At 43.0% G+C, this 71809-nt stretch overlaps 1 protein-coding gene across 3 annotated transcripts; it reads left to right on the top strand.

Moving 5' to 3' along the window:
- The first annotated feature begins 19442 nt into the window (after window positions 1-19442).
- EIF4E3 (eukaryotic translation initiation factor 4E family member 3) lies at window positions 19443-63673 on the top strand. 3 transcript variants are annotated; one of them, XM_036869013.1, is made up of 7 exons: window positions 19443-19589; window positions 37368-37440; window positions 45888-45982; window positions 47588-47648; window positions 50256-50322; window positions 54063-54218; window positions 58575-60589. In XM_036869013.1, the coding sequence occupies exons 3-7, from the start codon at window positions 45957-45959 to the stop codon at window positions 58619-58621; spliced, it is 357 nt and encodes a 118-aa protein (XP_036724908.1). In that variant the 5' UTR covers window positions 19443-19589; window positions 37368-37440; window positions 45888-45956; the 3' UTR covers window positions 58622-60589. The 3 variants fall into 3 exon arrangements, with proteins under 3 accessions (XP_036724908.1, XP_036724905.1, XP_036724906.1); XM_036869010.1 differs by lacking the exon at window positions 19443-19589 and adding an exon at window positions 22630-22829; XM_036869011.1 differs by lacking the exons at window positions 19443-19589; window positions 58575-60589 and adding exons at window positions 22651-22829; window positions 63263-63673.
- Window positions 63674-71809: the final 8136 nt, after the last annotated feature.

Here is a 71809-nt window from a genome sequence, read left to right as displayed (position 1 = left end):
TGATTTCTTACTTTGATATTTTAGAGCCAGGCACATAGCCACAGACAGTGAGTTCCAGCCTTGACGTGGACCTTAGCACTTGGGCTGCTTCTGCCCAGAGGAAGGGATGCCTTCTTTTAACGCACACACAGACACCAACTCTGGTTCCTTTATGACAGTGTTAAGGGCAGCCTGTGTTCGCTCAGCACTTGCTATGTGCCAGGCGGTGTGCTGAATACTTGACATATGTTATCTCGTTTCATCATTCTAAGGGCCTTAATGGGGTGGGTATTGTTACAATTTCCATTTTGCAGATGAGGCAGAGAGGTTAATTTGTTCAGGCTTTCACCACAAGTAAGTGTGAGAGCTGGGATTGCAAGGCGGAAAGTCTGACTCTAGAGCCCACGCTCATAACCACCTTACTTATTGCCCCTTCACCATAACTGCAAAAAAAGGTGCTACCTTTCTAAAAGCAAACAACCAAACACTACTGATATTCACAGAATTAAAGCTGCTTCAAAGAGGGGAGAGATTTTCAAAACCATCTCATCCAGTGCTTTCATTTTGTGAACATGGCTGAGTGGGCAGTAGAATCCAGGTCTTCTCACTCCTAGGTCAGTACCCTTCCCACTTAGATGAAATCTTCATATTATTTGTTCTAATGACCACTTGACATTTCGCTTAACCTCTTGGAATCTCAAATGTTCCCATTTACAAAAGGAGAAATTGGACCAAATGATTTCAGAGGGTCCTCACCTCTGAGGTTTAGTTTGTATGTGAGAAAATGAAAGGTAAATGGTTATACAATCCCGAATGGGGAGAGATTTATTCTGCATAAAAGGACCCAAAAGGAGAGACATTAGTTCCTTATGATTTAGGTTTCTCTATGTTTTCTACTTCTCTCCATCGCTCTGTATGCTTCTCTTTGGGATTTGGGATTTGGTTTAGTCATCTTCTCAGGATCAAATAGCAGAAGCAGCAATAGAAAATATATAAATCATGGCTCTCACAGCAGTTATATGCCTGCTTCTTTAATTGTCACCATTTGTTCAGAAGATTAATACTTAAGGAAAAACTATTAACATTTCATTGCCAGAATCAACTTATTTTCCCTTTATTGTTTCTAGGAAGCTTCACTGAAGAATTTGAAATAGTTTCTTAGGCACCAATTTGAGTGCTAGCGTCTCAAAGCATAACAGCTCCGTGGGATTCTTCCCTCTAAGAAAAATTGCTTCCTTTTGCACGTAGATAGAAAAGTTGGGGTTTCCACCCCAAATTAGTTCTGTTACTTCTTTGCTGCACATGTAGGTGATGTGAACGGTAATGGAAGTCTGCTGTTTGGAAGACCGGTTTACAGACCTTGACCTTGACTGACGGATTCAGTCAAGGGCACGGTCCCCATAATCACGGGAGCCAGTTTGGCTGATGTCTCCTGTCCAGCCTCAGGCTTCTGGTTAGTCATCTGCCAGTGGGCATGTTGAGCATCAAGTTAGAGAAGGTTGGTTTGACTTAGTCTCATCCCAACTCTTAGAAAACATGAGCCAAAATCTATGTCCAATGGATGCTGAGTTATCCAAGGATATTACTCAGATTGGCCTCTCCGTGGGAGGGAGTCATAACTTCAGGACTGCAAATGGACTTGGAGTTAAATATACCTTAGTTCATATCCAAGTCCCATCAATTACTAACATGTATCCTTAGCCAAGTCCTTTACCTTCTCTGAACCTCTGAACCTCAAAGGCCTTTTGCGAGGAAGATTCCATTAAATTCAATCCATTTACAAAAAAGAGTGTAACAGAAGGTGTGCACCCAGGTGGTGTGTAATAAATGGTAAATACATTTTTTGCTCTTACTAGGCTATAAATACCTTGGCTAACCATGGCTTGACTGACTTTTATATTCTCAACCTAGCTTAGGAGGATGCCATACACACACACACACACACATATGTGTATATATTTATATGTCTCAATATTTGTGTGGCAGGTGTGAATGTCAGTCTATAAAATCAAGGGTGCCAGAAATATAACTGCTTCGTAGAAACTTAATTTCTGACTGAGTTGCCATTTTGCATGGATGGTGAAGAAAAACATGTAACCTTGGTGCTTCTGGGGTTTCATCATGGACCTTTGCTTCTTTGGGATGTGCCGTAATTCCAGGCCAGTGCCCAGATTGCCCAGCACACAGTCGTTCAGGGTAGTGTGTGCATGTGTATGGGAGGTCAGTGATGTTCGGTCAGTTGTTGCCATGTTGTTTCTGTCCTTATAAGCCATTGTGGTTTGGTGATTCTTAGCTGCCTCATGCCAGACTTGGGGTGTGAGAATCGGGGCTGAGGATGTGTATTGTATTACATGCTTCTCAGCACTATGTCTGGGAAGCCCGGTGCAGATCCCCTCTCTCTCAGTACCCTCTCGCTCCTCCCTTCTGCCTTCATCTCTGGGTACTGCCTGTCTACTCCGGCATTGGGGAATACCGTTCTTTCTTGTTCTTCTGGATAGTGTAATTGGTCAGTTCTCCTGGGAATCGGTGGTCCCAGAATTTAGGTGTTTGGGAGAACAAAAGTCAGGAAGCTACCTCCTGTAAACCTCTGCTTGGCGAGGAAGCCTGGACCCTGCCATCTGCTTCAGTGTGGGGAAGGAAAGGGAAAAACAGGGAGAAAAATTATCAGGTCATGTCTCAAAATATTGTCCTTGCTGTATATATTTATTGAATGAATGACTGAATATGTCATTTATGTGTACATGCATGGCATACTGTCACACTTCTAATAAGCAAAATATGGTTTAATGAAAACTCTTTTAACAGTTTTCTCCATGTGCAAAAAAATGAAGTTGGGCCCTTACCTCACAAATATAATATACAAAAATTAACTCAAAATGGATCATAGACATAAATGTAAGGGCTAAAACTGTAAAACTTAGAAGAAAACATAGTGAATTTTCATAACTTTAGATTAGGCAATCGTTTCTTAGATATGACACCAAAAGGATGAGCAAAAAATGGAAAAGATAGATAAATTGGATTTTATTAAATTTTTAAAGTTTGCACTTCAAAGAACACCTTGAAGAAAGTGAAAAGACAACCTACAGAATGCGAGAAGATATTTTCAAGTTATATATCTGATGAGGGAATTGTATCCAGAATATATAAAGAATGCCTATGAATCAACAGTAAAAAGCCAAACAGTCCAATTTAAAATTGGGCAAAGGATTTGAATAGGCATTTCTTCAAAAAGATATACAAATGGCCAATAAATACATGGAAAGATGCTTACCATCATTAATCATTAGAAAGATGCAAATCAAAACCATAGTGAGATACCACTTCACACCTAGTGGGATGGCTGTTATCCAAAAAATAGACAATAGCAAGTGTTGACGATGATGTGGAGAAATTAGAACCTCATACAATGCTGGTGTATAAATATAAAACGATGCAGCTGTTTTGGAAAATAGTTAGGAAATTTCTCATAAGTTAAACATACAGTTACCTATGACCCAGCACTATATACCAGCACTATATACCACTCCTAGGTATATACCAAGAGAAATAAAAACATGTCCACACAAAATTTGTACACAGATGTATATAGCAGCATTTCTCATACTAGCCAAGGGGGGAACAATCCAATTGTCTGTCAGTGGATGAGTGGATAAACAAAATGTGAATTCTCCACGTAGTGGAATATTACATACTCATAAAAGGGGATGAAGTATTGACATATGCTGTGACATGGACGAACCTTGAAAACATTATGCTAAGTGGAAGAAGTCAAATGCAAAAGGCCATGTATTGTACGCTTCCATTTCTATAAAATGACCAGAGTTGGCAAATCTATGGAGACAGAAAGCAGATTAGTAGTTGCCAGGGGCTTGGGGGTAGAGGGGATTGAAGAGTGACTGCAAATGGGTATTGGAGCATTTGTTTTGGGGGTGATGAAGTTGTTCTAAAATTAGGTAGTGATGATAGTTGCCCAACTCTGAATGTCCTAAGCAAATAACATAATTGTGGAAAAAAACCCCATATTTCATATTAAAGTCAGGTCACCTCTGTAACCTTAGGAAGTATCCTTATCAAAAGAGTGCTGCCGGCCTAGAAAGTGACATGGACTCCTCATTGCTTCCTGAGTGAATGTAAGCCTTTAAGGTGTGAACTCTCGGGCCCTTCCCTGGGTTTGGTCACAAAAATCAGTATGTCTTGCCATATGGTTATGTGTACAAGGGTTGTGTCTTTGGTTTGCTTCAGTATTTACATGCTTTGATGCCAAAATGAATTTGGGAGGAGGGATTAAGAAATTCTTATTCAGTCAGTAGCTTTACAGTACAGTGTCTACCCATTGGGAAAGATGTTGTTGTTTTTTTTTTAGATCCATTAGTACACCAAGGTGTCTTGCATACACTGTCTAATTTACTTCTACAAAACGCTGTACCCCCATTTTACAGATGGGGAACCTTGAGTCTTATGTTAATTACAGCAGTTAATTACATAGTCTATAGTGGTAAAGCAAGGTTAAAGTCTGGTCTACCTGGCCTGAAAGCCTGAATTCTTTTTTTTTTTTTTTCTTTTTTATAGCTACTTTATTTATTTATTTTATTTTTTATTTTTGGTTGTGTTGGGTCTTCGGTTCATGCGAGGGCTTTCTCTAGTTGAGGCAAGTGGGGGCCACTCTTCATCGCGGTGCGGGGACCGCTCTTCATCGCGGTGCGCGGGCCTTTCACTATCGCGGCCCCTCCCGTTGCGGGGCACAGGCTCCAGACGCGCAGGCTCAGTAGTTGTGGCTCACGGGCCCAGCTGCTCCGTGGCATGTGGGATCTTCCCAGACCAGGGCTCGAACCCGTGTCCCCTGCATTAGCAGGCAGATTCTCAACCACTGCGCCACCAGGGAAGCCCAGCCTGAATTCTTAATAAGTACACATACAGGGCTGCGTTGACTAATACATAATTGAGGGGAAAAAACCTATCAATATCTTATAAATAAATACTAAACTGAAGGTTGTATTACTTGGTACAGAATTGAGAAAAACCATTATGCTATAGGCGGTATTTTAATCATTTGAAAATGAACACTTCTAACATTTAGAAGAAACAAAAATATACACTTGTCACCACTTAAAATCTCATTTTTGATATTTTGGTAGTATATTTTTTTCAAAGACTTATAGCCATGGCTCCAAGTGAGAAAAAAGCCTTCTTTTATGTGGCCCCTCTCTTTTCTACTATATAATATTTAATAGCCGCTTCAACTCCCTCTAGGGTTAAATCATGTTGTGATCCTAAATTTTGCTTTCGAAAGATGGAATGCCAAGTATCAGGACAAGGGTGCTACTGTGGGTGCCAAAGATGATAGGATCAACCCTGTTGCTTAAATGTCCTCTTCCTGTGTATGGAATCATGATATAATTAGTATATATCAGAGCTATTACTTCTATAATCCTCTCCTCCCCCTCCTCTCTTATTTACTCAAAAATCAAATAGTGCATTGATTGTTGTTATTTTCTATTCTAGAGAATTATAGAGACTATAATTTTTAAGATACAGATGTTTGGAGCACATCCTTATATAATGGTCTAAGCTATGGTACTGAGGCCCATAAGACACACCTTTAGGGATGTACCTACTCTTTCTTGATTTTCTGTTTTACCAGTTATCCAATAACTTTCTTGTAATGAAAAATGAAAGTTTAACTCTTTAAAATACCCACCCTCTATACAGGTTCGCATCCACACACATAAATTCTTCCTCCGCCCGCCCCAAGCTTTGCACTGGGTTTTGATTTAGATGAAGTATAGAATCTTTCACTGGCCAGAATTCTTACCACTGTTAGGGAGAGTATCTGCAAAAATAAAAGGTGGGCTTACCTCAGAGGCAAGGCAGACCGATTTTGATGGTGAAACAAGCCACATAAAAGGTATGGCTTTGGCACATTTCTCCTTAGACTTCCATGTGATTTTAAGAAGGTCTGATTTCAGTGTCACAGACATTATGAGTAAACAGCTACATTTCTCAGAACCACCCCACTCCCCTGCTGCCACCCTTCTGCCACTCTCCTAACAGGCATAGAACTCGAATGAATACAAGTTAGTTAGAGTCAGCTTGGCATCAGTGAGCTGTGGAATTGTAGAATTCCATCCTGTGTAGTATAGTTCACAGCTGAATCAGACATGATAAGTACATTTTGTGAATTGTACACCTTTTTTGTTTTCCTTAGAGCTAATGATTGTGGTTTTTCCGCCCCGTAAAGTGATGTGTGCCTGTAACCCACTCAAACTTTTTGACAGAACCATACAGTTCCACTCACTACAGCCAAACTCATCATCCAATCAAGTGGTTGTATTTTTGTCCTTGGAGACATCTCTCCTGGAACCTTCATTCTCTTCAATCTGATCTGAACAGCCGTCTGCACGACTGTTGCCCTGGCACTTCCCTTCAACATCGTGTTTGTCTCTTCCCTACTTTCCTATGTCAGAGCTCCTGTTTCCTGTAGCCCACATCTTTTTCTTCTTCTTTCCTTCTCTTTCTTTCTTTTTTCATTTCTTTTTATGTGGGGTATATATCTCAGTAAGATTTTACATATCTGAAAATGCACTTCTTTCACCTTCATGCTTGATTGATAGTTTGGCTGGGAATAGAATTCTCCTAGGTTGGAAATAATGGCTAATGATGTTGAGCATCTTCTCATGTGCTTATCTGCCACCTCTGTATCTTCTTTGCCGATAAATCTGTTCAATTTTTTGCCCTTTTTTCATGATACCATTTGTATATATTTTTATTATTGATTTTTGAAAGTTTTAAGAATATATTCTGGAGTCAAGTTCTTTTTCAGATATATGATTCACAGATATTTTCTCTTGGTCTGTGGCTTCTCTTTTTATTCTTTTAATAGTGTCTTTTGACAAGCACAAGATTTTGATTTTCACCAAGTCCAGTTTATCATTTTGAATTATTTTATGAATCTGATTTTGCTGTCATATCTAAGAAATCCTTGCCTAAATCAGGGTCACAAAGATTTTCTTCTGCGTTTTCTTCTAGAGGTTTTATTTTCTTAAAATTTTATGTTTAGTTTTATGTTTCATATTAAGCTAGGTCTTATAAATGGTATGAGGTACGGGAGGTATGGATTGAAGTTCTTTTTTTTTTTTTTGCGTATGGATAGCCAATTGTTCCATCCCTCTCTGTTGAAAAATACTATTGTTCACTCAATTGCCCTTGCATTTTTGTCAAAAATCAATTGTTCATATATATGTGTGTCTATTTCTGGACTCGCTATTCTGTTCAGTTTATCTACGTCTATCTTGAGGGCAATACTACACTGTATTGATTAATGTGGCTTTTCAATAAGCTTTTAAAATCAGGGAGTGTTATTTCTCCAAATTTGTTCTTTTTCAGAATGTTTTGGCTATTCTGAGTTATTAGCATTTATATATAGATCTTAGAATCAGTTTGTCAAATTCTACAAAAAAACCTGTTGGGATTTTAATTGGGATTGTGTATAGATCAATTTGGGGAGAATTGAAATCTTAACAATACTCCATCTTCCTATACATGATCAAGGTATATTTCTCCATTTATTTAGGTCTTTAATTTCTTTCAGCAATATTTTGTAGTTATCAGTGTACAATTTTTACACATCTTTCATCACATTTATCCATAAGTATTTCATATTTTTGATACTATTATAAATGGCATTTTAAAAAACTTCCATTTCTCATTCTTCAGTCCTAGTATATAAATATATTATTGAGTTTTGTATTGATCTTGTATCCTGAGATTTTGCTAAACTCACTTGTTAATTCTAGTAGCTTTTTGGGGTAAATTCCATCAGGTTTTGTACATAGATGATTGTGTTGTCTGTGAATAAGGACAGTTATACTTTTTCTTTTCCAGTGCTTTTTATTTCTTTTTCTTGCCTTATTGCACTGGCTAGAACCTCAGTACAATGTTAAATAGAAGTGATGCAAATGGTCATCATTAGTCTCTTCCCCCATATTAAAGGAAAAGCATTCAGTTTTTCACCATTAAGCATGATATTAGCTGTAGGTTTTTGTAGATGCCTGTAGATGAGGAAGTTCCCTTCTATCCGTACTTCCCTGAGAGTTTTTTTTTTTTTTAATCAGGAATGAATGTTGGATTGGCAAATGCTTTTTCTGCATCTTTTGAGATGATTTACTATTTCAGTTTGTTAAATGATGAATTACATTAATTGACTCCCAAATGTTAAACCAATCTGCATTCCTGTGAGAACCTCTAGTTAGTCATGATGTATTATCCTTTTTATGTTTTCTTATATTCTACTTGCTAAAATTTTGTTTGAGATTTTTGCATCTATATTCATGAAGGTTACTGGTCTCTAATTTTCTCCTCTTGTACTGGTTTTTCTGTTTTTTGTTTCAGAGTGGGGCTTGCCGAATAGAATGAGTTGGAAAGTATTCTCTCCTTTCCAGTTTTTTTTTGTGTAGTGTGTGTAGAAGAAGAATTTATGTAGTTGGTATTATTTTTTCCTTAAATGTTTGGTAGAATTCACGAGTGAAGCCATTTGAGCCTTGAATTTCCTTTGTGGGAAGGTATTTAACTACATATTACATTTCTTTTATAGATATATGGCTATTCAGGTTAGTATCTATTTCTTGAGTAAACTTTGGTAGTTTGTCTTTCAAGGAATTTTTCCATCTCATCAGTGTTAATTCATTTTCAGAGACTTATTAATCAGCCCTTTGTTTTCTTTAGAATTCCCTTGCTATCTGTAGAGTCTGCTTGATACCATCTATCTCATTCCTGATTTTGGTAGTTTGTTTCTTCTCAATTTTTTCCTGAACAGTCTGGCTAGAGGTTTGTCAGTTTTTTAAAATCTCAAAGAACTATATTTTTGTTTCATTAATTTTCTCTGTTGTTTTTCTGTTTTCCACTTTATTGGTTTCTACTCTGATCTTTATTATTTCCTTTCTTTTACTTCATTTGAGTCCAGTTGTCTCTTCCCAGTTTCTTAACATGAAGCTGAGTTCATTGATTTGAGACCACTATTCTAAGCATTCTTATTATAAAATTTTCCCTCAGTACTATTTTAGCAGCCTCCCACAAATTTGATGTGTGTGTTTTCATATTTATTCATTTGAAAATACTTTCTAATTTCCCTTTTGATTGCTTTTTTGAACCATGGGTTATATAGAAGTGTGTTATTTAGCTTATATATATTTAGAGATTCTCAGGGATATTGCTGTTATTAATTTTTAATTTAATTCCATTGTATCAGAGAACATACTCGTGTGACTTGAATTCTATTAAATTTATTGCGAGTTGTTTTATGGCCCAGAATATGGTCTGTCTTACTTAAATGCTCCATGTGTACTTGAAAAGAATGTGTATTGTGTGGTTGTTAAATAGAATGTTCTATAAATGTCCGGCCAAGTCAGTCGATAACGTTGTTGAAATATTTTATACTCTTAGTGATTTTCCGTCTACTTGTTCTATCAGTTATTGAGAGAGGGGTGTTGAAATCTCAGACTCTAATTATGGATTTTCATATTTCTCTTAGCACTTCTAACGGTTTTTTCTTCGTGTATTTTGGAGTTCTGTTATTGTCAGGAGCAACATGTTTAGAATTGCTGTGTCCTCTTTATGAAGTAACTCCTTTATATTATTCATTGACCTTTGTCATTCCTGGTAATATTCTTTGCTCTGAAATTTAATTAGTGTGATAATAATATAGCCACTCCAGTTTTCTTTTGATTAGAAGTGGCACAGTATATCTTTTATCTACTCTTATTTTTTTATTTAAAAAATTATTTCATGGTAGGATATGCTCATAAAATCAAGCTAAGGATCAATGTAATGTCTAATTTTGCTTACAGTCTATGCCTGGGATTTCAGGATGTCTGCTGGTATGTTTGTGTTTGCGTGTGTACATGGGTGTGTGGTTTCGAATGAATTCTTGAAGTTCTTTTGTTTTCTTAACAGTTTTTCTCATGTAGTCTTGGTTCATGGGAGGTGCTCAGTAAATATTTGTTAAATTGAAAGTTTTTGTGTATTACCTGCAGAAAGAAAAATAGACTTTCTATCCTTTTTACTTTTAACCTGCTTCTGTCCTGTTGCCTTTCTGCTCTTTTTGTTGTTGTTGTTGTTGTTAAGGTTTGTTTTATGTCCAGGATGTAATCTATATTAGTGAACATTATAGAGCATTTGAAAAAAATGTGTATTCTGCTAAAGTGCGGTATATCTCAGTTAGATATTGTTGACTGATTTTGTTGTTCATTTCTTCTTTACCCTTGCTGATGTTCTGTCTCATAGTTCTATCAATTGCTGAGAGTGGAGTGTTGAAGTCTTCAACTATAATTGTGGATTGCCTTTCTCCTTTCTGCTCTTCCAGGGTCTGCTTTGTGTATTTTAAGGCTCTTTTGTTTGGTGCACACATATTTGGAGTCATTACGTCCACCTGGTGGGTTGATCCTTTCATCCTTAGGTAATGTCGTTTGTCTCCAGTAAACTTTGCTCTGAAATCTGTTTTATCTCATATTAGGAGAGCCGCTCTTACTTTTTTTTTTTAGATTAATATTTACATGGTATATCTTTTTCCATCCTTTTCCTTTCAATTTAACCATGTTGTATTTGAAGTGAGTTTTTTGTATATAGGATATTGTAGGATCACGGGGTTTTTGCTCGTGTCATTGTTTGTTTATTGGATCCACTCTGCCTGGTAAAGGTAGAAGCGTAAGCTCCCCTCTTGGCCTTGCTGGCTTGGGTAGAGGTACGGTCACAGTCTTTCCCATGGTGTTTGGTTGGTGTAGAGTAGTTCTTGTCTAAAAGTTTTTATCTTGCTTGGCTACTCCTTTCCGTGTCCTTTGGTTAGGGAGAAAGGCTTTCGTTGGGGCTTTTCTTGTCTGTACCCATTGTCATTTCCAGGTTGTCAGCTTTTCCAGCTCCAAATCTGGGATGTACGTGGCCAAAAAAAAAAAAAAAAAAAAAGAAGAAGAAGAAAAAAAATCCCAGGGAACTCGCCATCATGTCATTCCTTGGGTCCCAAGGTCCCTAGCTGGTGTGCCACCTTCTTTAAACCTTCTGCTTGTTTCATATATAATGTTTAGTATTTTTCACTGTACTCCGTGAGAAAAACTGAGAAAAGCATTTCTACTCCATTTTGCTGGAAGCATATTTCTTCTCCATTGTCTCTGAAAAGATGTGTTACTGGACACAGAATTCTAAGATGGCATTTTTTAATTTCAGCACTTTGAAGAGATTGCTCCATTATCCTCTTGCTTGTATTATTTCCCGTGAAAAATCTTCTCTAATCCTATTTTTGTTTCTCTGTTCATAGCGTATCTTTTTCCTGGTATTGAACAATTTGATTATGCTCTGCTTTGGTGTGATTTTCTTCATGTTTTTGGTGTTTGGAGTTCATTGAGATTCTTGGATCTGTTGGTTTGTATCTCGTAAACAGTCCCTCTCTAGAAGCAGATGGTTCAACCAGACTTACAGCAAATGCTAAAACAGCTGTTAATTTGTAGTTGAACTCTGATGTTTACTAGTCCCATATTGTTTATTTAATAAGCATATATAGTCTTTGTACACTTTTTCCACAGTGTTCTGTTTTTAGCATTTGGGAGCATAATTCGAATCCTTCCCTAAGTCAAAGGCCGAGCTCATTTTTCATATGACAGAGAGACGTCTTCAGGGAGGTGAAACTTGTCCTCAAGTGAAGAGTTTGTACATGTTAGGAGCACAGGCTTGGAACCAGACTGACTTGGGTTTCAACTCTGTATGTCTTGCTGTGTAATTGTGGGAATGTTCTTTAACCATTTTGAGCCTCCAGTGTGTAAAACGGGGATGATAATTGTATCTACCTCATAGGGTTGGTATGTGGAATAGCTGAGATAAGTAAATGTGGAACATAGTTAAGCAGTCATGAAATTGTAGCTATTATTGCTGTTGGTATTTTTTTTAAGTAGTCTGTATTTTTTAGTGCAGCTTTAGGTTGACAGTAAAATTGAGAAGAAAGTACAGAGACTTCCATTACTCTTATTACCCCTACATATGCACTTCCTCCCCCACTGTCAAAATCCCACCCAGAGAGGTCCATTTGTTACAATCCATGAACCTACATTGACACATCATTGTCATCCAAAGTCTGTAGTTTACATTAGGATTCAGTCTTGGTGCCGTACATTCATTGGGTTTGGACAAATGTATAATGACATGTATCTACCATTAGAGTACCGTACAGAGTAGTTTCACTGCCCTAAAATTCCTCTTTTCTTTGTCTATTTCTCCCTCCCTCCCCGCTAACTCCTGGCAAATACTGATCCTTTTACCGTCTCCACGTTTTTCCCTTTTCCAGAGCGTCATATAGTCGGAATCATATAGGACGTAGCCTTTTCAGATTGACTTCTGTCACTTAGTAATATGCACTTAAGCTTCCTCATGTCTTTTCATGGCTTGATAGTTCATTTCTTTTTATCCTTGAATAATATTCCAGTTAATGGATGTACCACAGTTTATTTATCCATTCACCTGCTGAAGGACATCTTGGGTGCTTCCAGGTTTTGGCAATTATGAATCAAGTTGCTATAAACATTTATCTGCAGATTTTTGTGTGAACATAGTTTCAACTACAATACTTTGGCTAAATATCATATAATATGATTGCTGGATCGTATGGTAAGAGTACGTTTAGTTTTGTAAGAAATCGCCACTGTCTTCCAAAATGGCTGTACCATTTGCATTCCCACCAGCAATGAATGAGAGTTCCTGTTGCTCCACATCTTCATCAGCATTTGGTGTTGTCAGTGTTTTGGATTTTGGCCATTCTAATCAGTGTATACTCGTATCTTGTTGTTGTTTTGATTCGTAATTCCCTCATGACACGTGATGTTGAGCATATTTTCATATGCTTATTTGCCATCTGTATATTTTCTTTGGTGAGTTGTCTGTTCAGGTCTTTGCCCATTTTTAAATCAGGTTGTTCATTCTCTTATTGTTGAGTTTTAAGAGTTCTTTGTATATTTTGGAACTGTTGGCATTTTAATTTGAATGATCATCGTCTTAAGTGCTTGGACAAAGGCTTTGTTGAGACCTCAGCATTCTAGGCTGCAAAACATGAAAAATCTTTTTTTTCATCTTTTGGAAGGAGATAGAGAAATTATCTTCACCTGAAAAAAATTACAAGATGTTCCCAAAGGAACATCTTGATCCAAAAAGAATTTCCAGCTACCTCTTGGATGTACTGTGACTTCATGGGCCTTCCATGCTGTGAATCTTTCCCCACAAAATTAGCTTGTACCATGTGTTTCTTGATGATTGCCTTACTAAGTAGTGGGAAATGACTGCTCATCACCGCCTTGCCTTTCTTCTGTGTCTTTCTTACATGTGTGTCAATTAACAAGGGCCTGTGCTGTAATCAGCAGCAGTGACAGTACACCTGTTAACAAATCACCCCAACTTCCAGAGAACTGGCCTAGATCATTCTGTAAAAAATAGTCACTAATGCTATAGAAGAAAAATATGTCCTATTGTTAATGAAGGTGGTATTATATTGTCTGATTTCCATCCTTCACCCCTTCACTGTGCGTCAATAGATTTATATCATGGGATTCATTTTCATTTTATGCCTTTTATTTATGCCCCAGTTCTTTTGAAAGTAATTTTAATTCTCCCTTTTATGAGAGTGAGGCTCTGTGTCTTTGTAGTTCTATATAAAATAAAGGGAATGATTGTTTTTAATGCAGATTTGAAAGAAATATAATGGATTTCAGCTACAACAATTTCTCCCCATTTAGAGGAGATGAACACCTAGTTAGATGAAGAACGTCATTCCTAGTATAATTTGAATACATCCTGTTTCCATGACAACATGTACTTACCAGCTTGCCTGCAAAAGAAGTGTTTGAATTCTTTCTTTGATAAAAGATTTGACCAAACACTGGGGTTCCATTTTTTTAAATTCCAATAATTTCATTCCAGTTTGGGGCTATTTAATTTTTGACATGGGCTGCTTCTGAGGGAAAGAAACCTAAAGACCATTTTGGAGGTAACTTCACCTTCAGAATAAAAGGAAGGGGATTCACAGGGCAAATGTTAATGAGCATGGGAAATGAAGATATTTTTGCAGGTCATAATCATTTTCTCCTCTCTTCCAGTTAAATTAAATCAACAGAGATGATGCAACAACTTATTAAGATGCTATTTGATTTGACAGAGAATGATTCAGTTATTCATTTCCATCTGGACATTATAATCATTAGGCTTGTTTCCTTACTGCTAATGTATGTCTTGCCTTTATGGATGGTTTGTGCCTTCTTACTGCTAAATTTCAATTCTTGCAAAGAGTATGGTCTTATTAATGGTTTTCCCTCAGAATGAAAGATAGGAGATTATTTGCATCATTGACTATGCTTTTGCCACATATGAAAGAAATGATACTGTATTTTATTGACAAGATTATGTTTCATACAATATAAAAGATGACCCTTGGGTATTTTAGGAATGATAGAGAATCAACTCAAAGTTAGGATAATTCAGAGTTTAGTTCTGAGGGATCTAGAAGGTTTTGAAAGGACAAAAATGATTCTTAATTATCTCCAAGATCATTGTCAACATAGTAAATATTTATGACATAAGACACACGTGCAAGGTGATCTGTGGGCTACCATGTTGCTCATAACTCCCACTAGGGACCACATTTTGTAACACACTTTGTGTAAATAATATGTGCATATCCTTCGCTTCCCAGAAAAAGGCACCATCTTACCATAAAAACCAAGAAACTTTTAAAGAAATACCATAACGTGCAAATTAACATTATCTACAGCATATGTAACAAATGAAAATCAACAGGAAAGAAGTAAAAAACTGACAATATCTTTCTTTATTGGGAGCATGCAGTTCCTGCTGATGGTAAGAGATTAAGTGACTGCAAGGTTTCATTGGCCTAAAATGCTGTTTGAAAGCATCTTCGTGATTCCTAATGTAGCACTTTGCACACGGTAGTTATTCTAAGAATTTTATTTTTTTAGAAAACGGGTAATGTGGTTTCATTTCAAAAATTGCTTATTTTCCTTTTCTAATCGCCCATCAGTTGATAATAGCTTCTCAAATTTTAGACTACTCAGCTCTTAAGAAGTAAATGACTTATAAAACATTTCATGAATGTTTTAATCACACAGGGATTCGTCATCCCAATATTTATTGAGTATCCGCTACACGAGCCATCTGTTCTGTGGAGACCACAAAAGTAGGCTTGCCACCCTCAAGGGACTTAGGCTAATATGGAAAATAAGGTACAGGTGGTCATTTCGTAACATGGCTCATCACCTCCTAATAGTTTGCCGAGGAAGTTGATATGCTCTATATCAGGATTTCTTAAGCCATAGAATGATGTGATTATTTAAGCTTAAACATAAAGCTGTGGAAAGCACGATGCCCTTCCTCAGAATACTGGCTTGCAGAATGCTCCCCTTAGTGATATCTGAGCCCTGACTGACAGCGCAAAACGAAGTCTTATCTGTAAAGCAGTGAGCTTCTTAGCCGTGAAGAAGTGACCGGCTGGTTGCTGGTCACTTTACCAGCTATACACTCCCACTATACCAGCAGTTTTCAGCCGCTGTGGGGACTGGAGGCCTCCATGATGGACGTGGCAAGCCACGTGCAACAGCCCGTGCTCCGGGGACGTGCTCCTAGCACGAGCAACCGCCCCGGTTTGCCGAGGACCGAGGAGGAGTTTTCCAGGACTTTCCGTGCCCCAGTCCTGACCGTCTCAGGCAAACCAGGACAGTCAGTTGCTCTACACATTCTTCTCTAACTCTCCAGAGTGCAAAGGAGCACACCCGTGTTCAAACCAGCACAGGAGGTGTGCGGCTCTCCCTGCCAGGAGCGGTCATCAGGAAACAGCGCCCAGCACTCGGGGGGCATTTTAAGGGCTCTCGCAGAGCCTCGCCTCCAGACAGCTCTGTGAGGCAGGGACTAGCGGGGCACTCACTGTTCTAATGAGAAAAAAGGAGATGCAAAGGGCTTGACTCAGTTTTCCAAAATCACCCAGCTGTTAAGTGTGGGCAGCTCACCTTGCCTCTCTACTGTCCATCTTTTCCTCTCCTTTAAAAACTTCCAAAGACCATGTGGAAGCCCGCTGGCCTTCCTCTTCAGGTCCAGTTTCTTATCTGAGTCATCCTCACCTCTCTGGTTGATTGATTGGCCTGGGGGAGCATTAGTAACTACTCTTTGATAAGGAGTCAGTGGTTTGCAGAGTGTATTTATTGCAGGGAGGGGAGGGCACATAGTGGAGACAGACCTTGGTAACAATTTAAATGCCCAACAGTAGGAGTTGCTTTTTAGGAAGACTAATGTGCCATCCCCACAAAGGATACACTGACCCTGGGGAAAGTCTAGAAACTGGGAGATGAATGCACAGACTGTTCCCTTCAATCAGTAGCTGTTGCGTACCCAGTTCATTTACTGAACAGATCCTGGTGATGTGTTGTCATACACATGGCCGGCCGTGGGCACAGCAGAGCAGAACAGGGGCCTGGCCCTCTGGGACCGGATGTTCTGGTGTGGGATGCGCTAGGTCAGTGCGGCTGGGACACGTGCTGGGAAGGAAGTGATCAGGGGTGGAGGCGACTTGCTGTAGAGCGGGAGGCTGTCCAGGAGGCCTGCATGGGAGAAGGCGCAGCTGTGCAGAACAGAGGGGCTGGAGGTTCAGGAGAGGAACCAACAGGGGCCGATGCCTCGACGCTGCCACGGACTTGGAAAGGCAGGAAGGATCCAGAAGATGCTGAGCCCTGGTGGCCACCGGAAAGAGTCTGAGCTTTCTCCCAAGAGCTGTAAGAAGCCAGTGGAGCCCTTTAGACATGGTCAAATGGGTGTTTGGGGACAATTGCTCAGGCTGCTGTCCCACAGCAGGTTGGAGGGGGGCTGGTGCCGGAAGCAGGGAGACTAGTGTGCTTGGCTGGACCTCAGCAGGTGAGGCCCGGGAGTGGGTGCTACCCCTGGGAGTAAAGAGGAAGACCAGTGCAAGGGCAGGAAGAACAGGGCAAGGACTCTGGGGCTGATGGGTGGACAGGAAGGTGGAAGGTGGGACAGCCAAACCTCAATGCCACAATTTCCAAGCCCAGTGACAGGGAGGACCGCCATCTCCTCATCTCAAGGGCTTTAATAAGTGCTCTTTCCCTTACCCCTCTCTCTTCCACTTGCAACCCTGAACCAGACCTTCAGGGGTGTTTTAGATTCTGTAACATTGCTTGAGCTTTTTCGATGTGCAGCTTGCAAGGTGCCTTAGACATGTTTTCTCATTGCATGCCTCAAAGCAGCAACAAGAGGGAGCTCTTGTTATTTTTGTTCCACAGGAGAAATCTGGAGCTCAGCAAGGTGAATAAAACTTCCCCGGGTCACACAGCTTACCTGGGGCAAGGTCTTGGTTAAGGCAGGATTTAGTCTCACTAAAGCAATCACTCTTACACCACACTACAGTCTCCCCTTACACCCCCCGTGTCCCAGAGGCGTTTCTAGTCTCCCCCACCCCTCCTAGCCTTGCCCTGGGACGGACCAACTGCAGCCCTTGCCTTTGCTGGAAGTGTCCGTCAGGGTCTGTGCCCCTGGCCCGTGCCTCCAGGCCCAGTATCTGGGGAGACAGGTCTGCCATCTAGTGGCCACTGCCTTCCTTTTTCCTCCGAGCTTTTAAAAGAAAGGAAAACGACGGGAGTTTCCACATACAAGACAGGCCTGCATATTTATAGCATCACGCCCTGTAAACAGGAAACTTCTCAGTCTTAGAGAAGGAGCCCAGTAACATAAACATAGCATATTGCCAATGAGTTTCTCCACCCATTCAACAAACACTTAAATAGATATATGTATTGTGTGTGTGTGTGTGTGTGTGTGTGTGTATCAAATATTCATTCCACTGGAAAGTGTGCTTCCTGAAATAGGGATTTCTTTTGTCTGTATTGCTCGCTAATGAATCTCAAGAGCCTAGAACAGTGGCATTTACATAGCAGACATGCAACAAATATTTACTGAAAGTGCAATAAATGACTACTTAACATTTACTATATCTTTACTGTATACCAGGCACTTGATGTGTACGTTTTCTCATTTAATCCTAATGACATCTCGAGAGGGAGGGACTATCAGGATGCCCATTTCTTTTTTTTAAATTTTTTATTTTTATTCATATTTATTTTTGTCTGTGTTGGGTCTTCGTTTCTGTGCGAGGGCTTTCTCTAGTTGCGGCAAGTGGTGGCCACTCCTCATTGCTGTGCGCGGGCCTCTCACTATCGCGGCCCCTCTTGTTGCGGAGCACAGGCTCCAGACGCGCAGGCTCAGTAGTTGTGGCTCACGGGCCCAGCCGCTCCGCGGCATGTGGGATCTTCCCAGACCAGGGCTCGAACCCGTGTGCCCTGCATTAGCAGGCAGATTCTCAACCACTGCGCCACCAGGGAAGCCCCCAGGATGCCCATTTCTTAGATGTGGAGACAGAGGTGCAGAGGGATAAGAAGCTTTCCAGGTTTGGGGAGAAGTGGCTTTTGACTCAGGTGTTCTGACTTTAGAGACCCTGTGTTTCATACTGTGTGGAGTGCCCCTTGTGTGCCAGGCCTCGTGTGCAGAATTGCCACCGTTTAGACAAGCGGTAGAAATACCTCCTGGGGACCACGTGCCATTCCCCTGCCACGTTTTGTCTTTACTGAGTGAAGCTTCCCTTTCCACAGTGCTGTGACAGCAATAAATGGAGTGAATTCAGGAAAGACTGGCTGACCAACGAGTCCCTGTCACTAGCTAGCTCTGTGGCTGTGTCACCTTGTACAGTGGCCCCGAACCTCAGTCAAAGGAGGAGACTGAGTTCGGATCCCTGCCTTCCCTTCCAGCTCCAACATTCTACTGTTCCTGTGACTCCCAGGGAGCCGGATGTGAGTGGAAGACAGAGGACCACTTGTTACTAGGCAACCAGTACCCACCTCACCCATGTTGCCATGGTGATGATGAAAGTCGGGCCGATGGGATTACCAGCTCCTGTTAATTGCATATGAAAGCTGAAGGTCTCTGTCTCTTTCTTGCTTGCTCTCTCCATCTTAACTTTCTTGTTCTTCTAGGAACTGTGGAGAGATCTCCTCTCCTCCATCTGCAGTGTCCCTGAGGCAGCCGTAGTGCAATGGAAAGCAACTAGAAATGGAGACTGGCTGTGCCTCTGAGTAGCTGTGTGACCTTGGGCAGGTTACTCGGCTTCTCTGGGCCTCCATTTACCCCTTTGGAAAATGAAGGTGTTGGAGTAGTGGTCCCTGTCTAAGGTTCTTCCTGGCTCTCAAATCCTTTTTGATGCCTAGGGAGCATGTCAGGGGAGTAACAGTGTGGTTACTAGGCAACCAGCAGGCACGCTGCCCAAGTTGCCTTGGTGACTGGATGCTGGAAGGGAGGGGAGTAGCTGCTGCAGCTAATTGCTTAATTATTTATGAGTGCCTCAAGTCTTTTTTGTTGCTTTCATTGCTAGGGGCTGTGGGGTCACCTTCTCTTCCTCCCTCCTGCCGCCCCAAGCTGTCTGAGTTGCGTGTTATGCAGTGGGAGAGCACATTGGCCTGGATCTCAAGCTACCCACGTTCTAGTCCTGCCTGTGTTATTTCCTAGAGCTGTGGCCTCGGGTAAGTCACCTCACCTCTCTGGGCCTCAGTTTCTCCATTTGTAATATGATGGGTGTGCGTAGGTAATCTCCAAGTTCCCTTTCTACCCTGAAATTATTGGAATTCCTGCTGCCCAGTTGCAAAGTGGGAAAGATGAGGGGAATTTTCCTCATTTATTATCGTCTAAGGATGATTCTGAAGAGTGATAACAAGAGTGAAGTCTCTTACACGTTTCAAACGGGAAGGGAACGAAAGTAATGCCCATTGTTCCCTCCTTGCTTCTCACCTTAGTCATGTTGCCTGACTTCTTTTATTAATCTTAAGGTGATTTAAATTTTATATTGTTTGTATATCACCTGCTTCCAAAATAGATTTGAGGGGTTCACGGTATAAGATGCACACGTGCAATTGGATCATTAACATAAAAATAGGAATATATTAACATAAAAATAGTGATGCTTCTTCATTGGTTAATATTGATGTTGTGATTGAACAGCAGATGTAATTTCGAGCATCCTGGAAGCCAAAGCAAAAAGAGAGGGAGGTACATAATTGATATTCAATAAAGACAAATTGCCAGACTGTTCCTAGTTCTAAATGCTGAAAGTAATTTATCATGTGGTGCATACTCTCTTTTAGAAACTGCAGATAAAACTTTTAAAATATCCCTTTCTTGCTGAGAGTATTGTCACAGAACATAAGGAAGAAGCTAAACTTGACAGTTTGACTAGTTCTAATCAACAGAAAGCAAAAACTCCCTTTCTACCAATGCCTTAGAATTTTATATAAAGATTAAAGATGTCACTAAGTAAATATAAAATTTCAGAATCAGCCATTATTTATAAATCAATTATATATAAATGTATGTAACCATTTGCATGGTAATTTAGCAATGTAATTTAGCAATTTTAGACACAGGCAAAAATTCTTCTTCTCCAAACTTATTCTGAAATAAACTTGTGCAGATGAGGAAAGACATTAAATATAAAAATGCTTATGGTAGCATTATTTATCAAAGAAAATGACTGCAAACCAAATAAATCTTGGGGGCTATTGAATTAAATTACATTACTTCTTTAGAATGGATTACTTTGCAGTCCTTAAAATGAAGTAGATTTATATGTTTTGATATGAAAGTCTTCAAATATATAATGTCAATTAAGATAAGGAGGTGCAGCAATGGTATAAAATGCTTCTATTTCCTTATAAAAGATATAGGTAGGTATACAATTTATATATGTAGATATATGCCTTTACAGGCACACTTGCACTTTTCTGGAAGGAAACTGTTAACAGTGGTTTCCTCTGGGCAAGAAGATTGATAGCCTTGGGAGGGAAGGAGACTTACTATTCATTTTCTTATTTTTACTACGTGGACCTGTTAGTTTTCCAGTTAGAGAGGCAGTAGAGACTGGCAGTTAGAAGCCTAGACTCTGGAGCCTGAATACGTATGTTCAGATCCTGGCTCTCTCACTAACTGGGTGACCTTGGGGTTAATTTAACTTCTCCACTTCTCATCTATTAAATGTGCTAATAATAGTATCTTCCTCATTGGATTTTGTGAGGATTAAATGAGTTAATAAGGATAAAGTGCTCAGAATAGCTTGAACACTGCCATATATGCATTTTCTGGAAAAAATAAAAGGAGAAATTAACCAACCCCCAAAATGCATCTAACCGAAAGCGCCCCTTGTACCTCAGAGGTGGAAGGGCTTTTAAATATGTCACTGCTTCCAGCATCATACGTTGTATAAAAATTATGTTCGAAGCAGGGATAGCAAAGCAGCGGTTGTGTTTTCATTGTGGTCATTTTATCTGAACTTGAATACCTTTTAGGGAAGGCACCTACCCTGGGATTCATAACAGGTGTTTACCATGCCTGTGAAACCCCCAAACCCATCTAGTTTTGTAGCTCCTCTTCTAGTCCATCCCAGAGATGCTCAGGCTAAGAGCGGAATGTATGCTAGGCCACGGAGAAAATCTTTGAGGAGACAGAACTCTACATCCACAGCTGGCAAAGACCAGAGAGGCACTATCCAGAAATTCAAGTTTAAGGAGGGTGTCCATGTCCATGCCAGTTATGACATGTGTGTTCACATGCCCTCATGCGTCTCCTTTTCTTTTGAAAGAGAGAATGATGGACACTTGCCAAGGGGCGGTGCTAGGAGGCTCAGGAATCTTAATGGCCCTAGGGGCTTCCTCTGTATTCAAAGGTGCAGAAAGCGGAGGGCTGGGGTCCTGATGCCCAGTTTCCTCCTCCTTCCTTGTGGGTGCTTTGGGGCAAGTGTGGAGACCTTGGGCTGATTTTGAGCACCCTCATTTAAAGGTGGTCATACTCTGGGCACCTGGTGGCTCCTTCAAATCAGCTGAGTTAGGAAACATGCAAAACTGACCTGTAACAACTTCATCCCCCGGTCAGTGGTCCTGGTTGTCTGTCTGACCCTTTCTTTCTGCACTCTTGGGCACTGCAGTCTCTATTCATTTGGCCAGCGGTTCCCTGGGCATCTGTCTCTCACATCCAACTGTGCTTCCATCTGCCCTTCCATCCCTCCACCCCTCCTCCAACCATCTGCCAGCTTTCCCACCCATCCATCAGACTGCTGGTATGTCTATCCACCCCTCCTCCCCTCCCACCATGTGGGTCTGAGACTCCATCCACTGGACCATCCATCCATCCATCCCTCCATCTTTCTGTAGCCACCCATACATCTTGCTCACCTCCTGTCTGGCTGCAGAACCCACCGCTTGACCCTTCCTCTGTTCCCCCCACCCCTGTAGCCTGGAATCCGTCCCCGCCGCTGCTCTGCCCTCCCCCTGACCCGCGAGTCCGTCAGTCCCCGCACGCTGGGTCGGTGCCTGCGCCGAATCGGTCCCCCACTCGCGTGGGCCGTGCTTTTGTTCGGCTGCCCCAGGCGGGCCGGGCCCGGGCGGCCCGGCGGCGCGGCTCCCAGGCCGGGCGGGCGAAGGGCCGGGCCGGGGCGGGGCGCGCGCGGGGCGGCCGCGGCGGGGCGGGCGGGGGCCTGGGTGACTCAGCCGCTGCTCGCCCCGCGCGTCCGCCGGCCTCGCAGGCGGGGCGGAGAAAATGGCGTTGCCCCCGGCCGCCGCGCCCCCCGCCGGGGCCCGGGCACCGCCGGGGCCCCGCGCCGCCGCCGCCGCCGCCGCCACCACCGCGCCGCCGCTGGGCCTGCAGCAGCTCTCGGAGCTGCGGCCCGAGCCGGGCGGGGTCCCGCTGCACTCGCCCTGGACCTTCTGGCTCGACAGGTGAGGGGAGCGCGGGGCTCGCCGCCGCCACCGCCGCCGTGCGCCCGCCGGGCCTGCGCCGCCTCTTTGTCTCGGGGTCCGCCTCCCCCGCCCCGGGCCGGGTGCGCTCGGGCGGCCCGGCCCCCAGCCCCGGGCCCCGGGCGCCGGCCCCGCCGCGCGAGCTCGCGCAGAGCCAGCTCGGAAGCCGAGGGTTTCGGGCCGGCGCGAGCGGCTGTCGGGCGGCCTCGCCTCACGGCCGGGAGAGAAAACACGCAGTCCCCAAAGTTTCGGCAGCACTTTTCCCCTTTCTTTCCTTCCGAAGAAGAAACGCCGGCGGGCGGGTATCCTGGCTGGGCAGTGGGAGATGCCGGGCCTGGCGGGGGTGATCGGTCCTCGCTGTAAAGTGGGGCGAGTGATGCTGTCCTGGTCACCCCCCCCCCCCACGGGGCTCTGGGGGAACTCGGGACACGACCCTCGCTGTGACAGCGCTCGGGAAAGTCGACCAGTCCCCTGGGAAGTGTTTGGAGGTGGTATTACTATGGCACAGCGGGCGCCTACCCCCGCCCACCGATGCTGCCTTTGAATTCTTTCTCATCCACCGGGCAGCTATTTCTTGAGCACTTACTGTGGACCCACACGCCTGCTAGGCGCTGGGGATTCAGTGGTGAGCCTTGCCTCACCTTGTTGGTCAAGTGGGCACAATTATAGCTTTCTCAGGGGACAGCTCAGGTACCTTCTCAGAAATGCCTACAGGACTGCCGCGTCTAAATTAGCACCCCTCCTCCCTCCCATCACTCATGTCCTCCCTGTTTTTCTTCATAAAGTTTATAATGCTACCGAGTTGAGTTGTGTAGAAAACTGTTTATTTTTCCTTCTGTCTCAATCCCTCAACATTACCCCCTCTGTCACGGGCCAGTGAGCAGGAACTTTGTGCCTGGCACCTAGTAGGAGCGCAAGAAATTTTTGACAAATGAATAAATGGATGAATTGCAAAGTCCCTTCGTAGTATCTGTCACCCAGCCGGTGCCCAAGGATGACACTTCAAGGTTGTCCCAAGAGCTTATGGAAGTTTTGATGACACTGTATCTCTATGGTTAAGTGTTAGGGAGGCATGGATGTGTCAGTTTTCTGTGAAATTTACTCAGTAGACGCCAGTCTGGTTTTTAAAAGCCTTGCGTAAAATACCTGTAAGATTTTTAAAAAGTGATATTCATCTTTTCTTAGGGAGACAAGCTCATTCCTTTCTTCCTGTTGGAATTAGCACCCATCTACAAGAATTGACACTTGGAGTCATTGTCTTTTCCGGGGACACAGAGAAGTTGGGGGGTGGGGAAGATACAGTGAGTCTCGTTTTTTTTTTTTTTTTTTCTAATATTTTCACTTTCGTTATGAGATGCTGAGAGAGCGTTTTACTGTCAAAACAAGAATGGTTTTGGCACATTGTAGCAGAATGAAATCATGTGTGTCTTTGTTTTCAAAGGTGTGTTGTAATTGCTGTTACCTGGTATCTGTTTTCAAGGCGTTAAATCTGGACCTCTGGACCATTGGCTTCGGGTGGGCTGCTGGAAACAGTATCAAGGGAGTGTGTTTATAAACAGGTCAAAGATTAGTCTCCTTACAGGCACAACATTTTTAAGAATGGCCTAAGATACTAATACTATATAGCAACACAACTTTTAAAGAATATCTGGTATCTTTTTTTTTTTTGGAAGCATAGTTGATATACAATATTATGTAAGTTACACAGTGTACAATATAGTGATTCATAATTTTTAAAGGTTATACTCCATTTATAGTTACTATAAAATATTGACTCTATTCCCTGTGTTGTAAATATATCTTTGTAGCTTAACACAACTTTTAAAGAATATCTAATATCTTTTAAGTTAAGACCATGGTAACTCCAACGAAGACAGACTGTAGCTTTTCTACTGTGTGTTTGCACATTTTTGTCCTCTGAAAGCCAGTAATCAAATGAAACATGTTACTGCCACCACGTCCAAATCTTCAACAGAAGTGGCTGTATTAATTTAGAAATGATACTTAGTTCCAGCATTGCACATACGAATTCATTTTGCCTGATCAGTCATCTCATCGCTACTATTGAACTTGCTCCACTTCCCTGGAGATGCAGGGTGCCCCTCTTTCCCTCAGGGTTGTGAACACATTGTCTTCTAGAGGTTCCCTTGTATCTTTTTTCCCCCCAGACAAACAAGATTGTAGCGAGGGTGGTAAGGCTCTCAGGAGAGCCCTCCAAGGGCAGCCTTCACCTCAGGTAGCTGATGTCTGCCGCCGATGACATCAGTCTCGAGAACCACACCATCCAAAGGTCTCCTGCTACTTGAAAGTCTTTGGCACCTGCCTCTTGGCCTGTCCTACCTTCCAGCCTACTCTCTGTGACGATGAACAAATGATCTAGCCTCACTAGGCCTCACTTGCATGGTTTGTGAAATGGGGATAAATAATCATAGGATATTCTGAGGGCTACATGAGTGCTATGAATGTAAAACACCAACGAGTGTCCTAGCATAGACTACGTGTACAGTAAATGCTAACCACTAAAATTATTATTCAGTGCTCCCTAATTACCACCCATTCGCCCGTCAGTGGTTCCCCAGAGCAACTTGTCTGAATTTAGTGTTAGGAAACCAGCATCCTAATTTATTCCCGTCATGGATGAATTTGAGAGTCCCCCCAGTAGAGTTATTTGCAGTTTCAGTAGTAAACTCCAGTAAGTCTTTTATTTGTTTTGTTTTGTTTTTTAAAATAAATAAATTTATTTATTTATTTATTTTTGGCTGTGTTGGGTCTTCGTTTCTGTGCGAAGGCTTTCTCTAGTTGCGGCGAGCTGGGGCCACTCTTCATCGCGGTGCGCGGGCCTCTCACTGTCGCGGCCTCTCTTGTTGCGGAGCACAGGCTCCAGACGCGCAGGCTCAGTAGTTGTGGCTCACGGGCCTAGTTGCTCTGCGGCATGTGGGATCTTCCCGGATCAGGGCTCGAACCCGTGTCCCCTGCATTGGCAGGCAGATTCTCAACCACTGCGCCACCAGGGAAGCCCGTGTTTTTTTGTTTTTTAATTAGACTTTATGGCTAAGGATTCAAACATTTGGGGGATAATTTTGGCTGGGGGTATAGGATAAAGAGTTTTCCTCCCCTTTTCTGAGTATGTAAAACTCGGACCTGTCTTGATTCTTGGAGGCCACTCTTGGTTGTGTGCCTCTGACTGCTTTGTTTTCATCGCATGGTGACCCCCCTCTCCTCTAAGTTTTATACATGGGCTCAGTGCTCAGGCCTCTTCTCTTGTTCCCATCCACACCAGTGATCTCATCCAGTCACAAGGCTTTCAGCTCCATCTGTGCACTGGTGATTCCCAAAACCTTACACTCATGCATCCAACTCCTCCTCTCCGTCTCCATGTGGATGTCTAATACACATCCTTACTCAACACGTGCCAAACCGCTTCCTCGGCTGTCCTCCCCATCTTGTCTCCTTCGTCTGTGTCATCTCAGACCAGAGCAGTTAACAGCAACTCCATCCTTCCAGTTGTTCGTCGCCCCCCTCCAAATCTTGGAGTCATCTGTGATTCTCCTGCTCTTCCTCCTTACCTCCCCCCCTTTTCCATCCCCTTCCCCACCCTTCTTCCTCCTGCTACATCCGTTAACAACAAATGCTATTGATTCTACCCTCAAATGCATCTAGAATCCAATGTATTCTCACCACCCACATCCCAGACCCTGGACCACACCACATCTGTGACCTGGATGAAGGCAAGAGCATCCTAACTGCTCTCCCTGCTTCTGCTCTTGCCCCATACAGTTCATTCCCATCACAGCAGCCAAAGCGGTCCCTTTAAATACCACAGTTAAAACGTGTCACTTCTCTGCTCCCGGGTCCTCTCCGAGCAAAAGCCAGAGTGCTTATCATGGCCCTTGAGACTCTGCAGCATTTCCTGGCCCCGCCTGGTACACCTTTCTCCTGCTGTCTCTCTGTCACTCTCCCTACTGCACGTGCCCTTCTAGCTTGCTGGACCCCTTGCTGTTTCTCCATCATCCTAAGCATGGGCCTTTGCCACTGGGGGGGTCCTTCCTCCTGGGATGCTCTTCCCTCGATCATCTGCTAGGTCTGCGCTTCCCTTACTTCCAGTCTCTGCTCGAATGTCATCTTCTCAGCAAGGCCTTCCCTGACCACTGGTACAAAATGACCCGCATCTCCTGACACGCTCCCCGAGGCCCTGCTCCTACTTTATTGTCTCTGTAGGGTTAACACTGTTTGTGTGTCTGCTCTTCACCAGAATGGACACTTCCCAGGGTTCTTTTCCCCACCACTCTGTCCTCAGCTCCTAGATCAGAGCCTCGGACAGCTCAGCCCACACTGAATATTTAGGGGGCTGTTGAATTCTACCCACAGTGACTTTCCCTTCTCCTGTGGCGGCTGATTTTACTCTAATTATCAGTTGCAAATCTGCATCCTAGCCCTGACCTCTCTCCTGTGTTCTGGACACACACGACCTACCCTGTTATGGTCAACACCACCACCGTCCTACCTGGAATCCCCTTCTCTCTCACATACCCTTCCCCGTCCAGTTCTGTACTTGACGTTGCTGCAAGGCTAAGCCGTCCCGTCTTCTCCGTGTCCCTCCCTCTGCACATCCTGGGCCCCTCCAGCCCCAGTCACACGCTATAGCCTCCTGCTCCCAAGCTTGTCCCTCCCCAAGCCTCCCCGACCTGGGCTCACAGGTTAGCCTTCTAAACTACGCCTGGTCTCGTCGTTCCAAAACTCCCCTGCCCCTCTCCTCTGGCACGGCAGTGGATTTTGACTTTGTGTCTCTCACCACCTTAGGGTGCCTCTGTTGTGGGGTTGTGTGCTCCAGCCAGGTGCAATTGTGGGTCTGCACCCCTACCTTTACCAGCAGGTCTGATTGACTTTTGTGGTACAAACTTCTGTATTGCTGTTTTTAATGTGAAACCCACCTCCTTTTCAGCTTCATCACCTGTGTCTCCCCAACTCCATTATACTGCTCAGTCTGCCCATTCTCTCTGGTAACAACAGCAAACGCCTGGCCCTTCTGCTGGATAAACCATGGACTTGCCAGCCTCTGAGATTTGTCTTGTGAAGTTCCTTCTGCTTGGGTTGCCCTCCTCCCCTTTGTCTACCACACATCCTTCGAGGCCTTCCTGAGTTGCCACCTCTATAATTGTCCTTAAAAGGACTTGGCCCAGGCATGATTAAGCCCACCTCCTTTGTGGTCCTACCGCATGTTTATAGCCTATATTTGTATTAAGGATCATTACTTCCTCCTCCGTCCCTCCCTCTTGACCATGAGACACATAACTGCCTCGTGTCTGCTCCCGGAAGTGTGCCTTAGAGTGTGCATAGTAGGTACCTAGTGAGTGTTTGTGTTCTTGTGGTTTGAATCGCAAAGGTGGGCCCTCACTACATCGCCCACCAACCCCACCCCATCAGGATTTAGCTCCACCCACAGTGTTAAAAGATACAGCCTCCCAACCCTGCCCCAGACCTGCTCCATCAGACCTCTGGGGTAGAATGTGCATCTGTAACAAATGCCTCAGGTGCCAAAACTTCACAGTTACTGCTCTGTTTGTTGGTGAGATTAACGAACATATTAGTCGCCAGTCACTGTTGTAGGTGCTGAGAATGCGAAGATGACAACATGGGCCTGGGCCTCCCAGGAGGTTACACACCATCTGCTTCAGTGGCATCAGTTCAGCCAGGTACTGAACTCTAGAGGGACCCGCCTTCCAGGGTAGAGTACGTTCAAGTGTGTTCCAGTGGTGTCTGCATAAGAACACGTCTTATGGAGGCGGGGTGGGACCAGGCTTGACAAAGAGGATCCGCAAATCATCCTTGTTCATCCCAGAGTGGCCTACTGGGTGTAGGTGAGGGCAGGGGGCTGCATGGAAGGCCGTAGGTGACAGGGAGAAAGTGGCTGGGGTGTCGACTTTTCCTGTCCTTTTTCCCCATTCTTGCCTTTCTGAACCCACAAGCTCTCTTAATGACCAGGATTTTATTTTCTGTAAGAGGCAAAGGGGTCCTGGGTACTTCAGGCAGGGAAAGGCCCTGACCTAGGGGATCCCAGCCTGTCCAACTGTGGGTCAGTAGCTGCTTCCTACAGACAGGCCTGAAGGCCCTAAACGTCCTCACTCAGAAAGCTTACTAGTCCTTACCTGGTACTAGCTTCTCGAAAATATATTTTCCTGTTTTCAGGATTACAGATGCCATTTCCTTATTTCCAAACCTAAGACAGCTGGCAGGACTTCAGTGACCTGGCCCTTCTTAGTTCCGTTGTCAGCTCTGTAACACTGTTACACTTCTCTTTCACCCAGCCTCCGTGTACTAAAGGATTAATTAGATATGGAGATGAAAAGAGTCCCAGTTGCTACCAGCAAGGAGCTCATAGGCCAGGAGTGACAATAGACAAGAGAAGGGGAAAAAATCAAAATCAAATAAACCTGCAAAAATAAAGCATTTAGATTATATAGATAGTTTCAATAGATGCACTATTAAATGTTATTAATAGGCCCTGGCCCATTTTTGCAGGTGACTCTTTCTCAAACAGGAAGCTGGTGTAGCCACAAGCCACAGATCTATTTAAAAGTGATTAAAATGAAATCATCTTTAATGGAGTGAATGATATACAAGGGATCCCCTTCATCAAGTATCTGGGCTTGTGCAGATTTTCTCTCTGGCAGCTGAGCCTGATGTTAGTAAATTCAACAAGACGACGGGCTTTTAGGAGACATATCCCTGGCTTTGAAATTTTCCCCGTTTAGGTTATTCTCTTGGCTGAAATGAACTGATCTCTCATATAAGGTGAAGTCATCATTCGTTTTTTCACCAAACGTTTATTGTGTGCATGTGCCCTGGGCATGTCTATCCATAACTTGGCTATCCTGTAACATATGTAAAATTGTAAACATTTTTTTTTTTCACTTTAACCTATTAATGTTCACAGCTGTTTACTTCAGTGCACTGGTCACTAGACTGGAGCTGTACATAATTATCCACAGAATCCTCACAATACTGAAGTAGGCTGTACCAGCAACATTTTACACATGAGACAGCTGAGGCGCGGACAAGTAACTTGCCTGAGGTCACACAGCTAACGTAGAACAGAAGCGGGATTTGGGGTAAGGACTGTGTGACCCCAAGCACTGGCATCCCTCACCCCAACTGAGCACTGCTTCCCTGTGCGTATGAACAGTGAATGGGACACAGTTCTCCCGTATTTCATATCCTCGAATATGGGAGCTGGGCAGGACTCGAGAGGTCATCTGGACCTGCCACTGAATTTCTCAAATAAGGAAACTAGGGGCCAGTGTCACAGGAGATAATTAAGCCAAGGACTCCCTGCTTTAAAATTGGCAGAGAAAAAGAAGAGAGCCCCACCTAAAACCCATATTTAAGTGCCTTTATAGGATTGTCCTTCACATTTAATGATAACCCCGTCTTAATCATCTCTTTGGGTGATGAAGAAAATGCATCTGTGAAAAAAGATGATTTTTTTTTTTACATTTTTCCGATGATGCTGTCTGTATTCCATTAGCTTTTATTTCCCATTTATGGTGATTTGCTTTACATGATATAAGTCAACAAACCTCAAACTTTAATGTATAGACAGATCACCTGGGATTCAGCAGGTGTCAGGTGCGGCCTGGAGACTCTGCAGCTTTAACAAGCTCCCAGGTAATGCTGCTGGTTGATGGACTATATAAGTGGCAGGGATGTGGGCAGGGTTTGGGGAAACGTTTTCAGCTTCTTTCCTTTGTAGGAAGCATCTCCAGAAATCCAGGTCCCTGGTAAGTGGTACTGTGGTCTGCTGAGAGCTAGCCAAGGAATGGTTAAGATAATTTCTGAGGTACTGACAAAGGCATCTGTCCCCATGAATTTTATTCCTGAGCTTAGCCTGCAGCAACCAGGTGGGGTTTAATGGAGAAGGCACATTTGGACTGCTGGAAAGTCAGGGTTGAGGGTTGCAAGGTGCAGGAGAGTTGAGGATGTATTTGGTGCAGCGTTGTGTTTGCAGCACCAAGCAGAGTAGGGGGTCATGCTGGAAGTGATTAGTTTAGGCTCCTGACAAAGAGCCAGGTTGCCAGGGACCCTTGGTTCAAGTACCAACTCTCCTATTAGCCAACTGTGAGCCTTTGGGCAAGTCGCCACCCTCGGACTTAGTTTGCTTATCTGCAGAGTGGGGTTGCAACCGTTATTTACCTCATGGTGTTTAATTAATAATGCATGCATGTAGCACACAATGTGTGATCTTTTCACCTACTGGGAGCACAGTAAACATCTCTTGAATAAGAGGGAGTATAAAAATGCTTTGAAGCATCTCAGACTCAAATTGAGCTAAATGAGTTCTGTCTTGTGAAGATTCTCAGGAACCTGCTTTAATGAATTGATAAAGATGATTTGTAAATAACACATTGAATTATTGCATGTAAATGCTGGTTATGTGCCTGGAAACCATTTAAGTTGAATAGTTGGTCCAACTTATTGAACTTCCTGCCTTCTCCTAATTCCCCAAATGAAAAGTGATTTTAACCAGTTTTACATAGAGAATCTTAAGATGCATTTGCTCTAATTCCGTGATTAAGTTGAAGACACACAAGGGCAATATAAAGCTGGACTTGGGGATTTTGTAACATTAAGAGTTCCCCTGACATCTTACACTAATCGTCTACTTGGCAGACCTAGGAGGATCCCTTCCCACTCCTGCCTTAACCATAACAGCTTCTGGATTCGCCAGGTCCAAGTGGAAGCAGCTCCTCGAAGCTGTGGCCTTAAGCCCAGAGAGACTGGCACCGGATGGGCTTTCTTTCCTGAGGATGGACCCAGCAGTTTCTCAGCTCTGTGTCACTCTCACAGACTTCTTGGGATTTTTGCCCTCGGTCCCACAGATTAGAAAATGTGCTCGGTGTCTCTTAGTTGTGATGGGTTCCCCCTCTGTTCCTCTTCCGCTCTTGCTGCTGCTGCTGGTGACGACAGCAACTGTTGCTTGTTAGATGCCAGTTGCTGTGTGAATACTTCATGCGCCTTAGCTCTTGCAGTCTAAGTAGCAGTCTAAGTAGGGGCAGAGACCATTCTCAGAAAGGGGAAGCGAGGGTCAGGAGAGTCAGGCTTTTGTCACACAGCGGCTGGCTGGCAGAGCTGGAGCTCAGTTCTGTCGATTTCAAAGACCATCCTCCTAAGCCCTCTGCTTTCCTGCCTTCCTGCCACAGCCCAGCTTGGCTTTTGTTTGGTAAATTATCTTCCTCTCATGTCCAGCCTCCGAAAATGATGACCTGTAAATGCGTTCTTCCCGAATTGTGTTCCTTGTATCACGTTTTGGGGTATCGTTATTGCCAGGGGTTCTGGTGGCGTCTAACCCTGTCCTGCGTCTCTTCTTTCCCGCCCCCCCCAGCCCCTGCCCCCCAGCAGTGTGGCTAAATGGGTAGTGGTGGAGGAGGGAGTGAGTGGCAAGGGCAGTGGGTGGGCCCAAGGATGGAGGAGATAACGTAAGAAGGGCTGAGAGGGGGATTTGGCGGAAGATGCGCTGTCTGTGACCACCCATGCTGACAGTGACTGCTTGGTGTTTTACTGAGAAGCGTCCTCCTCCAAGAGGAAGATCGTGGGCCTCAGAGCCAGAGAGACCAGGAAAAGGACCCGGATCTGCTCCTCAAAAACAGGCTCACTGAGTTTGTTTCCTAGTCTGTAAATGGAGATAATGATACCAACCTGGCAAGCTTGCTGTAAGGATTGGAGATCTATATGCAAACCCCTCTCATATAGTACGTGCTCAGTAAAAGGAAGCCATTATTATATTACTGTCATTAAATTAAAGGGGAAACTCCTAGTGGAACAATTCAAACTCCTTAACCTGATCCATCCAGGAGGCATTTCTTGTTCCATTGCTGTGTTCTCAGCTCCAGCTGTATACTGTGAGAGGGTGACATAGTATTCAAAGAATGTGAAAGTAGGTCCTGATTCCTTGGTTCTGCGATTGTCCACATTCAACGTTATATTACTGGTATATTCCTCCCTCAACTTTTTCTCACACTTCCTGCCTCCCAGGCCAACAAAGAGGAACCTAAACATTGTTTCTTTGCCTTTAGCAATCTGGGAAATTCAGAGAGAGAGGCAGGGGTGCCAGTTCTAGAGCATACACTTCATGAGGACAAGGGCTTCATCTCGAATGAGCACTGCTGTGTCCTCGTCAGCTAAAAGAGGTGTGCCATGAATCTTTGGTGGTTAAATAAATTATAGGTCTTCTTAGGCTGTTTGTTGCACGTACACGGCAGGGTTTCTCAGCGTGGACTCTTGCCATTTTGGACCTGATCACCCTGTGTTGCGGGTGCTGTCCTGTCCAGCCCTGGCTTTGCCCACTCGATGCCAGGGGCACCCCTCCAGTGGTGATAACCGGAAATGTCTCTGGATATTGCCAGGTGTCTTCTCCTCAGAGGCCCCATCACCTCTACCTAGATGAGGGCCCTTGGTCTGCAGAGAGAGGGTTTGGTTAGGGTTCTGTTGAGAGGTTTGGGTTTGTAACATGAAGGAAGTCAAAAGATTTTTTTAAAGATGTGAGAATGTACTGTATGTATGATACCAGTAAAAAAAAAAAAAAAAAAAAGTTTCTTTCACTGAAATCCACTACACACACTTCCCTTCCAGTTGCCGCAACTTTCTGTTAGAGGAAAAGGGAAGAGAGGGTTGCCGGCTGCCTGCTGCCGGGGCTGCAGCTTTGCCAGCAGCTGCCCGCACTGCTACTTTAAGAAACAGTAACTGTAGATGGTACGGCTTCCAGTTCAACTTTGAATCAGCAAGTCCAGTACAGACTGACCTGTTTACAAGGCAGATCACTTACAAATCTCGGCTTGTTTTCCATTTTAAAATTGATTTTGTGGATATGGCCCAGTTCTGTTTGCTAAAGATGGCTGAGGTTCAGGCACGAGGTATAGGCTTTTTAGTGTTTTCTAGTGACTGTCTGGATCAGATTTGGCTTGCAGGAGAATGGCTTTCCTTGCGCTGGCCAAGCCAGCCAACCATTCACTACTGTCAGAAGGTCCGACAGCATTTTTCTTATTTTGACACCTGGATATTCATAAAACTGTCCAGCATCTGGAAGGAACCTTGAAAATTAGAGAATCCAACCTCCTTCATTAAGAAATTAGGCAACTCATGGCACAGGGAGATCAGCTCGGTGCTTTGCGACCACCTAGAGGGATGGGATAAGGAGGGTGGGAGGGAGACGCAAGAGGGAGGAGATATGGGGATATATGTATATGTATAGCTGATTCATTTTGTTATACAGCAGAAACTAACACAACACTATAAAGCAATTATACTCCAATAAAGATGTTAAAAAAAAAAAAGACATTAGGCAAGTCATTTTCCATAGAAGCTGACACATTTCCTTTCAAACACCAATACATCAGCATCCTAAGATGTTAAGCAGAATAGAGCTGTTGTTGAGCATGATCCTGTTGGTTTCAGCGAGGACCTTCTCTACCTTGATCTGATGGAAAGACTATTCGAAGAACATAACGTGGACGCAATCTTGTATTAAAAGTAGGATTCAGCAAAACGGCAGCCTTGATGAGAACACACCAAGAGTCAATTATAAAACTCCGTTAAAAAATGTAAGTGTGTAGGGGCTTCCCTGGTGGCGCAGTGCTTAAGAATCCACCTGCCAACGCAGGGGACACGGGTTCGAGTCCTGGTCCGGGAAGATCCCACATGCCGTGGAGCGACTAAGCCCGTGCGTCACAATTACTGAGCCTGCGCTCTAGAGCCCGCGAGCCACAACTACTGAAGCCCGCGTGCCTAGAGCCTGTGCTCTGCAACAAGAGAAGCCACCGCAATGAGAAGCCCACACACTGCAACAAAGAGTAGACCCCCCACTCGCCGCAACTAGAGAAAGCCCGCACGCAGCAACGAAGACCCAACGCAGCCAAAAATAAATGAATAAATAAATAAATTTATTTTTTAAAAAAAGTAAGTGTGTATATGGCTTGACTGGACAGTTTAGCAGTGAGGGGTAAAGAGCAGGAAGTCTCAGGTCACCTGTATGCAAATCAGGTTTCTGTTGCCTGAGGCACCTTATCAAACCTCTGTAGGCACCGGGCTGCTCAGCTGTAAAATGGTAAGAAATAATAATGACATCTGAATACGCAGGCTTGCGAGGATTCAGTGCTGTGATGAAGGTGACTTGCTGAGCACACAAGCAAGAATTCAGTCCATGCACGTCAGCCCCTGGCATTGTTGTCGTATGAAGCGCTGCCTCCTTGTTTCATGCTAGAGCCCTTCTTGGACTCTGGAGACTATAGAGGTTTCTTCAGAAACCTAGTGCAGTGAAACTGAACAGACCTAAATGACTTTGTATAATTGTCTCCTGCTAGAATATGAGTAAAAGACCAGAACGTGGAGACAGAGGCATTTAAAAAGAGGCATATAAAGCAAAGGTTTATCAGTGATTTTTTTTTCTGGGTGAAATGGTGGTATTCTCATGTTGTATTTGCTTAAGTTGACATGTTGTATGAGGTGAACACTCAAATTATACTCATGCTAAACCATCATAAATTGAATGGTAGTTTTAAAAATTAATAAAAATTCAAAATACACAGTTTTAAAAATGAAAAAATGCAAAGGACATTTCCTACCTTTGGATCCTTATACCACCCCCTCCCCCAATCCCGCTAGGGAAAGAACCCTGTATATATCCTGCTATATGCTTTGGGCAGCCAGGGGTATATCTTCCGGGCACATTTGGTGGAGAAGTCAGCTAAACTCTTCAAAGGAAGAAAAGTCAGTATTAGAATAAATGCCAGTAGATTTTCATGGAAAGGCAATAGATTGTTCATGTGAAAACCTACTCAGAAAAGGTTAAGGTTTTGGGGGATTTTTTTAGTTTTTTTCCCCAATCCTTTTGTAATTTAAACCCCAAACAGCATAAAACCTGTATCAAATAGCAAATTAGTATTTATCTAAGTCAATACAGTCGTACCCCGGGCAGTCCAGATAGAGCGACGGATGCATCGTGGGTCAGACGCCACCGTCGCAGGTGCTGATCCAGTGCCTTGCTCTTCATCACGTCCTGCAACGTAGCTATTTGAGGCTTCGGGTCTGGCGGCAGAATGCAGTCTTGGTGGTTATCGTGGATTTGCGTTTGTCAAACAAACAACGTCCGGCACACTCATAATAACTAGAAAAGAGTTGTAAACCTGGTGCTTTGGGGAAGATTTATTTATCAGACTCCCCCCGCTCAACAGGGTCCCTTGTTTGCCTCCACACTAGTCCGTAATTATGCTTCCTTGTGACCTCCAGGCTAGGGAGCTGTGTTCAGAAGTGCGTCTTTTATATCAGGTTCAACACCCAGGTCCATATGACTGGTCCATAATTCCAGGACTGTAGTCTGGAGAGCTGTGCCCCTGGTGCCTGATGCTTGCCGCACACCTGGGCCTCGCCCTCTGCTCTGCCATCCCCTCCACCTCTGAGCGGGCTCAGTTTTGTGCACATGTCTTGCCAGGAAGTTCACCATCTTGAGGTCCCCTGGGGACTGTGTCTCGGAGGGTCAGTGGCTGGTAAGGAGCGTTCCTTTTATAGATTCCAGATCCTGGTGGGTCAGCTGTGAGCTGGTGCTTGCTCCACACCGCCAGCCTCTTAGTTCTTACAGCCAGACATGAGGCTGTCAAGCATTACTTGAGTTTTTCAACCTTAGGCCTGATGTCGCTGGACCCCAACATTCCTGAGCGAGACCTGCTAATTCAGTGTAGGGAGAAAGGAGAGGTAGCAAGGATGGAGAGGCTTCACTTCTGCAGATTGATGAGACCACGTCCTGTTACCCCCAAACCCAGGACATGGTGCTGGGTAAAGCCCGTCACAGTGGATGGCTCTTCTGGTGAATAAGCTGGTAGTATGTTGCCATCTAGTGGAACATACGGCAAACTAAAGATGAATGTATTCTGACCGCAGAGTTCAGCAGAGCTAATTAAATCCGCCAGAGAAAATAACTGAAAGTATTTTCTAAAGGCAGGTGTTTTGGAAACACGTGCAAATTCAAGTGAGGCGAAGGGTGACTTTTAGTAATCATGTTTTCTTAAAGTTGGCAAAAGGTCACCCAAGAGTTCATGAATATTTACCACCAAGGAACTAACAAATTTTTCAAACATATAACCAGGTCAGGACCCTGCACTGTCATTGTCATCTATACAACAGGCCCAGTTTCCTATCCAGAGTCCTAGGCCAAAAAGGCTTGGTTGCAACATGGTTATTTTTGTATTTTTTAAAATGTGATTTTAAGGTTTCCAATGTGTTTCTTACATTTCCCGTTTTCCTGTTAAACCTCCACAGGATAAATATGCTTATTTTTAGGAGACGCGAACACCTGACTTGACAAAGTAGGAGTTTCACATTTTAAATTCTAACCAGCATCCCAGAAGTGTCCGCGTCTGTGGTTTCAGACCTGATTTGTGTGAAGACCTGCAGACTTACATTACACTGTGGAATGTTTCATGAACACTGAAACATTTTCCTTGTTTCTTTGCTCTTTTGCTTCTGTTTGCTTAGATCCCTCCCTGGTGCCACAGCAGCTGAATGCGCATCAAATCTGAAGAAAATCTACACAGTACAAACGGTACAGGTAAGATCAAGAAACCTGCTGTACGTGGGACAGTTCATCATCCAACCTGAGACCTGTGGTGTGCTGGCAGCGCCCACCCGGGGCTGTGCCCTGACCTCAGCTCTCATGTCCACTCTGGCAGAGCAGCCCTCAGCCACGTCTACCCCAAAGGCCAGCTGAGCACGTGCCCGAGTGGCCTGCTGTTCTCTTGGTGACGTGTGGAACCTTATCGTCTCCCAGACCCTCGTGCCTCTGGCGTGGGTTTGACGATATCGCTCTGTGTCCTCATTTAAGCACCAGCTCAGCCGCTCCCTCTCTGGGCTCTGTTTGCCATCGGTGAGAGGCCCTGGCACCCACCTGCAAGCTTACTGAAGGCCACAGGGCAGGATAGTGTTGAGCCTGAAAGTGGAAGGTCTCGGACCCGTGTCCTACTCCACGTTCAACTTCCATCATCCTAAACTGGGCAGGGGTCAGCCCTTTAATTTGTGTACGACTGGTGTGATGGTAGCACCTGCCTCCATGGGTGGGTATGAGGACCGAACGAGATGATGTCTTTATCAGGCTTAGCAGGAGACCTGACACATGGTAGGTTGTCAGCAAATGTAAGCTCTTAGATCTCTTAGTTCTTTCTCTACCCAACTCTTAGGATGAACGTTAAAAAAAACCGAAAAACAAAAAAACCACCTGGTTTATTTAGTTGATCACATTAGTGTTTTCAAAGCAAATTCTATCAAGTTTCTCTCCCTCCTCTAGTTTAATACATTGTTGTACACAAGATAAGGCTTTTAAGGCTGCTTCATACTTGCATTGACTGTGTGTCCTGAATTTTCTAGAAGGGCCAGTTTTAAATCGTGTGTTCTGCCCTTAAATCTTTTAATGTCTTAGAAATTCCAATAGATCGGTGTCTCTTCGGCAGCCTCTCACTTGCACAGGAGTTGTGCAGAGATCTTTTTTCAGACACTTCTCCCAGTATCTGGTTCAGGAAATTTAGTACTCACGGTTATGCAGCCCCAGGAATCTGATTGTAAGGTGCCTCGTGTGGCCACAGAGGGCCCTAAGCCGGGTGTAAACACGCAGTCCCTACCACAGGCTGTCTCTGAACTATTTGAGAAAATGACCTAAGCATGTGGAGAGCAGAATAACAGTGCTGTTGTAAATAAGCATTCAGTGCCAAGTACAAGCAGTGTCACAAGACAGCACGTGGGCCACCGTCCAGAGGGACAGATGCTCTCAGAGTCCGGGAAGGGGTCCCTTTCACTTCTCCCCGTGGTGACATTATGGACCTTGTTACCTCTTCCCAGCACCGCTGTGTAAACCTCAGAGCACTTGATTCTAAAGCCTGTCCTCATGTAGAAGTTCTTAGAGCCCAGTGATTTTTTTTTTTTTTTGAGGTCCTCATTAGACTTTTCCCACGCTATTGTGACATTGGATCATCAGAACTGTGCCTGGGATTCCAGGAAGACATTGGTAAAGTTACACCGAGGGATTAGTTTGTTTCCCTGACCCTGTGTGATGACAACAGAGCATTGGTTGAGCCTTGGTATCTGGCAGCAAGCGACATAGGGTCTTCAGGGACCAATTTAAAGTACCCAGGCCGGCACATACTAGGAAATACCTTCTTAAAAACTTCATTGGGATATAATTTATTCAGTAAATGCAGGTTTCTTAAGTGTAGAAGTTTGGTAAATTTTGACAAAGATACGCAAACATGTAACTGTCACCCGGATCAAGATTAAAAAATTCCATCCTGTCGGGAAGTCTTTCTTCATGCCCTCTTCTTACCAGTCCTTCTTTTCCGGAAGCAACCACTATTCACATTTCTGTCACCGTGCATTGGTTTTGTCTTTTATTGAACCTCATATAAATGGAGTACTATATTGTGCCTGGTTCCTTTCACTCCATACATACTGAAGGATCCAATGAATGAATGAGAAATTAATAAATGAACCACTTTCCTGTCACAGCAGACTGCTCACATAACGATCTGTTAAGCTGTAACCACACATGCTCAATGGCGACAAAAATTGATGCTTGGTGTGGCCAAAAAAATCATGCCGTTTTTATGTAGAAAGCACAGATAGGCATACAGTACATAAAGAGATATATAGTGGTGGTATTAAAGTTTCACAAGAAAGTGTTTAGGAAAAGGACTCCTTCAACATAGGGGGATGATAATGAAACACTGCCCCAAGGGGTCAGGAAGTTCTGTCGTGTCTCCGATGTGTCTGTCCTCCTCCGTTTCTCCATCTGTAAAACAGGTGGTAGCAGTTCCTCCTCCCTCGGGTTGAGCGAGGGTTAAATGAGATTGCGTAGTTCTTAGTAGCGCTTGGTACTTAGTAAGCCCTCAGCTGTTGGCAGCTTTTACAGAAGGTTGGATTCTACGCTTCAGCTTCATCGGTTGACCGGGGAGGTTGTGGGCCTGGGTGTAGGGTGGTCACACTGCCTGGGTTGGTATCTCACATCTGCAACTTAGTAGCTCAAGCAAGTTGCTTAACTCCTCTGTATCTGTTTGCTCATCTCTAAGATGGGAATAATTGTGATACCAACTGCATCATGAGGTTGTGAGAATGAAATGGCACAAGGACGTAAAAATCACCTAGTAAGTGCTGGATGATAATAATGAATTCGTCTGCCGTTATTGGCCTGCTTCTATTGGAACATCTTCTTGTACATTCCTCAATCATGTTTTAAATCACAAAACTGTGTACCACTACTTCTAGATGATTTATTTCAAGCAGTCATTCCCCAGATTATACCACTGCAAATACCTCTACTTACGAGAATGTATTTAACTTGTCGATGAGTTTGGGGATTTCAGCCTGTGTCCTTAATATCTGTGAATAGTCCTTAGTATTTGAGAACTAGCCTGGGTGCTGATTTTAAAGTCATTTGAGGATATCCTTTTGCCCCACTGTCTTTTTATTTTGTAGTTATATGTTGATTCCTGAACTCTCGCTCTGTCAGCGCTAAAAAATTACATCCCTAATCGTGTCTGTTTTTCCCTCATCTGTGTTTAGATGCAGTGTAATTATCATGTGGTATTAATGATTGCTTTCCGTAAGGACATATTGAATAATATGTCTTTTTGTACTTTGAGGCCCTCAGCAAATCAGAGATGCTGATGGGCGTGGCAGAGGAATTGTTATCCCCGTTTGTTAGCTGGAGGGGCTGAGGCTGGGAGGCAAGTGGCCCGAAACGTGGTAGAAACAGCCAATCACGCTGTGCTCTGGGACTGGAACTCCCTCCTTTTCTAGGTCCGTCCTCTTGCTTTTGGTCCACCCTGACTGAGGAGTGAGGGAGGCCTGTGTCTCCTTCTGTCCCACTGACCCCTGCTGAGGGCACTCTTCATCACAGCTGCCAGTAATGTCCTCTGCTTGGAGTTAAATTTATTCCCTCCTTACCTGCCTTTCTTGGAAAATCCCATGTTTCATCTAGATGTGTTTTCCAGGCACTTAATGATTCCTTTTACCCTTTTGTAAACATTTCCAAATATTCCACATTTCTTCTGTGTTTTTAAGTCCTAAATGCATGCAGCGCGGAATAGAACACAGCTTCTGAACAAGCCTGATTTTACCTGTGGGAGAAGGCAGTTACCGGCCAGATACGATTTGCAGGGGAGTGCCCCCTTGCTACCACAAGACCAAAATTCCAGCCCTGAAAACTCATTCCTGTGTAGCATTCTAACCTACCTCAGGTGTCACCTTCAAGGTTTTGCCACACTGTGTCCTATTGTTCTGCGTCCTACGCAGTGGTCCCATAAATTGACTGACTTTTTACTTAAATTTACGGAAAACAGAAGCTTCATATTTCTTCTGTAAATGGATAGCTAGCATCATTTATCATAAACAGAAGGTCTTCAGAGAAATACAGATACAATCTCTTAAAATGAAGAGACTCTTCCTTCTATTACCTGTGTATGGCCGGTGATATCAAGGCATCATCCCTTATCAGAAGGTTGTGGAGCTGCTGTGCTCTCGCAGGTCATTAAGGTAGGACAGCAGATTGCTTTGCAAATCATTGGGAAAGGGGGGCTGTCCCTTTTGGGAGGAGAGGTTTTATAGGTCAGGACCGATCATGGAGAATGATAGAAAGATTGATTCAAAGTCCTCGCTGCCCTGGAACACAGCAGGGCAGCCCACGGTGGGTGACATCCTGCAATAGAATGACCTGCAGTGAACCATTTGGGTGAAGGGATAGGGTCGAGGGAAGAAAGAGAGAAACTCCCTCCTGAAAAAAGAGAGGGAAAGCCCTGCAGGCAGGTCTACTTCATTGTTCTGTTTAGTGAAGCTTAGTATCGAGAATAACAGGATTATGTAGCTGTCATTTAATTTATTCATGGGGTACGTGATGGGATCAACATTATAGTCACAACCCAGTTGTGCAGAAACGGAACTGAAGTCAAAGTACCTGGATCCTCTCTCTGCTGGCATGTTGGCAGTGGCAGGCGTTGTACAGGTGGGGTGGGGTGGGAGGTTAAATCTTGCAAAGTGAAAGTGATTCAGTCACTTCAGATGTAAAACTTGGTCTCTCAAGGGGGATCAGAATATGCCACCCCAAAAAATGTCACTTTAACTTAAGAATTACTTTGAACTGAAGGCAGTTGAAAAACAGCAGACCCAGGAGGAGCTCTCTGACCTCCTCTATCTGCCTGAAATCAGGGCATAAATTACCCTTTTAAAGGTGACATAAATTTACATTTGTGAAGGTATCCCTTTTTCTTACCACTTGAGTCTGCATAACAAACCTACTAAGCAAATGTGTGTACCCTGTATTTCCTCAGCACAGTCACACCATATACCACCTCTAGGGACCCCAGACCCCCTTTCCTTTGTCTGGTCACTCTCCACAATTTATCATCCTTTGTTAAAATGGTGTATAAGCTTCTGAGTCCAATCACGTCTTTGGGTTTTCACCAAAGTGAAAGCCCTGTGCACTGAAAAATATTAACATCAATAAACATATACCTATGGGCCTTACCCAGGAAGCCGAATACACACTGCTCTGCTGTTTCCCCCAACTTTTCTCCTGTTCTCTCAATGTGTGAACCCCACTTAGCTCCCTAAGTCGGATTTTGTTTTTCATTCCTTGACTTAACTGCGTGGTGAGAAATTGCCCACTCCCCCATCAGTCCTCCAAACTTTGGTTCTCACTTGAAGTCAAGCCCTTTGGAATGCAAAGCAAAACCCATTTCTCTCTCCACTACCTGGCTCTCCCAGGTCAGAAACACTTGGCTTTCAGCCTGTTGTGTCTGCTGTGAATTAAAAAACATCCATTAAGCTCTTCCTTGGTGTCCACACATGTTGACTGAATAAGTGATGCCTGACTTCCCTCCCTCTCCTCGGGTTGTCATTAAGGCTTTTGAAGAAAACGCTTCATTATTAGTAATAAACATTGTGCTTAGTTTTACTGAAATCTACTGTTTGCAGACCACTTAGAATTAATTATAAGTCTAAGGGCTTTTGAAATCTGTTTGCAAGGTTCTATCTGTAGTAAAATTTAGATGCTTTAACAAACATAAAAGGATGTTACGGAGAATATGACCAGGAATTATCACGTTTCCAGTGAAACAGCGTTTTCGCTTCTGCAGGGGAGGAAGGAGGTCTAAGGAGCTGTGTGATGCCGGGTTCCTTCCTTCAGCTCTTTTGCCATCATACATGCTTGACGAGTATTCCACACACTGCGTGAGGTTTGCAATATGGAAACAGACCGACTTAGTGCCACGGACTTTCATGGGGCTCTTTTCAATGAGGTCACCGCATATTTCACTCTCATTTTGTGTTCATGCAGAAACATGCAAATATGCACTTGAATAAGTACGTTAGGTCAGGGTGAAGTCTCTCACTGTATCTTCTTGGGCTGTAATCTCCTCCTCTCAGATTTGCCAAGACTAACAAAATCAGTTGTCTGTGTTTTCAAGAGAATCTTCTAAAGCTACACACTGTAGCACGATCCTTAGTGTGATTTTCTCACCTTTGGAACGGGAGAAGCATTTTGTTGTGTTTTCCAAGATGCTTCAAACACTGGGTGAAAAGTTAGGATTTGAGAACTTTGGCAAGGGTGTGAGGGCAGGTGCTTTGGCCTGGTATGCCTTTTAGGAGACTTGAAGTTTGCTGGCACCAAAGTCCTCTTGGTGGAAGCAGAGATGTATATTCTAGCATAAGTGTGTCCATAAATTCTGCACAGGTCATTGCCACATCATTGCAGAAGTCCTAGGCTAGAGCTAAGGCAGTGGCATAATCAGTGTGATGAAGGGCACGTGCTGGTGGGAAAACATCTTCAACAGGTGCCCCTCACTCTGTGACCTCATCCATGACCTCGTGACCTGGTCCATGGCTTCTAGGACTGGAGAAAGATGTGCCGAAAATATGTAGTAATATCTGCAGAGGAAATAGCTTAGTGGTTAAGGATGCAGCTTTGGAATCCAACTGCCTGGCCTCAGATTCTAGCTCTGCCTATTCACACCCACACCACAGGCTATAACTGAAATATTGGGGTAATCTTATCATTTGCACTGATAGCAAACCATTTATAAGGTGGGTATCTCCACAAAGACAGATGTCTGAGGTCTACTGTTACTACAGAGCTATTTTCAGTTACTTCCTACATTAGCACCGTTTTAGTATAAGGGACCCAAGGTATTCTTTTTGTTTGTTTATTTTTTGTTTTTTTCCTGACATTAAAAAAATTTTTTTTCTTGTCCTATTCTTTTTTAAAATAACTTTTATTGGAGTATAGTTGATTCACAATGTGTTAGTTTCAGGTGTACAGCAAAGTGAATCAGTTATACATATATCCACTTTTTTTTTTTTTAAGATTCTTTTCCCGTATAGGCCATTACAGAGTATTGAGTAGAGTTCCCTGTGCTCTACGGCAGGTTCTTATAAGCTATTCTTAATAAATCTATTGTCAGGTGGTTTGTCTTTTTTTTTTTTTTTTGCCTTCAGTTTTATCTGATCATTCCCTGGTGCTGGCCTTGCAGTTAATTTGGATTCAGTTTTTATACAACATGGGCTCAAACAACCCATAAGGATTATCATTCAACATCGGTAAAATTTCCTTCCACCTATGCTGCTCCATTCATGATGCCCTTGGATTCATGTTTCTAATTGTTCTATTGCTTGTTCTGGTCTCCTCAGATCCACTAGGAGACCCAGACAACCACCCTTGACTTACTTCACCACGCAGAGTGATGTTTTTCATTTGCATAGTAATTCTATGCGTAGAGTTCGTAGTGTAGAGATTCTTGGTGCCATTCCAAACAAACTGGGAAGGGTTTTCTTCTTCGTAAACTCACTTCTTGTCCTAATCCTGATGGTCATACCACACAGTGGTGCTTGGGAGGATGAGTCTGTGTGCCTCAGTTTCCTTATCTATAAAACAAGATTAATAATTGTACCTCCGAATTAGGTTGTCGTTAAGATAAATTACATAAACATGTAAAAGTCATAGACTAAATCCTGGCCCTATTACTGTTGCTTCTGTTACTCTCATTGTCACTATTACTCTATTATTTTTATGTAATCTGTTTCTGACTACCAGCCACCCTGTGTCTTAGTTCCAGCTGTTACAGCAGAATACCATAGACTGGGTGCCTTCAACAACAAACATTGATGTCTCACAGTTCTGCAGGCTGGAAGTTCAAGGTCAGGGTGCCAGAATGGTCAAGTCCTGGTGAAGGCAGTCTTCCTGGGCTTATAGACAGATGGGCATCTTTTCATTATATCTGCACATGGTGGAGAGAGAGGGCTAACTCTCTTCCTTTTCTTATTGGGACAGTAATCCCATCATGGGGGGTGGGGGGCCGGTTCCATCCTTATGGCCTAATTATGCCCAAAGACCCCACCTCCTAATTCCATCCTATTAGGGGCTTGGGTTTCACTCTATGAGTTTGGAGAACACACAATCATGGAATTCCTAACACCGTGTATCTTGGGCAACTTGTGGCTTTGGCAGCTGAGCTATTCCCTTTTCCTTCTGGGAGAGGAAAAGAAGGGGGACAGAGCACGTGAGGTAATCCCTCCTTGCTTCCTCTGTACCCCATCCCCCAATCCAAAGTGTAACACACTCTTTCTAGGCTTAGAAAGAAGACAGAGTCTGTGTCATAAGGAAATATGGTTCAGTACATATATTCAGCACTACAGGCTTTATTAGATGCCATATACCTGTCAGAAAAATCATTAGCAAGATCCTTACCCTGTTTTATGTGGAGACACATTGCATAGGGATGTTTGCTAAACCATAGCTTCCTGAAGCATACAACTTAGCCTGCCTTCAGAAAAGAACATTCTTTAGTGTTATGTTACATTTTCTAGCAGAAAATTACAAGGAATACTGAGAAAAATCTAGTTTGAATGGATAGGACTTAATGAGAATCTGATTTTTTTTCTTTAATGCATTATTAATTTTATAAGCTAGAGGCACAGTAAGTCAATACTGGGTGTATTAAACAAAGTGTTTTTCTTTTAAAGATATTCTGGAGTGTGTACAATAATATTCCTCCTGTGACTAGCCTGCCTTTGAGATGTAGTTATCATTTAATGAGAGGAGAGAGACGACCACTTTGGTAAGTGTCTTCTGTATAGTTTGAGATTGAGGTGGGAGGGAAATGGTTGTGAACGTAATAAAATAACTTCATGCCAAATTGGAATGCCAAAGTAATTTTCTCCTGGTGGCGTTGCAGAGTCATTTTAGCCATGATTTAATTTTGAAGTAGACCCCTTCCCTCTACCCCATTCCCCGTGTGCTCCAGAGTGATGACCAGGTGTCTCAGCCTCTGCCCATGGAGGACCCCATTGCAGTCTCACAATACATAGGTCCTCATTAGCTCGCTGCAGGTGCCATGCAGGTCTTTGTATGGGGGTGTGGCATCATTTGCGTTTCTTCTTTCACTTGTTCAGTAATGACCTGGACAGTGGAGTGAAAAAGCTTATAGGCTGGAGGGGAGATGAGGGAACAGATGCGGTACCCACATCTATTATATGAACAAAGATTATATAACCTCAGACATACCTCATGTGGACCACATAGAAAGTGTATGATACCGATCATGGCCCAGGGTCGAGGGGAAGGTGTCTTTCTTCTTTAATAGCTGGAGTAGTGTTGAGGGTGGAGGACAGTAAGCCAGTTTGCCTAGGCTGGAGTCCCAGTTAGTAGTAAATCCTTGCATCATGTCCCTCAACTGATCTAAGCCATTTACTGATTAATAAAATGGGAATATATCTTAGCTCTTTGGTAGCAAATGGCAGAAACGTAAACTGAGCCAAAAAGAAAAAAAGGAGTCTTTTGGCCTCTGTAACTAAACAGTCTACCGGGAGGGCTGATTTTGGGCAGATCTGGGTGCTCAATTCTTATTAGGAATCTGACACTCTCCATCAGACCTGCTTTGCTTTTCTCTGCCTTGTTTTAATTTTCAGGCAGGTTCTCCCGTTTGTGGTGACAAAATGGCTTTTATAAGCTCCAGTCTTAAGCCCTACAAGTTTGTCAATGTCAGCATTCACCAGCTCCAATAAAATGCCAGGGCAGGCTCTCATCGGCCCAGTGTGGGTTGCCTTTCCATCCCTGGCCAATCATAAAGACTAGGAAGCAAACCTGGGTCATAAGCCCACCTTTCAAGCTAGGATATGGAATCAGCCATATCAGAAAGGGTCTGGCATAAGAGTAGGGGACAAGTAGCTCCTTAAAGGGAAATTGGGGTGCTCTTGCCAGAAGAGGGAGCAGTTACTACACAGGGAAACAGCAGATGTCCTCTACCGGGGCTGAGTCCCCCATTAGTCTTATGACACAAGATTGAAATGCGAATCAGATGAGGCGATGTCAGGAACATGACATTGAAATGTAAAGGCCTTCACACATGTGAAGCACTTGTATTAGTTTGTACCCCCCGGGTGGTCTAGGGAACCTCTCATCACCACCTCCTTGCGGATGAGAACCTGGTGCCCCATCACCTTCCCTACCCTTTTGGCCCCTGAATCCCACTTTCTTCCCTCCCCATCTCCATCCCCTTCCTTTTTCTTTCATCTGCTTCTGTTTCCAGTAAAATGAACCCGGGGAGAGTTTATTGCAGAATGCCCCATTGTTTTTTGTTTTTAATGTCATCCATTGTTAAACTAGATGTATGTAGCGCTACTTAATCCATGAGTGTAACTGTGAACATTGGTCTTTGATCCAGGGAAGAGGAGAGTAATGCAAAGGGTGGCGTATGGAAGATGAAAGTTCCCAAGGACAGCACGGTAGGTTTGTTCTCATCCTTTTCTAGAAGCTAAGTTCGGGGTTGTTGACTGCTTATGATGAACCTCTTGTGCGTTTTAGACAGTCCGCCTGGTAGACTCAGAACGGGACTGGGGGTGAGAGATTCTATTCTGACCTTGGTGGTTTTCTGCCTTACACTGTCACCTTGAAAATATATTGTGAGTCTCTGTAGAAATGGTATAATAGTGTGACTGTATCATATAGTTCTGAACAGCTACATGCCTATAAACTTGACAGAAAAGCTGATTAGGGCTGTCACGTCCTCCACAGCCGTAACCGACATGTGGAAGAGGGTTTACGTTGTGAGAAGCAGGATCCTTCCCAGCAAAGGCTCGTCGCTTCCCCACCGGGGCGACAAGCACTTCTGAGAATGACCCTGGCGCAGAGAGCGGGGATGCGTGGGAGGCCTTGCCTCTCACCGCTCTTTGGGGTTTCACGCGAGGCTGTGTCCAGTCTCCCTCTGGGGTTGATGAAACCCTGGTTGATGGCACGGCCTGCTTGGGCGCTGGTTGGCAGTGGTCAAGCCTCAGAAACCTGGGTTTCCCAGGAGTGGGCTGTAGTTCATTGTACTGACTGAAAAGAGCATTCAGATCTGTTCTTAAGCCGCCTTTGAAGATGGATGAAAGGACACATGCTGCCCAGTCTCACCTTTTCATGGTTTCTTGCATGTGGATGAGCTCAAAGGACTGAAACATCTCCAGGGACCCATAGGCTTGACCTTGCATCGTTTCCCGATAAGCACAAACCTAAAGACATGACCCAGTTTGTTTGTTAAAGGTGCAAACTATCGTTAAGATGCGTAGCTACGAGATTTGGCTAGTATTTGGCATATATAATTTTTAAAACGTCAGGGGAGCAAACAGAAAACCAAGCAAGGCCTGTGAAGCTCTTCCTGCCCCCCTAAAAGGAGAGAAAGTTGGTTTGAATTTCCATAAGAACACGTTTCCCTTGCCATGTTCTTTATTTACTTGCAGTAGACATTGACTTCTGGTAGAAACAATCATGATGTCAGCGTTGGCTGAAAGGTAGCTGAAAGACAAGTTTGTCCTCCCTCCTTGTCAGCTCACTTGACCACATTCAGTCGCAGATAATAACGCTTTCACATCTGCACAAGTGTCCTCATCCCAAGCGGCTCAGCCCTCTCTTTGTTGCTGGCCAGTGGGAATCCAGTGGGTCAACCTCCTCTGAATTCACAGCAGGAGAGGGAACGTCCCCTTCCCCTAACTTCCTCTCAACACTCATCTTTGTTCCTAATAGCGTAAGAGACTGCAGACGAGACAGATAAAAAACAGAAGGGATGGTTTCTAGGCGGGAGACAGGTAGACCAGAACGGAGGGTCTAGGAAAGAGAAAAAACCCTCCTTGAGAGTGAAAAGTCATGCTGGTTAACTGCTGTGGTCTTGGTTAAAAATTCAGCGAGGCTGCTTTGAGCTCATTAGAACTTGATAATACATACTCTTATTATAGTTAATATATAGTGGGCGCCTGGTCCAGAGCAAACACGCAGCTGTTTATGGAATGGATCTTACATCTCCAGTGCTGTTGTTGCAATCACAGTACTGAGCCCGTCGAACGCAACATTTGTTGACTAATTTGATGGTCACAACAGCCCTGGGAGGTCGGTCCTATTATTATTCCCTGTTCGCTGAAGGAAACTGATGCTCAGAGAGGCTAATAGCCTGCCCAGGGTACAGCTCTAAGCCGGCTGTCAGGATTCAAACCCGGTTCTGGTGGAGTTCAGGGCCTGTGAACCATGACAAGGAAGAGATACGGAACCAAGAACTTTTCGAGGAGGAGTAACTAGAAAGAACTTGGAGGCCTCCAGTTACCTGTGCGTGGATGCTGGCTGTTGATTGGACGGCATTAGGGGATCTTGGGTAGAAGAGGCTCAAGGTTTTCTCACAGGGAAGAGGTGGAGTAGTGCGTGCACTGATTCTTCCAGGGAAATGCACACGTGCGCGCACACACACACACACACACACACACACCACAGTTCAGTCACTTAGCAGAAACAAAATACCTTCAAGTGAATGGAAATCTGCAAATCTCTGGTAGTCAGTAAACCAGAAATTTCTTTAAGTGTCCTTCACTTGTGTAACCTTGGAAGTACCTTATAAACTGCAGGAAAAGCAGGAAAGGGTTTTGAAGAGAAGGATGGTCCTAACAGCATTCACTTATAACCAGCTGATACATTTTGAATCAGTGAGAGGCAAAGAAATTGGAAAAGTGTAGGTCATTTGAATGCATTTTTCCCACGTTGTTCTCAACTTCATCAGAGGTGGCACTAGAGATTAGCTTTGTGGCTTCGGACCCCACAGTTTTGTGGACACGGAGTTTGTGACTTGGGATCCCTTGTATCTCTCTGTGCAAAGCGATGTGTAAAAACAATACAAACATACGCCACCACGTGGGCGTTTACGCCTGCGATTCAGCGATGTCTGCGGGCTCCAGATACGGGCGTGGAAAGGGCGTGAGAGGTTAAAGAAAATGTGACTTGGGTAGCTCCTGAAGATAATTGTTTAAAAATGTGTATGTGTTCCTTCTCTTTGGTTTTCTTTTGTTTTGCTTTTTATTCTTTTCCCGCACCAGTCCACAGTTTGGAAAGAGTTGTTGTTAGCAACTATCGGGGAACAGTTCACAGACTGTGCCGTCGCAGGTAATGAGACCCTCAGCTCTGGTCGTCCCCGCTCGCGCGTGCTTGGCTTGTGCTTGTTCCTTGCTGAGCTTTGTTTCTGTGTGTTTGCCTTTTTTACATACTTTGGAGTTGCTTATTTTGTAACTATGAGGTTACTTAGCTTTTTCCCATGTGATCGTGGCGTTTTCATGTTATATGTGTATGTGCATATGTATATTTACATAAGCGTATATTACGTGGATATACATATGTGTGTATGCCTATATGTTTTTTTTTGCACTTATAGCTCATCTTCATAGTATCCATGACCATCTGTCTAAAATAAATAGGCAGAAAAGAAGGAAAACTTTTTTTTTTTTAATTGAAGTATAATTGACATACAGCCTTATATTTGTTCCAGAAGAAAATGAAATTTGACATTGGGCTCCTAACACCACTGGTGGTGGGTTTCCTTCATCAGTTCCAATTCTTCCAGAAGAGCCCAGTGCCTTTGTTGTCACCTGAAGTTTGTAGTTAGGTCGGCACAGTCCTTTCTGCCCCTCTCAATTCCTCGCCCCTTCGTCCTGTCCCTCTCTTGGTCCCTTCTCCTCAAAGTGAGAGATAAACGGGAGGTGGGGATGAATCACTATTAGTGCCTGTGATCCGACAATAGGGGCTAAAATGTTAAGTCTTCAGGACTTTACTTTGAAGACATTACTTGAAGACTCACTCTGTTCTCAAATACTGAGTGAGTTTCTGAGAGCCCTGTGAATACATTTTTATTTTGCTTTTTTTGTTTGTTTGTTTAATTGAAGTATAGCTGATGTACAAAACCCATAAGTTACAGGTGCACAACATAAAGAGTCACAATTTTCAAAGATTATACTCCATCTGTAGTCATTACAAAATATTGACTCTATCCCCCAAGCTGCACAACACATCCCCGTAGCTTATTTTATACCTAATAGTTTGTACCTGTTAATCCCTTACCCCATTTTTATGTTGCTTTGTTTTTGTCGTGAAACCACTGAAAGAGGAAAATTGAATTGCTAGTTTAAAGTTTTGTTTTCTTCTTGGGTAGTTCCTTCTGAGTGCTTCTGAGGTAACATTTAGAATGACATTTTTCCTGTTCAGCTTTCAGCTACAATTTTTTTTTTTAACTATTTGGTATTGATTGATTTGCCCTCAGGCTTCTTAACTGGTTCTGTCTTTGGGAACCCTTATAGGCCTAGCCAGTGCCAAGCAGGTTTCAGATTTACCTCACTAACAGTTTCAATCATTCTACTTTTGTTTTCCTTAATTCTTACACCTCTTTTTATTCACTGAAGACAGAACCTGGGTTAAGATGAAATTGTCTTAAAAGTACAGATTCCTTCTGTTTAAATAGGGAGTAGGTAGCAACTTTACAATATGTAGTCAAAAATGCATCTTTGATGTAATTATAAACAAATAAATCCCTGGGAGAGGAAGTTTTCTGTATGAATTATTCCTGTTTCCAGAACCAGGGAAAATAGTCTAAGTAATAATGAATAGGCAGGATTGAGCAAAGAAGACCTATTGTTCTGCGGTTGACTTTGGAACGAGAGCACCATTAAGTATTAACTGTTCGCTCTTAGTTAACCCAGCTCCACCACTGCAGCAGGTCAGCTCATCTCTCTGGTCCTCACGTCCCCCATCTTCAAACAGTGGCTCCTCCTGGCTCTGACGTCTTGTGCTGCCAGTACCCTAAAATAATCAGGGTTTTTGCTGGTTGATTCTGCTTATGAATATTACACGTTTGCCGGTGGATCTCCTTTTGCATACGGGCTGCAGCCTTTTTACCATGCCCTTTCTGAAAGTGCTGTGCTAGGAGGTTACACGTAGGTACCAAAAGCCAGGCCAGACTGAAATATTGACAGTTCAGCGTTTTCAGCACCCGTAAAGCTACAGTACCCTCTGACCAATAGTGTAGAAATGGGCAAAACAAAAAGACTGGAAAAGGCTGCTCTTTTCCTGAAAGGCTGAGCTAGTGTCTTCATGACTCTTCTTGAAAGTGGTAAATGCCAAAGCTTCCCTCTTCACTTGATGATTTTTTTGTTCACATAGAATTTAACATTGAGCTGTAGCAAATATACTTTGAAGATAAACGAGAAAACAAGAAACATGTACATAAGACACATTTCTTGATGGGATAATCAGTGTCTGTGGATAGCCATGATCAGGTACTGTTTACTCTTTTGGAAATTTTTGTCTAAATGTGACATGTATACAGAGAAGGACACAAACTATTATGTGTATACCTTGATACCTATTCTCAAAGTAAACAGATCCCTGTAAGTGGCACCCAGATCAAGGAACAGAATGTTACTGGCCTCCAGAATCTCTCTCCACACCCTCCCTTCCCCCAAAGGTGGCCACAAGCCCAACTTCTGACACCTTCGACTGATTTTGTCTGCTTTCAAACACTTCTATATATGGAATTATTCAGTGTCACGTCATACACATTTAGCCAGAGTCAAATTTATTTACAAAGGAAAGAAGGGAGAGAGGGAAAAAGGGAATGAAGGAGAGAAGGGAAGGACGGAGGAAAGAGAGGAATTACTTTACCGAAGATGAACTCCTTTAGTAATTGGACAGGTCCTCATTTAAATTATATCTAAATGCTGGAACATTTTAACTTCCAGAAGACACACGGAAAAACTGATAGCAGAAATACTGAGATGTACAGATTTATAGTAAATAAGGAAAATTAGGCAAAACATATTAACTAAAGCAAAATTTCCTAACTTTGATAATGCTCATCTTTCACATTTCACTCGTTGATGCTGAGTGTGCAAGGGCAGAGGGGTGACCCTAGTTCAGTAAGATGCCGCAAACATGCATACCAGGAGTCAAGTCTTTACTCCTGTCATTTTGCTGCAAATTACTATACACAAAGTGGCTCCATAGGACAGTACACAATCCTACTTATGCAGCCACCATTCTCGAATACCTACAGGGCAGCCCCAAATCCAGAATTTAGTTAAAAAAAAAAAAAAAAACAACCTACATTAATCAAAGTAGATAAATGCTTTCCTGCCCATTTGCCGAAGTGCTCTAATGACACGGCCACGCTTAGAAGATACTTACTTTATACACAGGGCCAACAGATGGTCATTGATTCTCTAGCCCACAGTTAAAATGCCCAAACCAGAAGGGGGATGGCTAGGGAGAATCAGGCAACAGCAGGGATGATTAATAGGAAAGGAGCAGACAAGCAAAACCACAGAAAGCAGAATGAGCAACTCGGAACACACAGTCTGGGTCCAGTTAGTGTTGGGGCCTAGAGCACTAACCACCCGAGATCTCTGAATGGTTGGCAGGAAGTCGGGAGAAATACTTGCTGTTCTTAACAAAGACAGCCAAGCATCGAGGAAAAGTTCATGTGAGTTCAGTTGGCTTTCAGAGGGCCGATCATTATGCAACTTGAAAAAGTCTCATCAAAACAGAGTAAGAAATAGTCCAAAGCTTCGGTAACATGTTAAGAAGGGTAAGTTACTTGTCTGGAAAATTTGTTTGGCCGGGACACTCTGTTTATCTAAGTCGCCGGATAAATGTGATGTGACTGCTACAGCTTTTGCCCACTAACTTGCTTTTGTCCAACGACTCCCCTTAGAAACAGTATTTATCACGGGTTCTCTCGTGCCACCTTGTCTTGATCATCTTCTCTGCACCTTACAGATAAAATGATAAGTGCTAAACAACCGACTCCAGCGGACTTGAAATTATCACTCATTTCTTTCTTCCCCCTTCCTTCCACTCAGATGACGAAGTAATAGGAGTTAGTGTCAGTGTCCGGGACCGCGAAGACGTCGTCCAAGTCTGGAATGTAAATGCCGCTGTAGTGGGGGAAGCCACCGTTTTAGAAAAGATCTATGAACTCCTGCCCCACATATCTTTTAAAGCCGTATTTTATAAACGTAAGTGCTTCATTTCCAGTTACTACTTTCTAGCTTATTCTACCATACTTTTAAAGCCAGAAACTGTGTTGCCAATGAGGTGCAGGGAGAATCACTTGAAATTCTATAATCCAATAAATAATTCAATAAAATACATTTTAAGGGCGTTTAAAAAAAAACTTTAGCCTCAGAAATTAAAGTGAGATTTCAGTTGTCGCCTAAACACACGGATCAGAAAAGGAGAGACTTACTGTTTTTGTTATTTCAAAAATTCAAACCTGATCTCAAACTTGTCACTCTCAGAAAAAATTACCTTCAATTTGAAGCAACAATAACAAAAAAAGTTGTTATATGAGCTGGCAGGTAGATTTTCAATCATCCCTTCATAAACAGGGATTTATAATGTATAACATCTGTATTTGTGGAGGAACTCGTTCTGCGCACAGGCATGATTGAATGTTCTACTGAAATGCTAATACGTCCTCATTACGGATGACTGTGACACAGAAGAGAATGCACGCATAGTGGTGAAATGTTAACAGTATGAATAGGTGTGTGGACCCATTGTTTCCATCATGATTCATGTTCATTGCTTTTGTGTGCTCTTTTGAAAAAGTCATCTTTTTCATAATGAAAACAGCTTAGTGCTATTAAACCAATGTTTGGTAGATCAAACTGCGGGTTACAGTTTTACCAGTGAGTTAGAGAGAAGGATTGACAGCCCTACACGTATGTGATGAATTTCCTATTCCCCAAACTATTCCAAGAGTCAGTAACCCAATTTTTTTAAACCACGGTATTTCATTGAATCTAAGATGCCCTTGATGATAAGTATTATTTTAGTATTACTAAGAAAGAAAAATACAAGGCTCCTAATTAAACTATGGCACATTCTTGATTCCGGGGGTCTTCATATGTGCAGTGGGGAGGCAGGGTGGGGAGTGCATCTTAGTATTAGTGAAACATACTCTATTAGCGTTTCACTTTTCCCAACCCCTTGTCAAAACGGAGAAGAAAAAAGTCAAATTTTGCTGTGTGATTGTCTTACTATGATATGAAGAGTAAGGCCTCCCTCCAAGCAATCATATAATCACAGGCCCAGTGGTTTAGATTTTAAGCAGTGGGACAGACCTGCTGCTGCAGATATTCAGGAGATGCTTAGCATCTGAATTTTAGATGAAACTTTAAATAAAAGAGACAGAGGATGGCACTGCAGAAGTCGCTTATTGTTTGTGCCGTGTGGAAGCCGCACATTTGTAGATGCCATTTTGACTCCATAGGGAACATTAATTGTATTTTCAGCCCAGACATTAATTGAAAGTTCACCGAGGGTCTGTTTTTTGTACTCCACGAGACTAACTCCAGCAGAAACTCTCCAAAAGGAAGTATGTTTCGCCGCCATTTATGAACGGGGCGAACACGTTCTTTACCTCCTTAGAACCTTCTCCACATTTGACTCCAAAGAGGAGAAAAGCAATTTGGAGTGGTAAAGTCAGGCACTGTGGATTTTTGTCCCACTTCAACACTGTGACCTCGAGCAAGTCACGGTTTCTCCTCCTTTCACTTTCCCATCTTAACTATTGAGAAGGTTGGTCTTAAATGATCTCCAAGGTCCCTTCTGCTTCAAAATTCTAACACGCAGGGTAGCAGCAGGCTCAACACATGAAAGGAGTGTTTAGGCCACAGAGGCAATCGGGCCACTGAGCGGTTAGGCTAGTTTTTAGGGCAGTGGCAATAATGAGGTAAGCCTAAGCAAGGATGAGTCATCACTTCATTGTTGTGATGGCTGGGGTTGGGGGAGGGCGGGGGGAGAAAAAAGCCAGACAAAGGAGGGGACGTTGCAGCTCCCCAGATCAGGAGCCCTTTAGGGCGTCTACATTTATGTAGAGGCCATAGTGACGTTCATGAGTTAGGCAGAACTGGCTGCGGGTCTTAGTAGAAATGCATATTTTAAGGGCATAAATTGACATTTAAAAATTCAAAGATTATTCAAATAAAAATTGGAATTGGAAAAAACAAGCAATTGTCTTTATTTTATATAAAGCAGGCAGTCCTTTACTCAGTAAGGTCATACACCACGTGCTGCAGAATTGATTTGGAAAAATGAGGTTTTGGGCAGAATTGTTATTCACAGCTTGATAAAGAACAGGTAGGGTGTTAGGTAGGTAGGTAAAGAACAGGTAGGGTGGTAGGGTGAACTAGGTCAGAAATGGCCAACTCCACGCTTTTCCTCAGTCTTGTTACAGGAGCCACGTGACAGGGGAGATTTTCCCGTGTAGAAAGAGCCCTAATGAATTTGGGCAGGGCCTCCAGTCGGGTGGCTGAGGGTCAGGCTGTTGATAAGTTATCTGTGTGTTAGATACAGTTCGGTTACTTGACTGGGAAACTTAAATGAATGGAGACCCCCTCCCCCCGCCAAATTCTGTTAGGTTCTTCAGAGCAGCTGAATGACAAATGTCTTCTGATGTGAGAATTGTTTAGAGCAGAGTTTGGCAAACTACACTGTCAAGCCATATCTGCCCCCTTCCCACCTGTTTTTGTATGGGCTGCAGCTAAGAATTCCTTTCACGTTTTTCAATGGTTAGAAAAAATCAAAAGAAGAACTATGTTTTGTAACATATGAACATTGTATGAAATCCAAATTTCAGTATTTATATATAAAGCGTATGGGTACCTAGCAATGCCTGTTGGGGTATATATCATCTGTGGCTGCTTTAATGTTACAAGGGTAGAGTTAATAGTTGAGACAGAGACCCTGTGACCCACGGAGCCTAAGATGTTTATCCTCTGCCCCTTTCCAGAAAAATGTTTGCTGACTCCTGGCTTTGGCCTTTTCTATATTCCCTTTCAACCAAGGCTAACCTAAGGCCCACAGAACTTTTCCCTGTTCCCCAGAACTCTCCCGATTATGAATGTTCTGTTCCCATCTCCGTGACCCATCAGGATTGCACTGTCTTAACTATGACTGCCCCAAACTGTCCCTCACACTGAGAAGTAATAAAAATCTGTGGACAGTTCCTATCTCTTGATTAATCATTTGGGGTCCAGCATCGCTAAGAGGTCTGTGGGCCCCCCCACACACTTGACCCAGTAGCAATGATATACTTCATAGAAGAGCAGGCCACATTTTGTTCGATGTCTGTCCTAAAAATCTTTCTTAAAAAGAAAAAAAAAGTGAAATATTTATAAAGTTCTACATGTGAGAAATGTTCAATTAAGTCAGCTTGGATTCCTGGCCACCCTTAGGAATTGGGCCAACCTGAGGTAACCCTGGGAGCTGTAAAGTGTGCTTGTCTCAGTGTTTTATCCAAGTAAAGATCAGGTTTGGGTGAATAACTGTGATGATCCTAAAGGGCACATGGTCCTGTTCCCCGCCTCACCCCTACCACACACTAGTCTGAAGAATTTAGTCCATCTTAAAAATACAGACTTAGAAGGGGCTTAGGAGGTGAGATGGGCCAGCCCATGTCTGCCTTCCTAGGACATCCTTCCTAGGGTGGGGCGGGGGGAGACAAAGCATGGGGGATCTTGAGTGGCCTTTGGCTTTTTCAGCCCCAAGTCAGTAACTTTTCCATTTGAGAGAAGAGGATCTGCCCTTGCTTCATGATGATGGATTTAACCAAGTCCAGGAAGTGGATTTTCAAACTTGGCCTTTTGCCTTGGAGGAAATATTTTATATTTCACAGGTCTCCCAATTCCCACCTCCACTTTATAAAAATTTAAGTCTTTGGAAAATATTTTTCATAGCATCATTTTTTATTCTGAAGTTCCTAATTTTAATTAGTCATTTTGCAAGCCAGACAGTAGGGCTGGAAAAAAAGAAGAAAGAAAGAAAGAAAAAAAAAAAACGTGATTGGGAAAAATAAAAGACCCATCCATTTAATGAAACTTCATTGCCCACAGAGGGTGTTTAAAGGTAGGGGAGGACCTAAGAGAATGGCTACCCTCCTTGTGTTGTTCTCAGCTTGGTTTTACTTTTGTTTTGTTTTATTTTTAAAGATAAGCTTGTGAATGGCCCTGTCTTGGTTCTGTGAGGCCCCTCCCCAGCACTGCGTTCCGCGGGGCCCGTTTCCCTACAGAATTTGCTGGCAGCCCAGCGTATCCTCTTCATCAGCTTGTTGGGATTACTCATCCTCTCCGGCACTGCAAGAAGGAACAGGCAGCATGCCCATTGCTTGTTTATTCCTTGTTTTAATTTTCATTATTACGTTTCTCAGGAAATGCACGCCTTAGCTAACAGTTACTGGCACACAAAGGTATTTGAGTTCTTGCCAACATTTGGGGAAACTGAATGAGATGCCTTAGAGGAGGGTTGCCCCATCCTTTGCTTAAAGTTTTCTTTCCTTTTTTTCTTTTTTGTTTTTTTCTGTCCTTTAGCCCATGAAGAGCATCATGCTTTTGAAGGTGGACGTGGAAAACACTAATTGCACTCTGTAAAGAATTCTTTGTCCTTTGCTGATTGGTTTTGGAAACGGTCTTAACAGGAGGGAGAGTGAAGAGAAGACTTGCCGAAGCCTGATGCTGGTCCATTTAGAGTGGGTTTCGGCCCTTGCAGATTGAGCAATTAGGATTCAAAGTGGCAGGTGGGGTGGAGGGAGATTGTGTGGGTTTTCACCGTCACATTACTTGCTTTTTTTTTTTGCTTTTTTTTTTTTCTTTCTGAATTCTCTGTTCTTTTCACTCCAATTTTTTTTTTTTTTTGCCCTTTTAAACTTCTCATTCAGTCTAATTATTGTTTTCTATACTCCCCTTTCATTGAGGCACAAGAAATTGGTTTCCCTTTAAGTAGCTCTGCTGTACCTAGTTAATGAGAATATGCATAATCGTGACAATACTGCTTTTGAAAACCACACTGTCCTCGGAGGAATACTAGCTCGGTGAAACCTGTCTTTTGATTATTTGTTGTGACACATTCCTACATACTGTGCACTGGGCATTGTTTTTTCTGTCCCAGGGAAAAGAAAAACCTTACTTAATCTGATTTTTCACTGAGAGTACACACATCTTTTATTTTTCCTTTTTAAGAATTTTTTTTTTTTCCGAGATGAAAGGAAAATAATAGTTGGGTTGCCAAACATGAAAACTATAATCGCAGTTGAGTATCAGGATATAAATCAAACTGTAGATCTTTGGACCCTCTGTGGAAATATTTTCCAACCAGAATTTCAATTTGGCCTTTTCAAAGGGAGGCGCTTAGAGTGGTAGCAAGGGGTTTGTCTCAATAGGAAACCTTATAATTTCTGATCTGAAGAGAAGGTGATATTTTAATTGTTTGAATTAAGCTGCTTCTAAATTTTGGGTGTGTGTACCCACTTAGGGCTTTCCAAATCAATTCAGACACATTTTGTTAAATGATCCCCTTTTGCTCTTCGTATTGTGTGTCGTTTCCAATAATCAATCATTCTCCGGTCTGGGCAGCTTTCCCCTGCCTTTTTCATTTAGGAGCAGAAGTTAAATCTCATTTCCAGGACGAATGTGAACATTCACAAAGTTGAACTCTGAATGCAATTCTGTTCACATTAATTTTTAGAATTGTTGAGATACATCGTATTATGTTACCAAATAAATACCGGTTTTAGTAGAAGGAAATGACCACCCTCTGGAACACTCAGAATGTTCTGATTTCCCTCCCTCGACTCTGCCAAGCCTCCTGCTGCGTCTACCTGAAAAAGGCAGGGCCATTTGGAGACGCTTCCTCCTGCTGGCTTTTTTCTGGACTCAGGGGAGCTAGGGCATGCTTATACATTTCACAGAAGGGCAGTGCATCCAAACTTCATTGCACCCAGGAGTTTTAATTCCTCTTGCAGTATTGACCAGCAGAGAGAGGTGGGGTCACTTCCAGCCCGCAACCTGTGTTTGTAAATAAAATCCTCCATGCAAACATTTTGACGGATTTGAAACAATATCTTTTTACAAAAGTCCTGCCCTTCACTTGCATCAGTAACTACATCAACCATAATAACAATGATCATGGCTTTTCTTTTTTTTTTTTAATGCTTTGTTTCTAAACTTGAGTTTCTCCAGTGATTTCAAAATGAGGTATAAGGATATCAGACCCATTTTTCAAAAGCCTGGAACTTTTATTTTTTTAAACATTGTACTAACATCCAACTTGTTTTTAAATTATTGATCAAGGATTTAAAAAAATATTCTGGGCATGAATTTAAATTCTTTTTTATAATATAAGTATTTTTCTGATAGAGTAGAAAAAAGGATATAATTGACTTATCTTCATTATAATTGTCATATATATTTCCATAAGTAAATGGATGTTGAAGTATTTTTATTTTTGAACTTTATTTAAAGCATTGTGATGACGTGTTCAAGTTTTGCATGTATGTAGCTTTTGAAGTAAAAAAATAAAAGGAATAGGAATGTTAGGCTCCCATTAATGTTTTCTAGTTTCTATTGTTTATGATCACGAAACATGGCTTAACACACAAAGTAGGTTTTTTTGTCCCAGAGAACTTGTGCCACTCTTTCTGACCCTGTGGAAAATACCAACTGTGAGAAGGGTTTAATTTGCCCAAGTTAAAAACCTATCATCTAAATTACCCTAAGAGAGGATTTTGTCAGATTTTGCTTTGGAAATTGTTTTAATTGAATATTTAGTTCTTAAGAGACAGTGTATGAACTAAGCTGATGTAATCAGTTTAAAAACCTCTCATTACCTTTTTGGATTAAAGAAGCTAATACTCTCTGTAGATACAAGGAAATGTTTTGTGGGGCACGTGACTTTAGTGTTAGGGTGGCGTCCCCCGCTCGGCCATTGCTGGGGAAAGGGGGCACTTGCAGTAGAATCCGAGTGTCTTTCAGCCAAGCCAAGCCTTTGCAGGTGTAGCCTGGACTCTGCATAGAGCCATCCAGAAGCCAGAGAGCTTGCTCTCTGGTCTTTGTCATTCCTATTAAATAAGGACAGATGGTACTCATTGAAAGTAACTTGTCTGTATTTCGGTTCTCTTTTGTAAGCGCTTTCTGAATGCCGACTCACTCCGTTTTAATGTTCCTCCCACCCACAATGTTTCTGCATTTCTGAAGTGAGGGTGTAGTTTACAGAGGACACGTCCATTTAATATAACGTGCCTATTAAATTCAGGGATACAGTTGATGGAGAAAAAACATGGAAAGGAAAACACAATTCTGGTAAACTTTGAGCTTAACTTGACTCTGACCTTCTCCACTTTCTTGAATTTAGCCGATGTCTACATCATACATATATAGTCACAAGACTTTGTACTTGAAAGAAATTTTGAACATAATTGGGCCCACTAGACATAGTGTATAATCTACCAACAGAGAGATTGTCCTTTGTGAAAGGACAGGGGGCTAGCCAGCGTGATAGAACTGGGCATTGAAGTCTGCAGGCTACACCGCAGTCCTGGCTTCCTTAAACAGGGAACACTCAAAGTCTGTCCCCCTAACGCCAAAACATGTCACCCCGATCACGCACTAAATATCTGATCCAATCTGGCCATTGATACACCGATACATAATCAGATGCCCTTGTTACAAGCAGCTCTCATTCTCTGCCTGTCACGCTCAGTGACCGAAGCAGTGTCACACTGTGGTGTTAGAAGAGAACCTTATTTATTATTCCAGGAGGTGGGCATTTTGCTACACAATGCCCAACTCTGAGAGGATCCCAACGTTTGTATTTACACAAAGCTGACAACGTTTGGAGCGGTCACATGGTGGCGCTGCTTTCCCGCCAGCGGTTCTGCCTCAGCAGCATAATGTATCCAGCTCTGTCTGTCTGTATAATCATTTTAAGATTCCACTGCCTGTTGCTCTTGTGGTTTTATAAAAATTTGATGAGGTACTACCAGTAGAAGTTTAGCTCTCCTACACCTAATAAAAATGTGTCAAAGATAGAGCACTCCGGATGTGCTTTAAAAAAAAAAATCTCAAATCTTAGGCTCTCATTGAGCCTATAAGCAGTTAGGAAGAGAAGGAATGAAATAAACTAACATATAGGAAATACCAGAAATATTTCGTCAAAGTGGGCAAATCTTGTGCCCAAAGGGAGAAAAGTAAAGTTAGAGTTTGATTCTTTTTTTCTTTTCTTTTTTCTTTCTAAATATGAAACTCCCCTTTAAAAATGTAAGTCTGCTGTTCACCTTTCCTAGATTGATGTTTCTGTCACGTTTCGCTCGTTACCAATGAAAGTAGAGGACTGCCTGTAGACAGTTTATTTCTTCAAAGAGGATATTCAGACCGATGACAAGTTACTTAAGAGTTTGGTGACTCAGGATGGTCAATGCCTGGAGAGCTAACTGCTGCAACAGCAGAGAGGGGTCAGAAGGTGAGGAGGAAAAGGATAGGAATGGAAGTGCAGTGAAAGCCCCCTTGGGGTCTCTTCTCTTATGCAGCAGTTAGAGTGGGGCTCTTCCTCTCCATCTCCCGTGAGGAAAAAAGCCCAAATAGATGCCTCACACATCTGATGATACAGTTCTGTTTTTGTTTTCTGCTTTTACATTTGCATCGAAATCTAACAGCGCTTCTCATTTAGGTTAACCCATTCAGGCTCAGAGTCACTCTCTTAGAGATCTGGCTGATGCAACTCTACTCCTAAAACTCACAGACTCTTAGAATTTTAGAGTGGAAGGGACCTTTGAGATCATCTACCAGGGCTTCTCATCCCTTAGCATGCAGAAGAATTTACTGGGGTGCTTCCTTTCTCGACCCCGAACCTAGAGTTTCTGATTCAGATACCTGCCTTTTTAGCAAGCGCCCCAGGGGTTCTAATGTGGATGGTCCTCAGAGCCCCCACTTTGCAAACCCCTGATTATATCCAACCCCCTGATGTTTCAAATGGGGAGAGCCTCACTGCCACCGCCCCCCCCCCCCCCCCCCCCCCGCAAGCTCTCTCAGGTGACCTGATTTGGGTGTATGATACCAACAACCTTCTGAAGGCTGGAGAAAGGCATTATTACTTAGACTTGAGAAAATGACGTTCATAAATAAGAACTTTATGGCTAGGACCCCAAGCAGTAATAGGTAGCCCACCTCTGGAAGTCCATAATATAAAACCTTTAATACACAATGGTGGTTTTTCTCTTTTCTAGATACCATTTCAGCCTGTTAAGGGAAAAGAAATTAATGTTCAGAAAACGTAGGTACCCCATATGCGCAGTAACTCCTTTTCCATAATGTCTTACGGCATCTGGGGTTCAGCATCATTGAACGAGATTAAATGAACGTTATAGAGCTATAAAATTGCATGTAAAATAACGCAAAACTGTTCAAATGACTATCAAAGTAGTCTGGGAGTGAATTTCCACTCAAATTAATTGTCACTCCTAGATGTGGCTTAGCAAAGCTGTTGCTAAATTGGAAGGATACTTTGATACCTGGAAGTATCCAAAAAAATCAAAGTATTCCCTAAACCATGTGAATGATAAGCAAAAGTCATTGTGAAGTCAGTATTATTTTGTTCATCGTTGCTACTGAAATTGAGAGTCCCATTGTATATGTGTGTGTTGAATGTACCTTACTAGAATATCCAATACAACAGCCTTTTGGATATTCTATGCTCTTGTGTCCTTCAGAAATCACAAGGTTGAAGAAATCCGTCTTACATGTTTTTGTTTTGGTTGCTGCCTGAGAAAAGTGACCCACTCATTTAACGAAATGCACGATCTCTTTATGACAGTTTCAACTTCTCATGTTGAAGTCAGAGAATTTTTCTGAAACTTCTATTTTGGAACAAGTGTTTGAGATTTATTAACCTGGCAACTTTGCATGAGAGAAACAAACGAAGTGAATATCAGCATTTCTGAGTTCTCTATAGAACTTTTTTTTTTTTTTTTACGTACAAAGAAGCGACTTTTAATGAAGGTTTAGGAGGTGAAAATTTTAATTTTAGCAGTTTACATAAATGATGACTGGGGAATATTAAAGGACTTCGAGCATTTAAATTAAGTTACATGGTTTCTATTTTCGAGTAGAGCGATTAGCTTTGTGAGTATACATGAAATCCCACCCCCCCCCAAAAAAATTTCTGAGCCCTGGCTGACAGCCACTGTATGGTTTTTCAAAAAGTTTTAACTATCTTCTCAGTAATTGGTTAATAACAAGTCACCATCCCTTTGCATGTCCCCTCACCGAGATTTCAGTTTCACTGAGATTGTTACACAAAAGGATTTCTGAGCTTAAACTAGTGGGCGCACTTTACCTTGGCACCTCCATCCAGTACCCTTTGTCCCAAATTTAAAATCTTATCAGTTGCATTCAAAAGTATTCGTTCTTTTGAACTGTGTTACCTGTGTAACTTGAAGCAGGTTTATTTGCCTGATGTTTTGGATCTGCCTGTGCCCCCTCCTCCCCGTGGTGTACCATCTGTGCCCTGTGCATTTGGGGCCCCTTCACATATGGCTACAAGCTGGTGTAATGCCCTTCCTTTTGATCTGACTTCATCTAGTGATTGGCTCAGTATTTTTAAGGTCAGACTGAAAAGTTTTCTGTTCCAGTTATTTTTGATTTTATATTGTGTGTTGTGTTTGATGTTCAGATACATGTGAAAGTTGCTTCTCTAAGTCAGTAATTTTTATTCCAGCCTTTGGCAGCCATCAGGTAAGACTAGACTGTACTTTTCTTACTTGAAAAAACATAGTGATTTACGTGTTTCGTGCACGTGTTTGGACTTTTCATGCAAAAGTTCTTGCCGTTTTCTAATTTGGGACTATATTGCTGTGAATTGGTGCTCCTTCCTTTTTTGAAGTTAGAACTTCGTGGGGTTTGTTTAAGTGTTCATTAATCTGCAGAGCTTTATGTTGAGATCTTTCCTAATCTGTTGCCGTGGATTCTCACGCTGTAATTGGGTTCTATAGTATAGAAATGTCGTTCTACTCCCTCAGGTTTAGAATTTCATGCAACGTTACAAACCACACTGCTTCATCTTGATAAGGTTCCAGGTATATGTGTGGTGATTGTCAAACCCTGTTTATTCCGGCACCTACTGAAACTTTCTATCCACCTGTTTGGATGCGTGTGAAGCTCCTAGCATGCTGTCTGACACCTAGTAGGTTGCCATGCGTCCTGTGGCAGGAAGCAGCTATTCCTGTTTTCTTCTCCTCCCTCCTTGAATGTATTTGGTGATAGGGCTCATGTTGGTGTCTTAGGAAACACATTTTATTTATTTTCATTCTTTTTCTTTACCCTTTGCTAAGAATGGTTTCATTTTAGAATAAGCCAATCATGCTTGTTTCTCGTTTGTCCCCCAATTTGCCCGTAAGATTCAGTTGCCCCTTATTTAGCCACGTAAAGTCGATTTACTCTTGCTTTCTAGCTGACATATCCCTTTAAAAACAAGCAAAATACCAGCACTCTTATTTCTCCCATTCATCTACAGACTCTTCCTAACTCTCCCTGTAAAAGCAAGCAGTTCAAGATTGTGTGTATGATGCTCAATTAATTTTAACACAGTGAATTAAATGAAATTAATTAATTAAATGAGGAGCAGGGCATAACACTGTGAAGGCTTTAAGATTTCCTAATATCTCCTCCACCCATTTGAGTCTGATTACTGCAGCCATGTATTCAGCGTGTACTTTATCACCTACAGGTTATCCATGCACTTTTGGAATGTGTTCTTGGTGGTTTTATAAGCATAGGCTCTGCTTTCCCAACTAAAATTCAGTTTTTTCGAGGCCAACTGGTGACTCTTTTAGTGTAGTAACCGCTGTTACAGAATTTTTAACTGCTTTCACTAATGAATGTATTTTTTAAAACTCTCTGGAATTCTACAGGAAGTTAGGTCTTCTGTTATAAAAAGAAAACAGTAGCATTTACAAGGCTCAGCAAGCCTTAAAATGTGTATCATTGAAATATGTATCTATTTCCCATCATCTGGCTCAGCCATGGTGCTGACTAGCGTATTTCTTGCCAGAGAAAATAAGTTTAAATCATAAGCATATTTAACTAGCAAGCATAAATCATAAGCCTTTCCAGTCATAAGCATGCTGAACTCTGGTACCGTTTGTACAGATGGTATGGTTAAATGTGTGTGCTCCTCCCAGCCTCAAAGATGTGGACAAGTTTTTACTCCCCAATTTCCTCTTTCACTGGGGGAACTTAAATCATTTGTTTTTTGTGCACATAGAATTCTAGAAAGCACAGACCTAGAGGAGGTTTCAGGTCCTAGGAAAGTTTTGGGTTTTGTGACTTACTGGAGAATGAAGGAAATGAAGGTTCAACACTAAAGCAATAATGCCCCCTTTTAAGGCAAACGTAATTGGTGTTTCGTGAAGATAGTCAAGTTCTGAAGGACAAGACTTTGATTTTCAGAGTGTATCTTTAAAAAAAAAAATCACGGACTCAGAAATAAAATTTTAACAGAAGTCCCTTGGCTTTGAAAGAGTGTTCCCCAGGTGGCTGGTTCTACAGAAATACTTGTAGATACTGCAAACAAAGCTCCTATTGTAAAATATATTTTTAAAAGTCTAGTAAAACAATAGCACATCCATACTGACGTGCATTGCGTGGCAAAACGTTAACATTTTGGAAGCCAGTAAGCATAATTTATGTGCTCATTGATTTTGTTTTATGAAACATCACTTTTAAGACCTTTTTATTATAAAATAAAACAAAGATATAGAAAAACCACCCAAAACAAACGTGTAGCTTAGTGAATTGTTATAAAGGGAAGATTCTTAGCTCAGCACCCAGGTCGAGGACTGGTGCCCACTACCCCAGGAGCTGTGCCCACTACCCCAGGAGCCCCGTTCATGAGTACCCTCCTGGTCACAGCCCCACCTTCCCCATTAAAATAACCTTTATCCTAACTTAACAGTAAGCACTTCCTTGCATTTCCTTCTGGTTTTATCACTCGAGTGATAGACCTCACTTTTATCTTTTTATGTAGAAGCTCCTCTACTAATGAAAGTTGAGGTCAGAAAAATTATTTATAAGCCCTTTCAATGATACGTACAGAATGACCCTCTATAAACAATTGCTATCCCCGCAAGTCAACAATTGGACAGACTCTGATGTGCTTCTGCTGAGGTTTGCTGCTCTGGTCATAGCTCTATTATTAACAGTAATGGCTAATGTGTATGGAGTTCCATGCCCTCTAAAACACATGGAATAATCAATGTACTTCTCTCCAAAACTCTAGGAGGGAGATCCTCTCATTGTTGTCCCCATTTTCTGTGTGTGGAAACTGAGGTTCAGAGAGGTGAAATAACATGTCCGAGGTCACACAGTCAGTCTGTCTCAGAGCCAAGTCATATCCAAGGTAATGGCTCCGGCCTGTTCTCCCAATGCTGTGCTGCCTTGATGGAAGTTGAAGGTTCCGACGCACAAGAATTTTGAGATTCCATATAAGAGTTTACCTCTAAAGGAAAGGATCTACAGCTTTAAGAAAAAGATGGAAAAAATTGCTGTCCTAGATCACCTTTTTTCCTTTTACAGATGAAAAAATGACCCAGAGAATATAAAGAATTTGTCTAAAGTCACACAAACAGTTGGTGGCAAAATTACAGACAGATCCCCAAACCTTCCAGCTGTTAAAATCAATGATCTTTCCTTCATTCCATACCTTATGTGGAAAATAGACATTTTCTAATCTGCTTTTTTTGCATCATTTCCACAGAGCAGAGTTGACTTGAACCCAGTTTATAACTAGGCCGCACCACCCACTTGCTTATTTTCTCAAGGTTTTAACTGGGAATTAAAAAATTTGTATCTGAAGTTTGCTTCCCCGCCACACTTACTGAGTGCCCGATCTGTGTATGCACGTGCCTCACTCTCTTCTCCAAAGAATGTACAAGAATAACACATTTGACTGTTGTGGATGGCAGGTGAAAAAGAATTACTGGTATAGTGTAGGCCCTTCAGCGTGTTCACGGCCAATTCTGGATTATCCCAGCACAGATGGATTGTGCAAAATCCCTCTTCTGCTTCTTACTGGTGACCTTTAACTATTTGTGTTTGCAAATGCCTCTACCAGAGATTGCAAAGGAGAAGAGCAGAGAAGATGGAATCTGATTCCTTGAGCAGGAGGTTAGGCATCCTGGTAAAAGGTTTGGAGGTTTTGGTGGCAGACTGTGGGATCCTCTCTGGGATGCCCGACGTAGCCTTGGGTGTAAACCTTCAGAAGAGAGGCAAACTGGGCATAATGCACAGAGCTTAGTTTGAAATCTGTGTTACTGGGTTGAAATCCCGTTAGCTTGTGCCTTGAGCAAATCACTCATCTTCTCTGAGCCCAGGTTTCCTCATCTTTAGAAGGGAAGAAGGTGGAGCTTCTTCAAGGCAAACGGCATACTTAGGCAGCCAGCTCAGTACTTTGCTCATGCAAAGCGTTTGTAAATGGTACTTCCACTGGTTGACTGTATCCATGAAGTAGGTCCGGTAAACAGAATGAGCCGAGCCAGTGAAACTTGGACACTTCCCTCTTGAGGGACTGGCCCAGCTTCAGCTGTTTGAAGTCCTGCAAGTTGTTGCTGGCAACACTGGCCAAACCCGCTAGTCTCCTAACTGCTTGTTTACTGGTCTTTCCACCTCATCACACCATATTGGGGAAAACAAATCTACCTGCTTCACTTGTGCTCTGTGTACCTGGCTTCTGAGTCCATTTGCCATGAACCAGTTTAAAACCTGAATGAACCTTCCAGTTAATTATTTTTTAAGGTCATGACTGCCATCATTACTCAGGAATATGTATTAAGAAGGAAGTTTGGTTGATGAAAATATTTCCAGGCCGAGCAAATTAGTATTGAAGCATGAGTCCCGTGTTGTCCAACGTGGATTGCAGGCACGTAAACGTGACACTGGACGAAGATTGTAGCAGGCTCCCAAGAATTCCCTGAGTTACAGGCATAGTCTTTGAATCCTGGATACCTTAAAGGAACGTTGATAGGCATTAATATAGCTGAGATAAGGATTATATGGGATACTGACTCATTCAGCAAGTATGTATTGAATCTTAGTTAAAGTAAGTATTGTATCCTAGTTAAGATGTACTGGGCACTGGGGATACAAATATAAACAAGACATCATCCCTTCCTCCTGTAGCTTACAATTCAGGGGATTGGTAAATATCATAGAACTTCTGAACTACTCCATCGTAAAAAAGAAAGACAGGAAGTAGATCTTAAACATCTCTGCGTTCCAAATGCCTACACATACTGCAGACTCACTGCAGGTTTGAATGAAGGAATGTTTGCATGTTACCCTAAGCAGAGGTGTTTTTTTTTTTTTTTAATCAAAATATCCTTAGATTTCTAAAGCTGAGTGTTTTCACTAATCTCAGTATTGTTTTAAAATTCTCTGGTAATAGTTTTGACAATGAATTCAGTAACCACAAAGGCTGTTTATAATTTGTTGGTGCTTTTCAAACATCTTTCAAAGCCAAGCGAGCCCCTGACTTTTGCTCAGTAATTCACTGTGTCTTTCTGTCTCTACCTGAGGGGTAACCATCATAAAACGGCCTGTGCACCAACATGTTAAATATGGGCATTCTTACACTGTGGAATGTCTAAAGATTGCTTACTCTGTCATTTTTAAAAGCCCTGTAATTCCTTATAAAGCATATATAGCATCTGAACAAGAAATATGACACTAAGTCTAGGATTAAATAATATCTTGGGGCTGCTACCTTATGCATTTTCAGCAGTTTGGGAACTCCACTAAGTGCAGGTTAACAAGACCAGAGCATCATAAATGAGCATCTGTCCCATGACCCAGCTGGAGACCCCTCCGATTATTCATTCCAGAAGCACGTGCTGACACCGAGTTCAGCCCTCTCGGCTCTCCCACTCTTAGTGGTCTTTTAAGATTGGCAGGAGGTCAAATCCTTCCAGCCCCTCGCTTTGTGGCATGGCTAAATGTTCTCTGGGTCTTGCTTTGTAGCCCTGATAACTCAATTTTCAAAATTAAAGTAAACAAAAGGAGACCCTGGCCAGGGAGCAATCCAACCCTGAACGTTTACGTGGAAAAGGCTGTGTGTGTGTGTGTGTGTGTGTGTGTGTGTATGTGTGTTTTAAGTGTTTTAAATGAGAACAGGCAGCTCTGCGGAGAAGAACGTGTTCGATTGGGCACCACTGCTGTTTTGCCCGCTGACCCGGGCTTTCGCAAGCCCAAGTTCATCCTTCCACTTCAAAGGCCTGGCTCTGAGCGGATCACACATTTTCCTTGATGACAAATTAATCAAACTTGATTTCTCGTACGAGATGGATACAAAAGAACTACAACTCCCCGAGGCCCGAAAGTCAATATAGCCCTTCTGGCTCTGATTAGAGTAACAAAAGGATATCTGAAAGGCATCTTCCTCCTGCTCGAGGCTGTGGGACGGAGCTGAAAGCAAGCCCGGCTTGTAAAGGAGAAAGGCCTTATTAAAACACATTTCAGCTGCGACTGAGTGCATGGCGAGCCCTCCTGACAGAGAAAATGACTTCTTAGTAGATGCTCACCTTTACTCAAGAGCAAAGTTTCCGCTTAGAAGGACTGAGAGGAAGTAGTATATTATGAATCTGAAATGTTTATAGATCTCTCCTTTTATGTTTCTGCTGTGAAGATGAGGTTAGAAAAAAAGAAAGAAAGAAACGGCTCTGTGATATCTGGCAAGCGTTAGAGATAGCCCTGAGTTTGGATAAGGAAATTGACTTCTACCTGGCTAGAAAGGGAATTCCCCGAGTGCAGGGGCTTTATGTACCTGTGAAGGCAGGCCTAGGACAAGGTGAAGGAATGGGCTTCAAAATGCAATTGCTGTGGGTCTGCGCCGACGCGCACTCAAAGGAGAGAGTGAGAGAAGCCTTCTGCTAAATCGGGGAGCACAGGATTGCAACGCAAAACCCTCTTAGCAGCTTTGTCATCTGCCGCTTCTGTGGGGCATCCAAGGACAGTTTGCATCCTTCTTGTGATTGCTCCGCCTTCTAAATTTAGAAGAATTGCTGTTGCACGGAATATGGTCCCCTAACTGTCCTGGGCGAGCTTTACGCTTCTCCCAAAACGCCTTCGCAAAAGGGAACGGTTCATACCTTGAGATCACAATTTTGGAAAGAAGTCCCGGAAGGTTTTTTTCTTCCCCTTTAATAATGTAGGCAAAACACGCACAACTACGCACGGCGGGGTCCCCTCCTGTGAGTTTGTAGGGTCCGCTTGCCCAGAGCCCCTCCCGCCGCCCGATGACTGATGGCTGATAAACGTGGGTGGAGGGAAGTGGGGTCACAGGGGTCCACCTCTCACGGCTGACACTCGGTTTGAAGATCCCTCCTCCAAGTAGCTTTCTGATCCTGACAGGTAGGTTTCAGAATGTCTGTGGCATTCCAGGACCCTTAATAATTTAAAGCTGTCGTTTAGATTCTAGCAACGGGCAAACCATACTGAGGGTTCTGCCGCCCCCCCCCCCCCGTGAGCTGGAGCCGCCCTCACCCCTGCTCTCTGACATGCAGGCTCCGAGCTGCCAAACCCTCCGCCCCCATCCCTCCCTGCTCACCCCTTTCCGGGGCTCTGGGGGCGAGCCCAGGCCCCCTCCCCCATCGAGCCTGCTCTGAGCTTTCCAGCTTGAGCGGAGGAGCCCTCCTCTCTCGGGATCTAGGAGACACTTGAGTCTCTTCTACTCCGCACACCCCACCACCGCCCGCCCCCCGTGGCCCTTGGCTCGTCCTGGTGTG

This window comes from Balaenoptera musculus, chromosome 11, assembly GCF_009873245.2.
Source record: "Balaenoptera musculus isolate JJ_BM4_2016_0621 chromosome 11, mBalMus1.pri.v3, whole genome shotgun sequence".
Classification (NCBI taxonomy): domain Eukaryota; kingdom Metazoa; phylum Chordata; class Mammalia; order Artiodactyla; family Balaenopteridae; genus Balaenoptera; species Balaenoptera musculus.
This window is presented reverse-complemented; position numbering and strand designations above follow the sequence as displayed.

Coding starts and splice junctions, on each gene's coding strand:
- EIF4E3 (XM_036869010.1), top strand. CDS start 22,651: ATGGCGTTGCCCCCGGCCGCCGCGCCCCCCGCCGGGGCCCGGGCACCG. Junction 45,983..47,587: donor GGAGAGAGACGACCACTTTG/GTAAGTGTCTTC, acceptor TCTTTGATCCAG/GGAAGAGGAGAGTAATGCAA. Junction 50,323..54,062: donor CACAGACTGTGCCGTCGCAG/GTAATGAGACCC, acceptor CCTTCCACTCAG/ATGACGAAGTAATAGGAGTT.